Source organism: Crotalus tigris, unplaced genomic scaffold (assembly GCF_016545835.1).
Source record: "Crotalus tigris isolate CLP2741 ecotype Arizona unplaced genomic scaffold, ASM1654583v1 scf7180000024119.3904262, whole genome shotgun sequence".
NCBI classification, from domain to species: Eukaryota; Metazoa; Chordata; class Lepidosauria; order Squamata; family Viperidae; genus Crotalus; species Crotalus tigris.
The window spans coordinates 3,504,458-3,576,546 of NW_024100396.1; the positions used below are offsets into that span (position 1 = coordinate 3,504,458).

Sequence of the window (72,089 nt, forward strand, 5' to 3'; positions counted from 1 at the left end):
CCTATATGTAACTTTCTTTGCTTCTTTCTTGATTACCACAATGGTATGGAGTATAACAGTGGATCTGATTCCAAAAATATTGGGAGGATGAATGAATGGCATACCAAAACTGCAATATAGGTGAAGAAATTAAGGCACCTTTCCTCCAATTATATCAATTTTTCTTTGCCAGGTGGGTTCTAAGGAATCTGCAACCTCTGGATAGTATCAGATCTAGGAAGGCGAAACTGGGATATGACACTGTTAAAAGCCAATCAATGTTTATACAGGCACAATGCAGCAAACACGATGTGGGTTCAAACTCAACAGCTTTTAAAAATAAATTGTATTGTTTTCAATAACACAAACAAGAGCACATAGTCATCAGAGTTGTGTAACTTGAAGGTGTGGGGTAGTTTTTCAAAATGCAACTAATTAATAAGCACATGACTAATGGAAGAACACAGTATCTACCGTGTTTAGAAGATGAACAAGGAGCATACACAATAAATAAGTCAATAGGGATACACACACACACACAACATACATTCCTGATAACGGCACTATTGCTGCATGCTTAAGTTGCTATAATAGTTGCTTTTAGACAAAGTTTAGTTTTCTCTCTGTAAAATGTGCAGGTTCACACTTCCATTCCTATGCATTTGATACACCCGATTTAAGAATAAATTTTCCTACCACCCACCAGGCCTTTGGGGCTAGGAGAGACCAAAAGCCTCTCTTCCCTCCCATTGTCTCTTAGTATATTATTTCTTCTTTGCTCAAGTTTACAATCCTATAAAATATGATTTAGTTCATTTCCATAGGAGCTGCTTCTCAACTGTATGCTGTGCTTTAATGATCCCCATTTGTTAAAGTTGAAAGGGAAAGCTAATTAAATGAAGCCAGTGGAAAAAGAGGGGGGAATTCTATGATGATGTTGCTTTATCTTATACAAGCAGCTTGACACCTTTCCCTTTGTTTTTCTTTCTTTTACCTTTAAAAGGCCCTGTATGTACTTACAACAATGTAGGGTTTTACTTCCTGGGTTTCTAAAAAAGAAAATGACCTAGAAAATAGGGTTTTGCATGTTAGTCAGTTTCACAAAAGTATTAGAAAACTGCTCTGTTTTTTTTTCTCTAGTTACATGTTATTTTTTTTTTCTTCAAGAAGAATCCCACTACTAACTGTTAATAGCACAACTAGCATATCTTGTAGTCAGCAGCACATGAAAGTTGTTATTGCAAAAAAGAGGAACAGATTTTAAGGAAAACCTCAGGAATATTGTACAGTACAGGTAGCCCTTGACTTATAATAGTTGGCTTAGTGATGGTTCGAAATTATAGCAGCACCGAAAAAAGTGACTTATGACCATTTTTCAGACTTACGACTCTTGGATAGGCCAAAATCCTAGCATTAGTATCACTGCAGCCGCAATTCTATAAACATTTACAGAAGTGTTACATATTTATGTTTAATTTCATCTTGCACGAAGAATCAATTTATTATGAAATAGTACAACTGGAACAATCTGAATATGAATTCTCTACAAATATATAAATCCTCATGACATGTATACACATAAACAAATTATACAGATGTCACCGACAGTATAAAACATTTTCTCTTGAATGGTTTTTTTGTTTCATATTGGAGTCATGGATGATACTTTGTGGTTTACTGGTGCTAAGCCGAGGCATTTCATCTGACTACACATGCATTGCTACAAACACATTAGTAGTACTAATATATCATGTTTTTAATGCTGTTAGCACTTGGCAAAATTAACATTTCTTTAGGTTTTGGGGTGTGTTGCTTTGTAAAATATTATCAGTTGAGATAAAAGCACTTTAACAACCAGTGATTTCAACAGAACAGTTAAGACCAAGCTATATCCTGACATTTTCCCACACTAATGTAATGCTGTGTCAACATTACCAATGTTTTATATTACAGTTAAGAGTTTCTGATAGAAAAATGGAATTGGTCTTCTTTCCTGGTACTATATTATCTTCTTTGCATTCTTTTTTGCTTTTTCTCATTCTACTACATACTGCATATGATCCCTAATGCTCCTTTTGTATTTTAAAGTCCCTTAAAATCATCTAAATATTAGTAACATTTAGTTTATTTAAAGTAGAACAAAACAGCAAATTATCATTATACAGTTAAACTCACATTATTACAGTCCTATTACATTCTCCATCCTAAATGTTAAAATTTGATTCTACCTGCAAATTGAAACCACATTTTTGCTAATGACACTTAGTACATTATTTGGTTTGATATGTGCTGAGTAAACCATGAATTCTGTTAAGATAGTCAATATGGAAATCCACCCTATGTTTTCTGAAAAACCCTGGCTGAAATCTTCAAAGTGTGCTCCTCCTTCTTTGCCTCCATCTGTACTTTCTTCTTCTTCTTATACCTCAACCTTACACCTTATATTACAACAAAAAGAGCCTTTCTCCACTGGGTCAGCAAAAAACCTATTTTAACATCAAATCTGCTGAGTTATTATCATTCCAACATTGTCCAAGGACAATCTCAAACTTTATAAAATCTATTAGGCTTTTTCACCTTACTACCTTGGAGGAAATCAATTGCAATGCTTGAAGAAGAGGCAGTACTGCAAGGCAAAGTGTTGGAATGGGGGCAAATATTGCTATTTTTACACTGGCGCAGTTTCAAAGATTCTCTGATTCATGTCAGGTGGTCATGGTAGAAAAAAAATGTGCCATGTTTGTGCCACAGTTGAGTGCAAGTAGGGAAAGGCCAAAGGCTTTCCATCCATATGGTCCCAACTGGAAAGAAAAATACATAAGCTACGCATACAATGAAGAATGACTCAATTCTCTTTTCCTGCAAACAGAATTGGGATTTGGGATATCTCCAGTTCTCTTTGTGGACTGCAGAAACCTGAACCCCGTGCTCAGAAACCTATTCATCCACATGGAAACATATGTATTTCCAATGAAATGTCCAAGTGCTCTAGTTAGTAAACCTCTGTTATGATTTCAAGGGAGCTATTGCAGGAGAGGGCTTCAGCTCATAACATTCCAAAGAACATTACTCAAACACCAGTGGAAATAACACACAGTTTAATGTAATAGATATTTCATCTGAAATGGCTTCAGAAAGGCCAGTTGTATTCCTAAATGAATAAATTATTTCAAAGAAAGCACTATTGTAATGTAGCATCAGGCACCTAGTTAAGAAGTTATTCTGGTCTCGTCTTCTTTCTATTGCTTAGTCTATTAAAAGATATTATTCGTTGATAAACAGGATAGAGCAGAATAAAGCCATTCATTTACTCTTAAAAGTAATAAAAAGGACCACAAAATTGGTCAGTATTCTTATTCAATGGATAAACGTAACAAGAATATGAAAGAGAAGTATGTAGTAAGTTACCTATGCTACATCTATGGCCGTTTCATACGCTTCGTTGCTTATTTCATTGCAATTGCTGTTAAGAAGAAGCCATACATTCCAAAAACTCATGACATATACATTGGCAAAAGCCATAAACCATGAGAATAACAAGACTCGAGGGAACTAGGCTGACAAATACTACCCCAAGAGTGACTTTCTTTGATACCAGTAAGTAGATCCCTAAAGGCAAAGAACTAAAATACAGCAAGCCTAGCAACCAAACTAGGACTCGAATGGAAGTCTGGAAGAGCAAGGAAGTACAGTTCCACACTGTCCAGTGGTGGGGTACCGATGCCACAGAATCAAAACTTGTAGGCCTATAGAATTCCACAACCGGGGTGGAGTTCAGTGTTGGGGGGTTCTCTCTTTGTACTTCCATGATGGTAATAACCAGACAGTTGGAGGAGGTGTGGGAAGGACTCACGAGGGATGCCAACCTTTTGGGAGTCAACAAAAGTTCTGTAGGATTGTCAGGTAGGCACTTCTTTACCTTTCCTCCATAAGCCAAATTGACAAGGATGTTGTTATCGTCTGGAAGACTACTCACCTCGTCATCAGGCAGGCATGTTTCAAACCTACAGAAAGGACAAACGATGACTCCCTGAGGAGATTCCCCAAAGTCTATGATTTTGCAAAGGCATTTGGCACATACTCTGTGGCAACACTCCAGGACTTTAGGTTTTCTCTGTCTCAAGTTATAGCGGTTGTAACAGATTTTGCATTCAAGCTCGTCTGAGCCCTGAGACTCCACATTATCTTCTGCCAATAGACTTGTCATTTCTTTTTAATATGCCTTAGACTTCTGGAGAAGGATGTCAGCCAAGCCGTTATCTTCTTTTTAAAAAATAATATCTGAAATAATATGATTATCACATCACTTATATCCACCCAGGAAAAAGGAAGCAGTAATAGTGCTCATTCATATTTATCTGCTTTATTCTTCAATGTCTTTTGTGTTTTAAATGTAAGATGAAATTTCTGCGGAGATAAAAAAAAGAGGCATAATTAATGTAAAATACATCTTTATTCAAAAACTCACAAACAGTCATTGAAATACTTTGTTCTGCAATCTTATAATTCAATACTGATGATTTTGAGAGCTACAGTCTCAACACATAAGATAGGGAGAATTGGGAAAAGCTATTGTACACAGATAAAACAAATCTTATTCTGAAAAACATAATACAAAGGAATGTACTAATACTTATCTTGCATATGGACTACAGTTATAACTTCTTAAAATTATAAAGTTATAATGAACAGCTAGAAGGGAACCATTTCAGGGAGAAAAAGAATCAGATACAGCAGAATCAGGAATAGCGACTTTTCTTTTCTTTTGTTACATTCCAAAGGAACAACAATTCCCCTTAAAAAATTAGAGTTTAAAAATCTTCTATCCTGTTTCTTCAACATGATTATTCTGTAGCATAAATATCTATGCCACAGAACATTTATTTTATTTATTAGATTTATAAGCTACCTGATTCCATTCTGTAGCCTTGTATGCTTCATGTTTTAGCAACACCCTATCTATTTGTTTTATTTTATTTCTAGACTATTTAAAATACTTCAGACGTTTTCTGCAAGATGTACAGAGAGTCATCAGTTCTCATGAAAAGGAAACTACAGAGATCTTAGTTACAGAAATATGTTCTTTTGAAAGGCATGTGAGAACACCATATTTGGCAGGGGAACAGATTTTACATGATTTCACATTTATTTAAACGTGAAGGATTTCACCTTTATCAAAAGAAGCAAACTTGAAGGATTGAGGGGCCCCAGCAAATTGTCCCTTGGTGTATCCTTTGCTACACTAGTTCATCTGATAATGTTGTTGGTAATCTATGCCCAACCAATGTGAGCCTCTTGTTGCTTTATGCATGTTCACATACAATTATTATAATATCGGCAGGTATGTTTTCAATTTATTTCCAAATAGACCCCAAAATAGAATTTACTTTTCCCTTAATAGTTGCCTATTAGATATTTGTAGTTGAAATATCCACTGTAATCCCAATGTTCCTTTTCTATTCTGCCACTGTGTCACAGCATGCATATCACCTAGTCACCTAAACACACATGCATTTATCCTTTAGTGGATAGAAGCTGAGAGAAGGAGAGATAACCTATATTTTCACAATTAGTAGTTTTCCCGTAGGAAAACTGTTACTGGCAAGGGGGAAGAGACAGCTGAAAATTTAAAGACAAGCTTTTGGAAGGATGGCAATGAGGAGTGAAATGCCAAACCAAAACAGATTTTAGGTAGTCTTGGCTGTTCAAGTCTTTATGGGTTCCAAAACCTGGATGAAACATTCTTGAAGGAAATCTGGATAAAGATCCAAAAACTATTGAAGAAAGAAGAGGAAGCGAGAGACAGATCTTCCCAGTGTAGATGGCTTCTGTGGAGGCAGAAGAAAGTCAGAATGCTGTATAAGCCTGCCAGCCAGCAAAATTAACTCCTTAACTCTAAGTAGGAAGTAGGAATACAGAAATAGCATTGTGCATATGAGTGAACATGTGGGCTGCACACATGTCCAACCAGAGATGGTTAACTTTAATATGCATGGCCAGAGGCATATAAATCAAGCTGTTGTTTTATAGCCTTGCCAGCATTTTGCTATGGTTTGTCAGAAACAGAGAGATGCAGGAAAGTAGGGAAAAGTGAAATAGCTGTCTGAAATGCTTTGTATGCATGAAATCAAAACTAAGACCTTGCTTTGCTTTGCTACCGTAATACAAGGGCAGAGAAAAATTCACAAGAAGGTGTTTTGTGAAGTGGACCCAGATCCATGAGCCCACAAAGCTTTCATTACTGTCACAATCGGTTCTGATTTTACCAATGATATTGTTTTGTTTTATACAGTTGTTATATCTCTTTTTGCAATCAGTATGTACCCGTTTGAGCTAACTATGCAAAATAATTTGACATCATCAATGTACTTGTCCACAGTCACTCCTAAGACCCATTTATTAACAAATTGAAAAGCTAAATTGAGATAAATAATGATGGTAAGAAACAAACTAAAAACAAAACAGCACTATTTATTTAGCTCCTCTGCAATCTCTTTATCCTCATTTATTGGCACGTTTATTTCCCTTGATATCAGCAGATCAGCGATCTTTGTAGTAGGCTACTTGAGTTTTCTTGAAGTGGCACTTAAGCTTAAGTAACAAAACTCTCTGGCTTTCATTAACATTATAACATTAAGTCCATTAATTTAACACTGTTCTTACTGACACAACTGTAATTTGTAAAGAAAAAAAATGAGATAGTGATGTAAAGATCGCAAGAATCAAAGCATCAGCGAACAGGGCAACTGGATATTGGGGTTTACGATTTAATGTACTATTGGAAAAGAGAATCTGGAAAATCTTTTGAGATTTTGTGATGTGACAAAGCTAAGGTTAATGTAGATTTCAAAACTCCTTATGCCAGATGGGCTATTTTTAGAGTATGAAATAAATATAAACTTAGGTTGTGCCTGAAAACACTTTTCTGATTTGCAGTGCAAGAAACATCTTATAGAAGAGAAATAATTAAACACAAATGGTTAACTTACTACAATGAACTAGAATTTTCTCAGGAGGATTGTAAAATAAAATCAGAGAAGATTTAATAAACTAAGGATATATTTGTCAATGGTTTTCTTGTATACAACCATCAGACAGGATTAAAGCGGATAAAAGATTTTATGGTTTTGAACAATGCAACATGGAGCTTGAAACAGAAAGCTGTACTAATAATGAACAAAATGTATAAACTTTATTGAAATTTGAGACAGAAGAAGAATGTATGATAAAATGAATGTGTGATAAATGAGATGCCTACGTGACTACTTCATTCAACGACCACAATTCTGGCATTCTAGACTGTGGTGGTTAGGTGATCTCCCAGGTTAAGCAGACAGAGTAAAAGAGCAGCCCAACCGGGAGGCAGCCCATTTGCTCTCACATTTTCCCAGCCTACCCAATTTTTTTAGCTCCTTTCCATGCACAGAACAGAAACCCTTTGTGAAGCTGAAATCCTGAAGATTTCAGCTGCAGAAACAGAGCTGAAATCTTCAGGATTTTAGCTTTGTTCCTGCAGCCCCACAAAAGATTTCTTCTCTCTGTGCTTGAAGAGGGAGAAAAATCCTTTGGCAGGCTGCAGGAATAGAGATGAAATTCTGAAGATTTCAGCTCTGTTCCTGCAACCCCACAAAGGATTTCCTTCCTTCCTTCCTTCCCTCCACTTGCAAATTTCCTTGCTGACTTCCTCATTGACTTTCTAGGGAAGCCAGCAAAGGAGATTGCAAATGGCGACCACGTGATTGTAGACGAGTATTTGTCTACCAGTCATAAAAGAAAGCCAGTTGTCAAGTAAGGAAATGGCAGCCAGCACAATGTTTTACAATGCAAGAAGCACCCTTTCCCAGGCCACTGTAACTTTGAACAGCTGTTAAACGACTGCTTGTAAATTGAGGACTAGCTGTACCTACAAAGGAGGAATGGTTGGTGAAGATTATAGATCTTGCAGAGATGATTAAATTAACTTCTTTGATTAGATTAGCAATTAGGTTGCTACAGAAACTAGCAATATTATAAGTAATACTTATATTACTTATAGTAAGTACAAAGCAAAAAGCATTTGAAGTGTTCTGAGAAGTACTAGAGGCAATAGAAAATCTAACGGTAGAACAGCACTAATTTGATATACTCCAAGCTTGCCTCATAGAAAACATTTTCCACCAGATATTCTGTGACAAATAATGGTAAGGCAACTGAAATTCTGAATACAGAATTCTGTGACCTGATTATGTGTGGCAAATTAAACAAATTTCAGCTGGTTTGAGGGCTTGGATGAAGTAATACATGAAGTATCGCAATATATAAGCAGAATGATGATGTATATAAAACTAGTATACTTCTGTAGAAATAAAATATTTTATTTTAGCCTGTTTCTGAGAAACAAACTTTGGATCACCCTCTTTCCTTCTTAGATTTTATATTCTTAGAAGTGTGTCAGGTTTACAATTGCAATCCAAATTATGCTGCCCAGTGACTTTATATGCAGATCTGGATTAATTCAGAGTTCAATTAATATTAGATCATATGCTGTTTTCTATAGATGTATCAGCTTATCTGTTCAGGAATCACATTTTAAAAATGGCTCTTTATCAGAAATCAGAGCAAAGATCGAACTCACATGCTACAGTTTTCATTCTTTGGAAGCTGATGACAATCCTTCCATTGATTTTGTTACACTATCAGAAAACAGTAGAAATATATCTTACTTATGTTTATGACAGGATTTGGATATGGAATGACAACTAAGCTCTTTGTAATAGGCCATATAAGGGTTATAAGCATGTGTGGAAATATGATAAACTCATAATACTTTGTTTGAAACAAAAAAGAGAAATCAATGGGAAACCGATACTTGTTTGTGCAGCTTTTACCTATCCTTATCTCAAATACCGTATTGTGTACAGCAGATCTTAATACAAAATGACCAATCTTTTGAAAATTGCATCAGATGAATAAGTAGTATGATTATTTTTTGGAGTTTCTACCTGAAGAAACCTATTATAAATAATCACAAAGGCTACTGAAAATAAACAAGAAAGTGTTGCATCACAAGTCCTAGGATTGCTGGATTCTAGCTATGATCAAATTAATGTTGAGGTATGGTGTTTCAGAAAGATTTGTATTAAATGCTTAATCTTTGCATTTTCTTTAGTACAGCAATGTTTTGAAAGGATTTCCTTTTGACCCAATCAAAAACCTTTGTTATTAGACATAGCAGTCTTAATAGTTCAAGTGAAAGCTTGCTGTTTCCAGGGCTTTCCCAGGGTGTCAAACTGCCAGCCTGCGGGCTGGACGTGTCATCCAGAAGCCGCGCCCACCCCATTGCCGGCAATGGCAAAACTGTCCCAATACGTTGTGCGATGTCACATGACGTCACGAGTTCGATATGTCTATTCTAGACAGTAGTTTGTTTATTTGTGTTAGAAGCATCACAATGAAAATAAGGCATACTATATGACATAAAATTTAAAATATAAAATACAAGATTAAAATATGTACAAATCTAGATAGTATTAATAAATACACTAAAGCAGGAGGAATGACAATAAAACCAAAGTTGAGGACCCCTGCGTTAGAGCATCTCTGACACCCGGCCTCCGTTTCAAGACTTGTGATGGAGGAAATTTCACTACGGTATTTCAGGTAGCCGCCTGCTCTATCGGCCAGCAACTTGTACATTCAGGAGGTTCTTTCTGATATCTGGCCTAAACCTATTTTGATTATTTTCCATTATCTTAACAATTATCTTCTCAAGCAATAAACAAGTCCTCTCCCTCTTCCGAATGATAGTCCCATAGGTATTTGAAGACTGCTCACATTTCTGCAATTTATTGTACCTGTTATTGCTCTCTAAATAATGTCATCACTTGATCCTTGCACAAGTGTCACATTTCTTTTCTGTTCAGTTACAGCTGCCTGATTTTATACATGAGCCTGGGGGAAAAAAATACTACTTCTTCAAGGGTTCAATTCACAAGGAACTTCTTAAAGCAGTGGCATTTGCCCTTCAGTCTGGAAAGAGGGAAGCTGATGCAGAAACCTCAAAAGATTAGGAACTGAGGACAGGAAGAAATTCTTGAATTGGTGCATTTGTATTGCAAAATGTCCTGTCTTAAGTCACTACGCAGCTGTTTCTTGCCAAATGAGGAATCTTAATGAGGCCCTGGCCACAAAAATGCTGGTTACAGGCAAAAATCTAAAGGAGAAATTGTTTTGTCAAATATCAAAGTAAAAGTTCATAACTTTGTGATGATATATGTTATGCGATGATTTCCTAAAATGAGTTAATGTATATTTTGTATCCATCCATATAATGATTTTATTGGGTTAATGAAAAAAATGCAACTTTTAATAAACAAATGTCTGTACAACTTTATGAAATAAAACTGTCATTGGAAATAAATAGATTTGCAATGGGAAGGACGGTCAGACTACTTTTTGCATAATTATAGAAATCTGGATTTCACTTCAAAGACGGTCGCTCTCATTCACCAGAGTCCATAAAAAAAGAAAAAGGTATTTCCTCTTAATCTGCTCTTAAATTGCTGCAGTTTGCAAAACACCAGCAGCTTGTAAATTGCTTATGGCATTTTCTCTCCCAGGGCAATCAGATTGAGATAACAATCCCTGCCCTCTTCCCTTCCTCCTTCCATTTCATTGTGATTCTCTCTGCTGATTGAGCATCAGGTCAGATGGTCAGCAGTTTGCATAAAAGCCTCATGCCCTCCAGGCATTATTATTCCTCCAATCAACCATGAAAGGGTTGAAAGGTAAATGCAGTGTGTTAAAAAGAAGAATACTGTGATTTCATAGAAGCCTCTAGAACAGAGGTCCCCAACCTTTTGGGCACCAGTGACTGGTTCTGTGGAGAGAGGTTTTTCCGAGGACCGGAGGATGCGTAGTTTTATGTGCTGCCTTCATCCTGCGGATGGGGCTTTGCTTGTTTGTGTGGACCAATTGCTGGCATGCTGTGGCCCGGTACTGGTCCACAGCCCAGGGGTTGGGGACCCCTACTCTAGAACCTTAGCACTGATTTGGCATCCAATTAGTGAACCTCTTCAGAAAGGAGATGAAATGTGTGTGATAGGTCAATATACTTATTTTGAATTTAACTCAGTAACTAACTGGCAGCCAGAGTGGTGCCTTCAAAACCACATCCTAATTCATATTATAATACAATATGACAATAGGTATAATATGAATTAGGTTGTTCCATTCAGCCACCTAATTTTGGTACCGATAATCCCCAGCTTACAACCATTCAGTGACCATTCAAAGTTACAACTGCACTGACTTATGACCATTTTTCACACTTAACAGCAGCTGAAGCATCCCCATAGTCACATGATCAAAATTCAGATGCTTGGCAACTGGTTCATATTTGTGATGTTGCAGTATCCCGGATTTTGCAATCTTCTGACAAACAGAGTCAATGGGGAAGCCAGATTCACTTAATAACCATGTTACTAATTTAACAAGAGCAATGAATCACTTACGAACTGTGACAAGAAAGATCATAAAATGGGGCGAAACTCAACAACTGTTTCGCATAGCAGCAGAAACGTTGGGCTCAATTGTTCTCGTAACTCAAGGACTACCTGTATTTGGCACTACTGCAATTTCTCAACCAAAGAAATTGCAAGTTTCTCAAGGAAAATCCCTCATAGAAGACACTGCAGTAAGTTATCAGGTTATCCTTCTCCAGGAACAGTTGTAGGTAGTGCATCAAGTGGAGTTGAATTCATGCACCCCTTGTAATAGAAGCCATTTTGCTTTCAAATGATGGCTACAAGAGCATGCCCAAGATACATCTACTTCTTCGGGGAGTATGCAAATCCACCAATAGCAGCTAGTCCTTCTAATTCCCAGCTACCCACCTATGCACAGTGACTAAATCTGAACCTGGGATTCAGGTTCACCTTATTAACTTCTCCTGATTCAGATAATATACCCAGAAATATATCACCAACCTATTAATTACCTCTCTTTCTCCTGACTTAGATAACACGCAGAAAAATGTCACCCACGTATTAATGACACTTGATTTCCAAAGTTGCCCCAACAGTTTCATAGAGATAGATGGTATCAGAGAGGGGTGCAGATGATTTGTTCCTTTAACCACACTCATTGTACGATGAGCATACAGAAGGAAGTTAATAGGTGGGGAAACACTGGGTTTTCAAACTGCTGCAGTGCTGATGAACAAATGAATGGAATGCTGCAGCTGTGGATCAACAGCATAAAAGCCTCAGTGTTCACTGGGTGGGGGAAGCCTACTTATGAGCACTAAGATGCTGCACTGAATGAGCACTAAATAAAGAAGCCTCCTTTCAAAAGAACAGGTTGGTCATAGCACACTGGATGAGGAAAGACTACCAAAGCAGGCATCTCCCCCAGCGTACTCAAACAAGATGCCAGTGGCAATAAATAAATAAATAAAAATCCTTGTCAGCCTGAAGATAAGGGCTTTTCCTTCCTTATTTCATTTTCAGTTCATTTAACCTAGCATCTGATGTAAATAGAACACTGATGCTGGGCTACTGAATTTCCCTGTTATTATTTTTCCCATTGGTAACTCTATTAATGCCTAGGCCCTAGGCCAGGGGTAGGCAACCTTGGCTCTTTTATGACTCGTGGACTTCAACTCCCAGAATTCCTGAGCCAGCATGGCATGGCTGGCTCAGGAATTCTGGGAGTTGAAGTCCACAAGTCATAAAAGAGCCAAGGTTGCCTACCCCTGCCCTAAGCAGTGTTGTGCTTAAGGTGTTGGACTAGCACCAGGGACAGCCAATTCAAGTCCACCCTGGATGATTTTAAGGAAAAACATTCTTTCTCAGCTCAACTAATCTCACTGGTTTATTGGTGTGAGGAAAAATGGAGGGATACTATACATATCAACTTGAACTCCGGAAGGAAAGATGGGATATAGATATAGTCAGCATTTGTCCCTTTTGGGGACACGGTCTCTTAGCTCCTAGTACAAATAATTCCTGACTCAGAAATAGCATGGGGAACAGAATGAAATCTTGTGGAACACTACAATCCAACGCTGTTGGGCTGAGGCCTTGTCAGCCAAAGATACATCTCATCTATGTACATCGTAGAGTGGAACTATTGTACAACTCTACTATCAACTCCCAAACCCTACAGTATTGGCCCAGAATGATTCCATACTCAATGCTATCAAAAGCCATTGAACTATGAAAGAGATTCATCAAAATCACATTCCCCTTTTGACTCTCCCTTTAAACAGAATCTACTAGAACTGCATAAGCTTATTGCCTTCTTATCTAATTCTGATTGGCCTTATGGAAAAAGCCAGGGTTAAGTAGGCCTTTGATCAGACGCAGAACAATTTTATATTGATCTGCTCTTACTGAAAAATTACATTTGAAAGTTTTTTTTTAAAAAAAAAAATATTTCCATTTATCTATATTAAGAACAATGCATACATGAAATGTTGCATCATGGTTAAGGTGGGGAAATAGAGAAAAGGAGCTTACTGTTAAAACAGGTAGAGGAAACACATATCACAAGCCTTGTTTCTCTTTTTTTCTTTGTGAGATTAGAAAAGCTTATGCTAGAATTGCAGCCATTTATTTTGAATTAATTACTCAAAAACAAACCACTATCCAATCTAGGTAACAAAACTATCTTTGTAACAAAATAATTTATGTGAATTAAAGAGAGTGTCTCAAACCAGAGATTTTAACAAAACAGTAGAGTTACATAATATTTTGGATTGGAGGTACAAACATGTCAGCAACATCTTAAAATGGCTGCACATTTCCTGAAACAGAACTGAAACTCCGCACAGTACAAATAGACCATTTATTGATGTACAAATATGAAGACAATATAAAATGTGCAGAGTTTTCATTCCATAGGCTTCACTGCTCTTATGAAGTTTTTTATTTCGCAGTGAAACAGAAGCAACTGGTATGTGAACACGACAAGATTATTGTCTTATTTTATCGTTAGAACTTGAAGGATTCAATATTTTAGAATAGATGACTGATTTTTAATCAAGTTCTAACTAACATTTTGATGATATGATTACTTTTCCTGATTTACTGATTTTCATTTGTTACTTTTGATTGTTAGGATATTTTTTTTTTTTGAGATTTTATTAGTAGTGTTTACTTAATAGATCAATGTATTTGTTTACTAATTGTTTTTAATATGTTACAGTCTAAGCTTTGTTAAAAATGGTTGAATATGATATTTACTCATTATTATGATCCGGATGGTTGCTTGTTTGTTGAAATATGTGATTGTACCTATCCTTATTTTACCCTAATTCCTTATTTCCTTCCCCTCCCCCTTTCCTTCTACCCCTCCCTTTACCATACCTGTATTGTTCCTATTTTTCCTCACCTATATAAACTTAATAAATTTTTGTTAAAAAAAAAGATTGTCTTATTTTATAATGCTTCAGTACTGTGATATGAAACAGCTGTATCATGAAAAAGATACTATTTTGGTTTATAATAAAGATTATAATATTTATAATATTTATTGGCCAAGTGTTTATAATTTAATAAAAATGCTCTAAAATATTATAGATGAACAAACCAACTGAAAGGACACTTTGCAAAGTGGCCCTTCACAGAGCATGGTTTTTTTTTTTTCCCAGGGGCAGTGTTATCTATGCATGTTCAGTACCAGCCCTGTGTGTGACAACTAGTAACAAATTTGAAACGATGTAATTGCTTTAATGCAGGGGTGTCAAACTCAATTTCATTGAGGGCTGCATCAGCATTGCTGTTGTCCTCGGGGGGGGGGAGGTATGTGTGGCCAGGGTGGGCGTGGCCTACTGGGTGGGTGTGGCTGGGGCAGGTGTGGCCTACTGGGTGGGCATGGCCAGCTCTTCATAGTTCGCATCAAGGGTGCCTGTGGGGGCCTGGGCAGGAGTGGGACAGATCTGAGGGTCTCTGGCATAAGGCAAGGGCCATTTGCTGGCCACTTCCAGGTGATGGTGCATTTCTTCATTCCTCAGGGATGACCCAGGGGCCGGTCCCTTGCTGTTTCCAGATGGCCTTGTGGAGCTAAGACTGAATGTGTTTCAGCATAGATAGCCACCACAAAATTGTACATTGGCTCCCGCCCGGCCTGGGCCAGGGCCAAGGCAGCAGAAGCCATTCCCTCACTGTTTCCAGAATGGCTTCGCGGGCCACATGAAACCGCATCGTGGGCTGCATCCGGCCCCCGGGCCTTGTGTTTGACATGTCTGCTTTAATGCTTCAAAAAGAATTACTTTGCTTACATTAATATATTTTGCAAAATGTTCCTGTCAAAGGTTTTACCCAGCCTCCAAACATAAAAAAGCTAAGGATACACTAATAAATGCCTCAGTGTACATTATACACAAAACACAAGTTTTGATTCAAATTCTGATTTGAAGGATTGGAAAACAGCTGATTTGGAGACCCTTACCCTTTTAGTTGAGTCTTGATCCCTATCCTAACCTAGGATTTGCTAAATCCTAATTTAGCAAATAAATGTAACTATTTTATTTATGTAGCCAATTTATTGGTTGATTCCCTTGCTGAAGCAACTTTAAACTATGTAGAACACAGATGTCAAATTTGCCACGTCATGTGACGTGTCACAACTCTTTTTGCATTGCTGGCAATGGGGTGGGCGTGGCTTTGGTATGATGAGACCGGCCCACGGGCCGGCAGTTTTACACCCCTGATGCAGAATGATAAAAGAGCAATTTAAAGCTTGCTAAACATAGTCAACAACAGAATTGGATGGCATTTTCAGTAACAGTACTTCCTTAGGAGACACCAGAATATCAAAATGATTAAGAAATAAACGCATTAAAAGTGTAGCTTAAAAATGTTTTTAAATAAAAGCGTTTCTAAATAAAATACACAAACTTTCATGGCAGAATTGAATTAAATGCCCTGGCACCAATGATCCTTCTTTAATGTTCTTTCAATTTTTATTTCAATAACCTCAGATAATTTTGTGTAAGAGCTGTTTTTCCAGTTTGTAGATTTCCTGAAAAAGTAATGTAACCCTTCTCTCTTTCTGTGCTCAACTGTCATGCACACAGTCATAACCTTAGCTAAGAAAATTATACAAATTGAGACAGCATGATATCAGTGGTTACATTTTTGGATTGGTACCAAAGAACAAGCTAATTCATAGATTAGTTCTCTGGGAAAAAGTGAATGAGATACAGTTGTGCTATATATGCTGTCTTAAGTTCCTGAAAACACTCAATCTAATAAAATAAATCAATATTTAAATGGATACATGCAATAGGCTGACTGTGACTCTGGACTCACTTTTTCCTTGTTATTACAGGAATAGCATGAAGAAAATTCCAATCTAAGCTTGGCTTGATGTCCTAAGGAAAAGTTAAGATATAAATTTAATTTTCATAAATGTTAAAGGTGCCACAGCACCTTTGTACTGTGTAAATTAGTATCTATGTTTTCAAAGAATTGCATTAAATTGCATAGTTCTGTGAAGACTTACAGACTTTATAAGAAGATGAAAAGTTTCTACACAAACTATACATGATGTGTAAAGATAAAGGCTAATATAGAATATACTTAAAGATGGTAAAAAACTGAAGAGAGACTGAAATACTAACTTAGCTAACTTACCTAATTATTAGACTGCTAACTATGTTGAATGAGAGCCAATTTGGTATAGTAGTTAGGCATAGGCTACAATCTGGAAACCATGAATTTTAGTCATGCCTTAAGAACAAAGCCAGCTGGGCGATCTTTGGCCAGTAATTCTCTCTCAGTTCAAATTTTTGCCAAAAAACTACAGGGGCTAATCTAAGCAGTTGCTACAAGTCAACTATGACCCGAAGGCTCAAAAAGGGAAAAAAATAGATTCTAAAATATTGGGTTTCTAAACTATTAAAATGCTAAAACAGGCTGGCTGAGGAATTCTGGGAGTTGAAATCCACAAGTCATAAAAGGGCCAGGTTTGAAGAACCCTGTGTGAAAACTATGATTTTTTTTTGTTATAATACATAGATAATTCAAAACTTAACATTACATGAATTACACCATTATTAATCAACATTCATAAAATACCAAAAACCTCAAATACTGAACTAAGAATTCTACTTTAAAATAGGTCATAATTAAAACACATTGCCAATTTGCATCTACCTCATAATTTGTATTTATTTTTGCATGCAAAAAACTTAGAGAAAAAATAAATCACACGACCCCATCTATGAACATTTCATGTTCCCACTCTATATCATCATTTTCTCCATTGAGATCCTTATCACAGGTTAAGGAAAGATCTTGCTACTAAAAATGTATTGATTTAATTAATATATACCATGCTTTTTAAAGCAGCAGCTTGATAATGATAATGAGTGCAGAGCAGAATGTATCATTCTGACACAATTTTCTAATATCTCATCCATGTAATTTATAAACATGTTGAACAATACAGAGCTTAGAACAGAGTCCTGTGTAGGATCCACTTGACTGTTCCCTCCAATATGACATGGAGGATACACTGATGTATCCTTGTTGAGTATAATTGTTCCACCAGTTCTGTATCCATTTCATAAACTACTTTCTATCATCTTCTCTACTACAATCTTGGGGGAGACTTTGCCAAATGGTTTGCTGACATTCAGGGGATAGTACATCCACTCCACTCCTGTTCGGTCTATCAGGTTGGTTTGTCATGATTTATTTTTGATAAATCCATGCTAGCTTTTGCTAAGCAAAACAGTTTTTTTTCTAGTTGTTCCCAAGCTAACTAAACAATATGTTGTAAAGTTATGCCTGGTATAGACAGTCTGAAAACTAACTAGACCATAGTTAGTTGGTCTCCCCCCCCCCTATTTTTGAAGAAAAGAATAAATTTGCAATCTTTCCTTTCTCTATCACTAAGCCTATCCACCATGATTTCTCAAATAAACATTCTCTGATGGCAATTGCACACTCTTTCAAGAGCTTTGGATGTATAGGTAGTCCTTGCTTAGTGACTGCCTCAGACAATAATAGTTTGCAGTTACAACAGTGTTGAAAAAATAATCTTGTGACAAATTCCTACATATACAACCTTCTCAATGTCTCTCTCTCAGTCATCTGTTCACCATTACAGTCAATTAGTATGGTTTGTCCTGTGTCTGACACATTTTTCCAACTCTTCTTTTCCCACTCACAAAATGGAGAGATTGCCCAAACCATCTATCTCTTCCTGAGCTGTTTTTCTCTGAAGGATAGCAAGTCCCTAAAAAATGTTAACCACAAGTTAACAAGCTCAGGTCTGTCTCCTTAGTTGATTAGCAACCTGGACTGTGTTGCATATCTAAAGTTCACAAGACCCTAATCAGTTTCACACTGAAGGCTTTGTTTTGCTTTCTAAATGGCTTCAATAGGTACCTGCTTACTCTCTTGTAATCCCTTTCTCTCCCATGAATATACATTCAAATATTAATTCTCTTCTTGCTAATTAATTCAGCACTGACGTGAGCAATGTAGGGAGGAAAAGAAGATGGTGAAAATACTATTGAACAATTTTTCTACTTTTGATCTTTATTTTATGAAAATAAATGTACTTTCTTTTGACTATATGTATATGCACATATATTATGATGTACCGGCATACCACATTATGTGAAATTGTATGACATTATAAAAGTAAAAATAACTGAACATTAAATACACTGTTAGATATCTGTGCAAATTTTATTCTGAAACTGCATTTCTCCCAAATGCATATATTTTGTATTAAACTGGTTTATCTGTGAAATACTACACTCTCCTTTTATTTCATTTCTTCTTCCTAAATACTTTTTATAATGATGCATATATAAAAGTCTACATCAGAACCCATAATAGTTTATTTTCTGAAACAAAATGCATGAGTAACAATTTTAAACACTAGATGAAATATCTAGTAAATCTGCAGTCCTTTTCTAGTAGCTTTTTAATAATAGTACTTCAGTGATTCACACTCATCCAGGCACAATAACCTTTTTAATGTGATTGGTTTGTAAAGCAAGCCTAAATTTATAGCCAAACTGCCTATATATAGTCTAAATTCTATTTGCGTATACTCACGAACTACTTCGTTCATGAGTATGCAGAATACGCAAATAATATTTAGACTATATATAGGCAATTTGGCTTTAAATTTAGGCTTGCTTTACAAAACAATCATGCATACACTGAGAAAACATAATATATTACAATTCAATAAATCCTCAAGAATACCTTATAAATAATTAGTTTTGGCAAGGGTCCTGTTTTAAACACTTTTGAAAATTTAAATTAGATTTTCTTTTTTTATTATTGAAAATTTTTTAAAAGTTTTACAAATCAACCCTCACCCAATCCCTCCCAAACCCACCCCCCTCCCCCCTCCCCAAACTTCCCAGAACTGAATATAGGCTTATTTAAAATTTTAAAAAACCTTTTACAACTTATAAAATAATTAATAATAAAATATACATAACATGAACATTAAAAAAAGAAGTACTTAAAGAAGTAGAAATAAAAAAGAGAGGAAAGAGAGAGAGAAAGAAAAAGAAGAAGAAAGAAAGATAAAAAATAAAAGAAAAAAGAAAAGAAGAAAGAAAACAAAAGACGGAAAAAGAAAAGAGAAAACAATCTATACAAACTATGAAAAAGCTAAATGATATTTTTCCATATCCAAATTATATTGTATAAAATTTATCCATTTTTCCCATATAACAAAAAATTTCTCTTGAGATTGCTCCTTTAAGAAAGCCGAAATCTTTGCCATTTCCGCCAAGTAAGAAACTTTATAAAACCACTCTTGTAAAGTAGGCAAAGATTCCTTCTTCCAATATTGTCCTACTAACAGCCTTGCGGCTGTAATCAAATTTAACATCAATATAACTTCCTTAGCATCACAATCAGTAACAATACCTAATAAAAATAATTGTGGGGTAAATTTAACCCTCCTTCTAAAGATTCTTTGAATATTCCACCATATCTTAATCCAAAAAGCTTTTATATTTTTACACGACCACCAAATATGGTAATAAGTAGCGTCCAAACCACATCTCCAACATTTAGGCTGTAGATCAGGGTACATAATAGACATTTTTTGTGGATCAAGGTGCCATCTATAAAACATTTTGTAAAAATTCTCTCTTAAATTCTGCGCTTGTGTAAATTTAACATTCCTCATTTTCTTGACATGAAATTACAATGATGGGGAAAGCTTTGCCACTTTAAATTAATTTAAAATTTTTATACCATTTTAAATAGGTGTTGAAAAATGATGGTGGTGCTCTCAAAGGAAGATTTCAGAGTTTAGCCTACACCTACAAAAAATAAGTAAATAACATTGTATAGTTCATATAAACCTGCAGATATGGTGAGTACTATTGTACTATAAAACTTTTCCCAAAGAATCTTGCAAAATGGCTTTTTGCTTCTATAATGTGCTGCTTCGACTTCTACCTGCCAATCTGTTGCTTTGAATGATACAGTAAAAGAGCAGGTTATCAAACCATTTTGTGAGAAATATCAGCTTTCTTAACTAACAACTAATTACTTAAGCATACCCCAAATATCTACCCCATACTTGAGGCCTCAAGCAAAAGAACAGATTACAGGGCACCCTTGACTTATAACCAGTCACTTAGCAACTATTCAAAATTACAATGGACACCACCCCCCTCCCAAAAAGTACTTATGAACCAGTTCCAAAGTTTTGATGGCTGGATTCCCTCCCATTATTGTCTCAGGCACTTGGCAACTGGCCCACATTAATGGCTGTTTGCAGAATCCCGTGATCGTGACTTACAATGTTTCTGCTGAAAACCAGCATTTACTTTTGGTTTCTGGCAAAGATGCGTAACAAACAATGGATTCACTTAATGATCATGGAGCTTCTCTTAACAGCCACTGCAAAAAGGGCTCTAAAATTGGTTGGGTCACATGATGACCCACTTTACAACTGTCACGACTTACCCTAACTGGGCATTATAAGTCAAAGACTACCTTACGGCAAGTGTTTGAAAGGACAAAAGGTAACAAAAATCATTACAACCACTAGATGGGGGCAAAGAGCTAAACTTTCCATAACTTTTTGTTATCTAACCTTTGCTTACAATTTTGTAGGTCCCATACAGAGTGCCTATCATAAATGTATCCCTTTTGCAGATATTGCTGCAAATCCCCTGTATTGCAAGGACATTTCACATACTTGCTTCAGTCATTCCATTCAAAGAGATCTTTGCAACTTGAAATGGATTTTCCCACAGAGCTTTATCCATCTTTACAGGATCTAAACTTCATTCTCTGGGCATTCATGTGGTGCAATTTTCATTCCCCAGTCTCTGTAAAGTAGGTTGAAGCTGGCTGTATGATTATCTTTATTTCTGTCAACCTTAAATTTCTGAGACTTGGCAAGAAACAGTGCTTTCTCCAGCCAACCAATAGGAAAACACAAAAATCCAGTTGATGTCTCACCCCCGTAAGCTATGAAAGTTCCTACAGTAAGAAAAATCCCGTCATCCTATCTACATAGAGAAGGGAGGCAAAGTTTTCACTATGCACTATGTGTGTTTTCTCTGGCCATTCTGCAAACAGGTGATGGTCTGAGGGAGATAATGTCTACTTGTCAAGATGTCATTCTTCTAGATATAAACTCCATCTAAAACTGTAAGGATGGCATGTAGTTCTAGAACTTTAAATTGCAAAACACAAATTTTGTATTAAATTCTACCAAAGCCAAACCAAAAGAAGAAAATTGGTTTGGCTGCTCAAGTAGGAGGACATTATGGGAAAACAGTAAAGATACCTTATTTGGGCTCCAGAAACCCAAGTTATTGCTGGATGGCATTAAACAGTTAAGAGTTTTTTTGTATCTCTTTCATCATCCGACTCATCTGGATTTTTGCTGCCCTGATCTGCAAAAGCTCTAAAAAACAGCAGGGTAGCACTGATGTTTTCTCAGCTAAATACCATGTATGGAAAAATCTTCATTACTCTTTGTATAACATTTGTAGGAGAGCAATTAAATACATAGTCTTAGGGCTCAAACACCTGCCAGTCTGCTTCTATAATTTGTTCTATCCTGTCAGGCATGCTCTAATCTCCCTTAGAAAAAGACCAACAAGTGGGGCTGCCCTTATAATATTCATGTGAGACAAGTTAAGAAAAACAATGGGTGAATTTTCTGCTGGTTGTAAACAAGATCAAGCAGATGTTCTTTCTAACCACAGGTTTGGAATGAGGATGGGAAAGATGAGGCTTGATAGATCACTAGACCCATAGGCTTAGTCAATATCACCTGCAAAGAGGATAGGTGAATTTTTCACCTTTTCTGCTTTTCCAGAAAGACCCTCACTCACTTTTCAAACCTGAACCATACGGTAATTGAGACATCTTCTCTGTAGGTGAGCCCTCATCTACTCTGTAGGTGATCCACCAATTATCCCTTTTTCTTATTATCCCATCTTGCACATTCTCTCTTCCTATTCTTTTCTCCCTCACTTGCTGTTCTTTGTTTTCTCACTCTCATTCTTGTTCTTTGCTCTACTTTATTTTATATAGCAATGGGACGGGTTGCTGAGAGATATCGGTGTGTTGATTCCCTGTTACTCCTGCCAATCCCAATTCTGGCATTATACAGATAGTCTTCGACTTACGGCCATAATTAAGCCCAAAATTTTTGTTGTTAAGTGAGACATTTGTTAAGTGAGTTTTGTCCCATTTGACGACCTTTTTTGTCACAGTTGTTAAGTGAATCATTGCAGCTGATAAGTTAATAACCTGGTTGTTAAGTGAATCTGGCCTCCCCATTACCTTTGCTTGTCAGAAGGTTGCAAAAGGGGATCACATGACCTTGGGACACAGCAACGGTCACTAAATGAACTGTCGCAAGTCGAGGTCTAGCTGTACACGTCCCTCTTGTAACTCTCACTGCCAGAGTAGAAACAAAACACACTGATCACTTTGCAAAAGGGAATACACACAGAAGAGTCCACTTTACCTCCATGTTCATATGCACAGGCTATAAATAGCACACTTTGATGACATTACGTAAAGAACGAGAAGGTATAATTTTCTGCAAACAGCCCCCCTCCCCCCGCCTTTCTCTGTGATGTTCTGAAATAGGGGGCCTGTTATCAAAATAGGACATGCCACTGGTGTTTAGCAAGGAACAAGTGAACAATCCAAATAGCTGAATATTTTAAGATAGCAACATTTGAGGAAAGAACTTGACTTCTTGTCAAGTCAGGAAACACTTAATTGGGGAAAGCACCTTAAGATGCAGGTGTAAACACTGCATCATTAACTAAACAAACAGGCAGAAGCAGATACACTTCAGAATCTCTGTGAGGGCCACAGGAGATTTTTTCTGCAAAGCTTAGAACTAGGTCCCATTAGAGTTCCATAGCAACAGTAAAATCACAGACTCCAGGGGTCACTGGCAAGTGGTTACATGTGCTTGAAGTTGCTCTTGGCAGGGACCCAAGTCTTCAAGAGTGTGCATGTAAAATATATTTTATTTCTGCCAACTGTCTCATACTATATTTTGCTTCCTGACTTCTGTGCTTCCTTTGCTTCATCCTCATGGTCTGTATAATTCGATCAAGAGGATACAGACTGGCCTTTCAAAAGATACTAAATACGCTGACTCTTTTGCTTATGCCTTCAAAGAGATCACAGTGTACTCCCTTCCTTGCCTCTCCACACAAGAAAAGTACATCTTAAGCAATCGAGGTTCCCATAGGGCAAAGATAGCAATTATGCACTGCCATATGAGTATGTACATGCTTGGACTGTTCACTTTTATTACACATAGTTTTACATGTGTGGCATTAAATTAAAATAAAATGCAGAGTATAACATAATTATCAATACACGTCTGGGTATTATTAAAGCTTGATTATTAATGTTTTAGGAAAGGTGAAAATTTTCTTTTGGGTTTTAAAGTTAAATGTGTTCTAACTTTTCTTGCTTTCCTTACGTGGGCCATACACACTGTAAAATCCATGGCTTCTTTATACTGATATGTCACCTCTTAAAAATCCTAATCATACACTTTTGTACTAGTCTACTAACATAGGTTTCTGTCAGTTTTGCAGACAAAAAGGTACCACATTATTATATAAGCAAACAGAAGGAAATACAGTAGCCCTTTCAACAAAGAGAAACAGTGAACGAAAAATATTGTTCGATATTGTGCATATGCCATTGCACAAATCCAGTCCTGTCAAGAGTGTTTTATTCTACTTTTTTTCACTATTTCAACATTTATTGTAAGTATTTTGGAATTCAATGTTCTCAATATTTCAGCATTCATTTACTATAAATTTAATGAAAATATATTGCAATATTAAATTTATTTTTATATCTGATACAAATTCTTTACAATAGAAACAGCCTCTAGTCACATACACCTACTTGAACTTGACAGTCATTGAAGCAAAAGACCATTTCCATAGAATTATTCTTTTCAAACTCTTAAAATCAATTTATGAATGATTAATGTCATAATCACCATTGTCTTCTTAGAAATGCACGGAATTCTGAATGTTCCAACAAGCATTATCTCCAGCTGACAAGATAATTAAAAAACTGGAATCAACCTATCACTGCACCTTCACTCATTCACATTATGCTTTCTTTCCCAGCAATTATAATAAAAAAAATTACATGAAAATAAGATGCCATGACATTTCCCACTTACCTTTTTTTAAACTTGTGCAAAAATAGTGTAACATTGGATGGCTTAGCCACAAAAAAAAAAGGGAAAGATAGGAACCAGGACTTGAAATATAGCATGGTGGAAAACTGCCTGTTTCAAAGTTTTAGCACTTTATTTGTGATACTGCATTGGTACATACAAGTAGTCCTCGACTTACAATCACAATTGAGCCCAAAATTTATGTTGTTAAGTGAGAAATTTGTTAGGCGAGTTTTGCCTCATTTTATGACTTTTCTTGCCACATTTGTTAAGTGAATCACTGCAGTTGTTAAATTAGTAACACAGTTTTTAAGCGAAATCTGGTTTCCCCTTTGACTTTGCTTGTCAGAAGTTCACAAAAGGTGATCACATGACACCGGGACGCTGCAACTGTCATAAATGTGAGTCAGTTGTAAAGCATCCAAATGTAAATCACATGACCACAGGCATGCTGCAACAGTCATAAGTGTGAAAAATGGTCATAAGTCAATTATTTCAGCACCATTGTAACTTTGAACTGCTAAGCGAACTGCTGTTATGACTACCTGTATTTTGTATCAAGCAAAGCTGGAAGTTAATCAGTTCTTCCATCTAACAGAGACTGTGACATGTGATCACAAGAGTACCATTGATCTAGGAATGATCTCCGAAATCCTCATAATGTCTTGGGCTGAAGCAATTCTACTGAACACAGCAGCCCTTACTTCTGATTTATCTCTGTCTCTGTCTCTCTCCTGTATCATCTATCTGCCTGTCTGTCTATCTATCATTTATTTTTTTCATTCCTATGCTACCTTGCTAAAGAATGCTGGATTTAGGAGTTGTAATAAACAGAAACATGGCAGATTAAATGTTTATCTGTAACAGCACCTTTGTACTGTACTAGAAATAACTGAATACCTAAAAAAATTACCTATAATTATTATTAGATATAAATTCTGCTAGAAAACTGTTAGCATGCTTAAATCTGATTAAACTGCTTCTTTTAAAAACTCTGATTCTTATATTGATCCTTGTAATTTGTAATCCTTTCGATTCATTACCCTCTCTTCTTTTTTACATCTGCTATTCTTGAAAATTTTCATACAATTATTTGGAGTCAGAACATTCTTTTCCTTTTATAAATAATAATGAAGTACCTCATAAATTAAAAAGATCTGATCCAGAGAAGGAATAATTGTTACAATATTTGGTTTCCATAAACACTACTTGTTCGTAGGAATAAACAGTAGCAAAGCTAACACTTAACATTAACAGTTTTGTTAAATGCAATTAAAAGTATTTGTATTGCAAGCATGTACAAGCTTATAAATTACTTCTTTGTTATTGTCTTTGTCACTTGAAAATTTTATTTTCAAGTAGCAAAGGGCTTCCATCTTAGTTTGTCAGCATATTAAATGATATTAAAGAAAAGTGTGCTCTTAGAATAATAATTAAATGTAAATATAACAGAATGTTTCACATTAAAAATTCAAGATAATTTGAGGACCCATCAGAAGAACTGTTTGAACTGTTTTTCAATTATAATCCATTATTAAACACAATATACCATTCATATGATCAAACCATTAGGCAGATGTTCAAAAGAGGATCTACGCTATTCCTTTACAGCAAAACACTAACATTTACAGCACAAATTTTAAAATACAGACATTAAACATGTATTCAAGAGAACCAAGAAACACTGTGCCTATTACCTGTATGATCCAGGGAGAGCAAATGGAACAAATACAAACATCAGATCCTTGTAAAGTTATCTTTATACTCGTTAAGTAAATAAGCCTGTTCCCCCATCAAGCTAGAAAATGACCTTCACCAAGCAAGCAGCGAAGTACAAGGTTAGACTTATATACCGCTTCACAGCCCTCTCTAAGCGGTTTACAGAGTCAGCCTATCGCCAACAATCTGGGTCCTCATTTTACCCACCTCGAAAGGCTGGAAGGCTGAGTCAGCCTTGAGCCAGTGAGAATCGAACTCCTGGAGTGAGCAGCGAGTTAGCTTACAATACTGCATCCTAACAGCAGCTCCATTGCAATGGGTAGGGGGGCGACTTAGGGAAAAAGTGGCTCCCCCGAAATCAAAAGGGCTTCCATTCTCTTGTGTATACGTTCGGTGGCAGTCTGGCAGATTGCAATGAATCTGGTTTCAGACCAGGACAACCAATCAAAACTACTGCTATGATTTCGACCCGCTTCCATCCATGAAAAGCGAGGGGAACTTCATCAGTGGGTCCATCAAATCCCCCCCCCCACACACGGACCCCTGCAGACCTGCGCACTTTTGGCAGCTGCTGAGCCTGAACAGGAGCAGCCAAACTTTCCTCACTTCTTCTAAGGCTGCGGTTTCTTTATCTGCTTTCGCCTCACTTCACGCCACTTCGCTCCGCTGAATTGCGCCGCAGGTCAGCCGACTCGGAGACCTGGCTGGCGCGTCCTCCCTCCCTCCCCAACCCACCCTCAGCGGCCCGAAGAGAGAAGCCCGGAGGCTGCCGGAACCCGCTGAGCTCGGAAGGAGAGCCTTCTCCTCCTCCTCCTCCAAGCCCCGTTTCTCTCCCTGCAACCCGGTAGCGTAGCTGGAGAGGCGAGCGAACGGGATGCGAGCGAAGGCGCAGCCCGGCGCGCCTCGTGCCCTACCTGGCTTGCTTGCGTGCTTGCTTGGCGGGGGTTTCTGCTGGAGACGGCGCGTTCCTCCTGGCTCGCTCGCCCGGCTCTGCCGCAGCAGCCACGGCGAATGTCGGGCAGAGCGGCGGGGCTCCCTGGTTTTGTTACTATCGGGAGGAGAGCAGCCAGGATCAGTGCCGTCGCTATAGAAACTGGCTGTTCCCGCCGCCAGCGACGTCGGGGCGGAGGGGGGGGGGTAGGGGCTTTCAGCCGTTCATTGAAGAGTATTCGGGCTTCGGCTTCCCGCCCCTCCACCTGAGGCGAGCCTGTCAGGCGGACAGAGAGGGGAGAAGGCCGCTTGCCCCTCTCCTTACAGCCTCCTCACCCCTCGCCGTTATTAAGAGACCCAGCCAGGAGAGAAGGCCGACGCACGGAAGGATGATCTATTTCGATCTTGACTTCTACGGGAATAAGCAGCTTCTGTGAAAAGATGGGAGGGGAATCTTTAGAAGCCTGCCAAGGGATCGCGTGAAAACCAGCTACCCATTTCTTCGATTCGAGTCTAGATGAAAGGACGCATCCCTTTGGTTGTTCCCCTTTGGTTTCCCTGTTTTTATATATAAAAACAAATTCTCTTCTGAGGAGCCAGATGGTGTGAAGTCAATCTATTTTACTGAAGTATTTATAAGGCACATTGAAGAGCAGAAGCCTGTGGAAGATTTTACACCGTACAATCAATACCACCATCACCATCACTGAAAAATTCAGTTAGCGGCTAAAATAGTGTTTCCCAACCTTGACAATTTTAAGGCATGTGGACTTCAACTCCCAGAATTCCATAGCCAGCAATGCTGGCTGTGGAATTCTGGGAGTTGAAGTCCACATGCCTTAAAATTGTCAAAGTTGAGAAACACTGGGCTAAAATATTTAGTTCAAACAACCCACTTGCGGCCTAACGTTTCTCTTCATTTATTTATTAAATAAAGAATAAATAGTCTCTTCATTTATTTAAGGAAAAAATATTCTACATCTCTAGGGATGTAAACTGACCTTGTGATTCATCCATACAATAGTGAATAGTGTTTGGGTTGCTATCTGGTTTATTCTAAACAAATATATTGAGCATTATTATCATAAATTCTAATTTTATTAAGCCCCCCCTGAGGCATGAATGAAGAAGGAATGAGAACATTTACCAAGATTGGGCAAGATTGAGGTCATGAAGTTGCAAGCAAAGGAATACAGAAATGGGAACAGCTGGAAAACTGAAGGAAGAACCCATAGGAAAGCTCCAGGCAGCTATGTAGATAAGTGGAGAAGGTCTTGTTTGTATTTAAAGATTGTGCTAAAAGTTACAAAACAATAGAGCAGCTGGATAAATCCCAAGAACTGCTAAGATGAGCAACACTGGGAAAATCTTTTAAGGCTACTCTGACCTCTGAGATAATCCAGCATATCCTTACAGAGAAACTCCTCTGCTATAAGGAGTCAGTATTTGCAGTAAATCCTATTTTAAATAAAAATTGAGTTCTCCCAAACTTCGGTATTGGTCTCATACTATACCCAACAATATAATTTCTAGGTACAGCTTTTGTTAAGTAGGCATTTTTGTTTACCTAAGGAGATAACAGACCTATACAGTATTCCCATAGCCTCCTTTATTTTTGTTTTTAATATTCATAGACATACTTAATACTCATATGCATCTATTATTATTTATGGAATCAAAGTATTCATTCAATGCCATATAAAAATGAAACTGCAATATGTATCCATTTTACAACAAATTCATAGAGTGGACCTTTATACTTGTTGAAGTATTTCTACAGAATTTTTCAGTAATGTTTGACAATAATTGCAATAATAATTACAGTTATTAGGATTGGAATTCCTTAGAAGGGAATTCTAATACATCAGATATCATTGTACCAGAATTAATGTGACCAGATTTCCACCTTTTTTTAAAAAATAGAGTCATAAAATCCATCACTGAGCAAAATGCAAGTGATCTTTGAAGTGATCTATAAAAGTTCTGTCAAGATTGAAGTTTGAGATGTATTCAAAGTAATCTATGCTTTTATCTGTATATTCCAAACACCTTTGCCACTACAATTTAGGCTAGAGAAGAATAAGTCTGTTGCTATTATTCTAAAAAAATTGGGAATCAGAAACCTTTTCTGAACTATTAAAAATCAATGATAACCTGTTTATTGGTGTGTCTAATGATGATGAAGTTATTCATTCAGTCATGTCCGACTCTTGGTGATTCTATGGGCCAGGTCTCTCCGCATCTTCTGATTTTGCACTACTTATATTTATCTAATAGTCAGAGTTAGTTCTTATCCAGTTAGAGGAACATAGCATGTCTCTTGTTAGAGTAAGAAATAGAGAGAAATTGGGTTCTTAACATGGAAGACTGTTTAGCTCACTGCGTACAGTAGCTTGGTAGAAGAAAGAAGCACCAAACTATGAATTTTCATTTCACAATAAATAGGGCTCACTTTTGGTGTATTGTGCAGTTCTTGGAGTTCCTATTTAACATATTTCTAGTTTTTCTACAGTAAATTACTTACCAGAAGTTTCTGGACTCTTATGTGCCAATTAACTAGATTCAGCCTTGTCAGGCAAAAGCCAATACTTTTGTAATATCATTGTAGAGTGGTATTAATACCACTCTACAATGCCTTGGTAAGGCCACACTTGGAATACTGCATCCAGTTTTGGTCACCATGATGTAAAAAAGATGTTGAGACTCTAGAAAGAGTACAGAGAAGAGCAACAAAGATAAAACATATAAGGAACGGTTGCTAGAATTGGGTATGTCTAGTTTAACAAAGAGAAGGACGAGGGGGGACATGATAGCAGTATTCCAATATCTCAGGGGCTGCCATAAAGAAGAGGGAATCAAACTATTTTCCAAAGCACCTGAAGGCAGGACAAGAAGCAACGGGTGGAAACTAATCAAGGAGAGAAGCAACCTAGAACTAAGGAGAAAGTTCCTGACAGTGAGAACAATTAATCAGTGGAACAGCCTGCCTCCAGAAGCAGTAAATGCTCCAATACTGGAAGTTTTTAAGAAGAGACTGGACAGCCATTTGTCCAAAATGGTGTAGGGTTTCCTGCCTGAGCAGGGGGTTGGACTAGATGACCTCCAAGGTCCCTTCCAACTTTACTACTATTACATTACTTCTGCTTAAATAATTTGAAAAATTGAATAGAGAAAAGATGAAACAAAGATATTGAGAGCAAGTAACACACAATATATTTTTATCCAAAGATAAAAGAGAGGAGAGGTGGCCTAGCAACATATTAATTTTTGCAATATTTGTAGAATGCTACAATTCCTTGTGACTTAGGGCAGTGAACAGCAAGGCAGATATAAAAACAACCAGTTTTTTTTTAAAACCAGACAAACACATACAACTGAAGATGGGTGCCCACAGCCAATTAAGGCTTAAAATACAATGGAGTAAAACAGACTGTACCATCTTGAGAAATGCAGAAGCGAAAGAGCTAAGCATATGTTTAGGAGCGGCATTTTCTAGAATGTCCATGTATTATAGAGAATTCCTGTCATCAGATCTACATCCCATGTTTATCTAATGCAGAAGGGACTCTCTGTAGTCCCTTTCTAGATGTCCAATCAGAGGTGCCAATTAATGCTGGTAAGATGATATCTGATGTGTTCTGGTGCTATGTCATATAGGGCTTTATAGCTATTCACCAGCAGTCTTGATTTGAATCCAAGTCTACTGATACCTAATGCAGCGACTTTCGTATTGGTAATATTCTAAAGTGGCAAGGTTGACCTGTCAACAGACTAAGTATTACGTTCTGTACCACCTGGAGCTTCCAGGTCATTTCTAAAGGCAAACACATGTACAACATACTAATATAGAGATGCAAATAAACTGCGATCAAAGCATGGGCTACCTTCAGATAAGAATTTTTAAACTTCACAGGGATGGCTTAAGTCTTGAAAGCAATAACAATTCCATTTGATAGGATTTAATGTCAGCTGCTTTGCCACATCTAGTCCCTGACTTCCTCCAAGCACATGCGTCTTGGCTTTCTATGGCACCTCCAACTCAGATATTCTTTGTAGTTGAATTTTATCATCTTCTGGACAACCTTCTTGAAAAAGGAAGGCTGGAGAAGAAGCAGAAGTTGTCAAAGACTGCAGATTCAAGTAAGACCTTTTCAAGAGAGAACCTCGTATTGAACATCTCCTGGATCCAGCCACTCATATTCTATCTGAAGGAACTAGGTGGGGCCAGAGTTGTATCCAACTAGGGTGGATACAAGCAACTTTATCCTTTAAGAAAATTGCAAATTCATCTGGGAAGATTGCAGGAAATTTGTTCCATCGCTCCTTTGTTAAAAGGGTGTAGAACATTTTATATAGGGTTACTAGGCAGAAATCTGCAAGGACAGTCAGTAGGGAGAAGAGCTGATACTTTGCCACAATTACCAAACATCAGTTGTTACCAATATGTAGTTGCATGCATTTCTTGTATTTTCCCCCATTACTATAAGTGCCTTTAGGTACTTCATGTCTCTCAGCTACCCAGGAAATCGAAAAAGCTGCTTTGGGTGGGAAACTTGGAAAGAGGCTTTGTAGGAGCAAACTCATCCCAGAGTTCTGGACTCCATAGAGTTCTAAAGATCAGCCAGGCACGAGACGAAACAGCCTGCCAAATTGTCAGAGAAATCCCCAAATGCCCTCTGGAATCACTCCGGCTCAATTAATTGTCTGGGATGGACCCTTCTAAAGAGCATGCAGAAAAATCCAGGGATCTGTGATGTACACTTTGTGTGATCTGACTATGAAAGTGACTGATGGCAATGTCTCCCATTTTCATATCATGTCTCATCTTCTCCAAAATATAGGGAATAGAGAATAGAGCTAGATGGGACCTTGGAGGACTTCTAGTCCAACCCCTGCTCAAGTAGGAGACCTTATACCATTTCAGGCAAGTGACTGTCTAGTCTCTTCTTAAAAACCTCCAGTGACGAAGCACCCACAACTTCTGAAGGCAAGCTGTTCCACCAGTTAATTGTTCTTACTGTTAGGCAGTTTCTCTTAATTCCAGTTGCTTCTCTCCTTGATTGGTTCACTGTTTCCTGCCCTATGCTGTGGTGCTTTGGAAAATAAGTTGACCATCTCTTCTTTCTGGCAGCTCCTCAAATACCAGAATATTGGAATAGACCAGGTTAGTATGGGTCCACCCATGTATATTGGAGGCAAGAAGTCAAGTTATATGGCATTCCTGACCCAGAGCAAGGAGACTGAAGTCATCCATGATCTGAAGCCTTGGAAATTCTAACTATCTATCCAGGAGCTCATAAGGGACTGCTGATGGACAGCTAGTGGTTGCTACATGTGGGTGGCTATCATTATTATCATAATTCAGTGATGGTGAACCTTTTAGAGACTGAGTGCCCAAAAACCGGCCCACCCCCTGGCCCACCCCTGCTCTGCCCCCCACTCCGCCCCCTGCTCCGCCCACCCACAGGGCCACTCACCACAGATCGCCCAGGCAGCCTTGCAGTGCAATGGCGGCCACACCCTCCACCTGCACCCCGCAGCATCATCTGTACATGATGGGGCGTGAGGGTGGAGTCTTGCCCCTGCTGCCCAGCTGCCATGTGCTTGGCTGTGCTGCTCTGCATGGGCTGCGCCTGGGGGAGCCTCTCCTCCAGGCAGGATGCTGGTGAGGAGGGGGCTGCGGGGGGCTGCGGGGCTGGGGCAACAGCATGTGTGCCCACAGAGAGGGCTCTGAGTGGGCACGCGTGCCATAGGTTTGCCACTACTGTCATAATTGAATCGTGTACCTTTCAAAATATATACCTAGAGATAGCAGTGTATTACTAGCATAGAATAGATGAATGAGGTTTATATCAAATTAGTCGGGCCTCATTCTGATTCTATCCAAGACTGAGCCCTTTTAATAACTCATTGCATCTTACAATGATAAACTAAAAGAAAACAATCTGTTCATTTATTCTTTTTTTAACCTTGTTTTATCTTATCTCCAGGCCCCTTTGTATGAGTAGTAGAAATAAGTTTCCTAAGTCTCCTTTTTCTCTGTGTTATTTAATTTAATGCTGTTGGCAATATATCACAAGCTAGTCTGCTTGATTTTCTTCTTTCATGCCTCTTTATTCTTGAAACGAAGTTGATAATAATCTCTTAGTCTTCTACAGATCAGGATGGGAGGCAGACACAGCTAAAACACAACTCTCACGCTGCATTATAAATTTTAGTTGCTGTCACTATGTTCAGCTACTGGCAGAGACTATTAAATAGGAGCTTTTCAAGTCACCATAGAGGGATTGCCAGAAGCTGCTTGTGGACTACAGATTACGCATTCTTTGGATCATGTGGCCATTATAGGAAGGAATCTTCCATATGCCCTCCAAACAAAAGTAACAAGATGGTTTGGAAAAAGATGTAAAACAACAGAAAGGGAAACGGTCTAAATGCGAGGGAGATAATCAATATGTGACGAGAGTGTTCCTGTGCATGTATCTTTATTTATTGGTCTAGTGCAATGTTTCTCAACCTAGGCAATGTGTCTGGATTTCAGCTTCTAGAATTCATTGCAAGCACTGAATCAGGTCTGAATTTTTGACTCTTTTTTCATCCCCCCCCTGACTAATTTAGACTAAAATAAAAAATTCATGTAAACATAAAAACATTAGATTCCTTACATATTTGTATTGAAATCACTTCAATGCAATCTATACTCTTTAATTGATCATTTACTACTACATCTTCTGTTTCACCATGTCTATTCTCACTCTGACATTTTTTAAAATTTATCAAGCTTGTTTTAAAATCCCAAAGCTGCAAATGTTTTATTTAAAATCAATTTGTTAAGCAACAAGTAGATTTATGACAGAAACAGTTGTTAAAAAAATCCATTGTATTTAAATTGATCTGTCTGGGCGTGTTGACATAAAGCAGGCAGCATTTAACATATTTAAGGCCCATTGATTTCTGTGGGAAAATTAAATATATTATTAACTCTCTACCAGTGAAATCAATGAGACAAGTGCTTAACTTTAGTTAAATTGTGCTCTTTAGGTAAATGTATGATTAGTTCTTTCAGCATAGTATGTATAAAGAATGCACAGGAGAGAGTAAACATAACATAAAATACAATTATTTCCTAATTGCATTAAAATGAAGTCAAATTAGAGTTATCACCCTAATTCAAAATTTTGTGTTCGCTCAAATGTGTACATAGATCTTTTGAATTTCACAAACAAAGGAATCTTTCTGTCTGCTATCTGTTTTTTATAGCTGGAGTTAAGCATAAATGACTCTTCAGATTTCAGATAATTTTGTGTGCAGATAATTTCTCAGAAGTTCTCCATGGGAAAAATATTTTTCAAAAATGATCATGGACTTGATCCTCTTTAGAGATGAAAGAAACATATAATTCACAGAACTACAAATCCTACAGAATCATGACAAGCAACAGAAAGAAGAATCAGAATCAGATCTAACCAGCTAGTGCAAATTAATCAGTTACCGCGGTAATTTGGAGAATAACACCATGCCCAACAGACTGGAGTAGATCAAACTTCATTCCAATATCACAAGAGGAGGTCTAATGGAGTCTGCACACTATTGTGCCATATCCTTAAATTCACATACTAGCAAAATAATGCTTAGGATCATCCAGTTCAGATTAGAACCCTGTATGGAAAAAGAGATGCCGGATTTTCAAGATGGCATTAGAAAAGACTTCAAGACACAAAACATTATTATTATTAATTTGTTTTTTATAGCCAAGTAACTTTAGATAGTTCACCGCAGGTAAAAACAATCTAATATAAACATATTAAATCCCAATATAAACACTGTTAATTTAAAAAAACAGAAAATCAAGATCATCAGCAGAATGCATTCTATATCAGTTCAACACAGACATTGTAAGAGCTCCCCACTTTTGCCATATTCCCCCCCCCCCTGCATGCTTCCAGAGCTATGCCTTCAGGCCTAAAGACCAGGAAGATTGGGGCTAACGATTATTGATGTTGCATGCTGGATAATTGAGAAAAACAAAGACAAAGAATAGTTTTTAAAAATCAGTATGTGTATATTGATTACACAAAGACCCTGAATTGTGTTGATCACATCAAACTGTGGCATATATTTAGAAAAATGTGAATGCCAGAAAATCTCATTGGATCTAAAATTAAATATATAGAAGACCAAACTAATGGCAATGGGTACAACAACCTGCCTTAGAACTGACAATGAAGATATGCAAGTGGTAGCTAACTTCTGCCTTTTAGGATCAACTATACGTAGTAAATGAACAAGCAGACAGGAAATACACCATAGACTAGAACTGCCTTGGAAAAGATTTTCAGATGCCCCGATGTATCTATACTTACACAATTCAAAATAATGCAAGCAATGTTTTTATTCTCTGTGATATTCCATGAAAGCAAAAATTAGACTTTGAAAAAGCAGGATAGAAAGTGTATTAATGCTTTTGAAATTTAGTGTGGGAAAAGACTTAAGAATACCACGAACAGCCAAGAAAACAAACAAACAGATTTTTGAACTAATCAACTAATCAAGTTTTCAATCAAGATAAAAATCACCAGGCTTAAATTATTCTGGGCATATTATGCAAAGGCCTATGATGGCTTTAATGATGGCAAAAACCAGACCAAAAGGGAAAAAGAGGTCAACCACCATCAAGGTGGATGGAGTCAGTTACAGTAGCACTGAGTACAAGTAGCCCTTGATTTACGACCACAATTGAGCTCAACATTTCTGTTGCTAAGTGAAACATTTGTTAAGTGAGTTTTGTCCCATTTTAAGAGCTTTCTTGCCACAGTTGTTAAGTTAGTGACCAGGTTATTAAGTGAATCTGGCTTCCCCATTGACTTTGCTTGTCAGAAGGTCGCAAAAGGTGATCACATGGCCCTGGGACTTTGCAGCCATCATCAATATGAGTCACTTGCCAAGCATCTGAATTCTGATCATATGACCCTGGGGATGCTGCAACAGTTGTAAGTGTGTGAAAAATGGTCATAAGTCACTTCTTTCAGTGCTGTTGTAACTTTGAACAGTCACTAAATGAACTGTTGTAAGTTGAGAATTACCTGCACACTGTTGGAAGACCAGAAGGGCTATGTCAGGGACTAATTGTCATGGAGAAAATCTATTTCTATGGGTGCTGATGGCACATAATCAATCAATCAATCAATAATCAAACAATCAGTCTATCAGTCAATCAATCGATGTAACAAAAATACTATATTCTTTCTGTTGTGCTTTCTGTCTTTGCTTATATTGATTGGGGTGAAATAAATAAATAAAAACCATCAAAAGAACCTACCAAGAACACAGGTCACTAGACTAGGTAGCCCTTGAAGCTTATAAGTGTAGGTATACTTCACAGGTACCCACTGTTGTGATTCCATGCAAGCCTGTGCTCCTAACAGCTGAGTCTGAGGAATCTGAGGAGGAGGTGGAGGAGGCATTTGAAGGGCCATCAGGGGCAGAGGGAGGCTCTGATGAATTACAGGACTCACGGTTTGATGCAGAGCCTGGGCCTTCCAGTCGTGTTCCTGATGAAGCTCAGCTGTGTGAGGAGAATGAGTCAGACTCGGAGGACTCACATCTGATGGACATGCTAATTGATGCTCGCACACGTCGTCAATTAGCGAGAGTAAATCAGCAGCAGTCAATACGGCAACTCCAGGGTAAAAGGAGAAGGCACTGAGAGGCAACGTCTTGGGACTGCTGTATAAAAAGAGGTGTGGGTGGTCCTGGTTGCTGAAGGCAACCGTTTGCAAAGTACTTTTTGGAATCTTGGTCTATTCGTCTTGCTTGTGACTACTCTTCTGTTTGCATTGTGTTTCCTGTGGGCTATTTCCTTCATTTGGATTGAGTTTTGCTGTTTGTGTTTTGGACTATTTGGCAGGTTTGTCACCTATATTAAAAGGGGTTTGTTTTGTTTTAAAGTCTCCAGCCTATTTTATCAACAGGGGTTTGGTCCTTGTGCCTTTAACAAGGATGGCTATAGGCTGGGATAGAACACCCACCCCCCTCTCTGAGAAATGCAGACTCTTAGAGGAGTGACTTAACCCTCTTATATGATAAACGTACAGGAATTGTACAGGGATGTAAAGTACGAATATCTTTTCACTATTTATCAAGTGACTCTACTGAAAACGAATAGAAGCTTCTGGAATTTTGGTTTGTCCCAGTGCCCCAAATCACAGATTATGTTTACATAAAATGTTCTTTACAATTCCAGCTTTTCAAAGGCACTTAGATGGTATTAGGGCAATCGGATATGATGTATGGTTGCCACCTAGGGCTGGTTTAAGGAAATAGAAAGAACATTTTATTAAAATAATGTTTGTGTTCAGCACATTTTAAAAGTTCCTGGCTAACTTTAAATGTTAACTGAAACAGAGAGACTTTTGCTTTTCTCATTTTGCTCTCAACGTTGTTGTCAATAGATTTATGACATGTATGAGAAGTGCCGTTAAAATTCCAAAGAAACCTGCTCTCCTATTTATAGTTTACATAAAAATTGCTAGTTCATTATGTCCAATTTTGAAAATACCAAAACTCCAGTTTTGATAACTGATGAAAGTTTATAATTTTTCATTTCCTCTTTTTTTAAAAAAAAAACAAATGCCAATTTCTCACATTGTACTCTATTTTTTTTAAACCACAGAGTCTCTGCTTCTTCTTTCACAATTTGTCACCTCAGTCACCTTAAATTAATGACTCCCCTACATTATGTCACTGGCTGGAAACTTATAATTTGACTTTTTTTCCCCCCACAGGGGAAGAAATTACCAATAAGATGCAGTTCAGTGGCAAGGAAAATAAGGTCTTCACTTAGGCAGAAAATGTCAGATGCACAGGTACAGGGTGGGCAGTACCTAGATAAACAGTAATGACCGTGATAGGGATCTAGATGTACTGCTGGGCCATTGCTTAAGTATGAGTCAGAACTGTGCTGTAGCTTCCAAAAGAGTCAAGGTAGCCCTGGGCTGCATCAAGAGAGGGATAGTATCAAGATCAAGGGAAGTGATAGTATTGCTCTATTCCACACTGGTGAGTCCACATTTGGAATACTCCACCCAGTTCTGGTCACCACTGCACAAGAGTGTAGAGAAGAACAACAAAGATGATGAGTGTCTGGAGCAGTGTTTCTCAACCTTGACAATTTTAAGGCATGTGGACTTCAACTCCCAGAATTCCACAGCCAGCAATGCTGGCTGTGGAATTCTGGGAGTTGAAGTCCACATGCCTTAAAATTGTCAAGGTTGAGAAACACTGGTCTGGAGGCTAAATCCTATGAAGAATAGTTAAAGGAACTAGGTATGTTTAACTTAAAGAAGAGAAAACTGAAAGGGAAACATGATACCAGTCTTCTAACACTTGAAGGGCTGCCATAGTAAAGAGGGTAATGATTATAGTACTTGAGAGTAGGACAAGAAACAATCGATAGAAGCTCCTCAGAGGGAGATCTAACCTGGAAATAAGGAGAAATGTTCCTAACAGTGAGAACTGTTAAGCAGTGGAACAGGTTGCCCTTCAAAGTTGCGAGTGCTCATCCTTGGAGGTTTTCAAGAAAAGATTGGATAACCATTTTGTCCATGATGGTATGAGATCTAGAAGACCTCCAAGGTTCCTTCCAACCATATGATTCTATAATTCTATGAACCCATTTTCTTTTGCATGCATTTCCTAACTTTTAGATAGGCCTTCAACAAGCTGTTTTACTCTGCAAACTCTAAGAAGTACCGTATATGCCGGCGTATTAGGCAACCCGGCGTATAAGACGACCCCCATCTTTGTCACCGAGCCGCATTCCTAGAACGTCGTCTTATACGCCGGAAACTACCAGTATTTCTGGCGTATAAGACGACCCCCGTCTTTGGCGCCGAGTTTAGCACTTCCGGAAGTCGTCTTATACGCCAGCATATACGGTATTCTGAAAGGGAGCCCTGACTCCTGATTGCCATTTCTTCTGCTGACTTGAAATCCTGGGGACAAGGAGCAAAAATCACTGCTCTATCCTCAGTTGCTGCATGTCCTGAAGTAGCAAAACAAAACAAAACCCTCCCATGTCTTCTACAATAGTGGTTCTTAATCTTTTCTTCACCATGGACCCCCTTTAAATACCTTTTGTGGCCCAAGATCATGGCCCAAGACGTCACTCAAGATTGAAATCACAACATTTCTTCATAGACCCCCATGTGACAACATCGCAACCCCCCCCCCAGGGGTCTGTGGACCACAGGTTGAGAACCATTGCTCTACACCAGGGCTTTTCAACCTTTTCACACATTGTACCACTTTTAGGATATGGCAACATCCGAGTACCACCAGTCGCCTAGCAAAGTGTCAAAAACTTGATGACCAAAAAAAAAAAGGAAAAAAGTGATAAAGTACAGATAGTCCTCAACTTACAACAGTTTGCTTAGTGACTGTTCGAAGTTACAGTGGCACTGAAAAAAGTGCCCTCAAGGCACAGCCGAGCAAGACACCTGCCTGCCCGCCCGGCAGTGCTCTCATTCCCCTCCCCTGCTACCACTTTTCTAGGATGGTCGCATATCACCTGCCAGGTGCCAATGTACCACAGGTGGTACCTGTACCGCTGATTGAAAAGCCCTGCTCTACACAAAAGGGAAAGAGGGGAACGAAAATAAAGAACAACATTAAAATTGAATAGCATGGCAATTGATAGAGTATCATCAACTTTACAATGTCTTTTGGAACAGAAAGATTGAATATGTAAAAAAGTTTGTTTTAAATTTGGAAAACTATCAGCTGGACAAGGAGGAGTGATCAAGCAGGGAATTAGCGTTGAGTCATTACACAGTTGCAAGAGACCTAGGACTGACATCCCCTAAGTTCCACGAACATTAACTGTTTGTTCCCAAGGAAGGGTGAGTAGTCTGGGAGATTCTTGTATTAAAACTAGGAAGCAATAAAGAAGTCAACTTGAACCTTTTACATATGGATCTCGTTGCTTGTGTCTGACATAAGCTTACAAATGAATGGATACATTTCATTCCACAGAATATGTGGATGTTCATTTTGCATGGGCTCTGTTTCCTACTTTTGAATGGAGATCTTTTCCTTACAATGTTTATTGCTAAATTTAAATATTTGGAGGGCAGCTGCATGTTTCTAGAGAAAAAAAAATACAGCTATTTTCAATAGTTGCTGATAGGAGCTATATAAGAGTCCACCATACCCCTCCTGTATTTTCTCCCTTTTGAATCTACAACTCTGCAAATTCAGGGGAAAAGGGAATTACCATAATAGAATGAGATACTCTTGTATTATTTTTTTTTTGGCTGCCTAATAATATTTCAACCATGAAAGTAATATTGCATGGAACTGTGGGGAAAGAAACATGAGAGGTGGAAAAAAAAACCCCTTCTCTAGAATAACCTCACATAAAAATATTGTAAAACGTTCCAAGTGAAGGGTTGGGTGAGTTCCTGAGTTAATGGACTTTTCAAGGGGTTATTTGGGGAAAATGTGGAATAATTTTCCAAAATAGACTTATGGGCCTTATGATATTATAATACTGCTGATTATAGAGTTTTTTTAATTATTAAAAAGAAGACGAAGGCTACCCTGTGGGACTTTCTGCCTGCAGCCTGTGGCCTTTAAAACTTCCCTAATTTGGGGTTGGGGGAGGAGGGGAAATCCCCAATAATTTGTCTCCTTTACAGGCTGCTAGATAGCATCTCTTTCAGTTCTCATTTCCTTCTCCTGAAAAGAACCAAGATCTCCCCTTCTGTTGAGCATTCATGGCATCAATGCGTTGCTATCAGCTTGTCTTCCTAACTCAAAGTAAATAGTTTTCTTTTCAATGTTTTATTGCTCTCTGCCTCTTCATACTCCTTCAGGATCTTTCTTTAAAAAAAATATCTTTCATTTGGAAAATCATTCTAAAGATGTTCATTTGTAGTGTCTTTTTTTCTGGTATGTTTTATTTTTCAGTCTGGTGTGGGCTTCATGCAGTAGCTGATGTCCGACAAGAAGTTGAGGCAACATGTCATGAAGATGCTTTTCTCCCTTGTAAGGTTTCCCAGGATCTACAGCTCACAACCGGAACAGTCTCCTGGTATAAGGTAAAAATTCTGCAAGTCACCTACTTGTCATTTCCCACACCTGTCCAGATTCTGTTTTGTGCCAAAATGGATATATGATGCCATACTGAAACATATGTTGCCATAATCATATGGATTGCTGCAATTGCTTCAGTTCATGTATTGCATTATTAGTTGCGTGAGTGTTTATCTGAAAATGGTTAAATAATACTCTGATGAGTGGGCATGCATGCATAATAGGAAGAACAACTTCTAATACAGATAGCCCTCTACTTATAACAGTTCGTTTAGTGAGCAAAGTTACATTGCAAAATGTGACTTATGACTGTTGTTGCAGCATCTCCACGGTCACGGGATCAAAATTGAGATGCTTGGCAACTGACTCATATTTATGACGGTTGCAGTGTCCCAGAGTCACGTGGTTCCCTTTTTGTTAGCTTCTGACAAGCAAAGCCCATGGGGAAGTCAGATTCACTTAACAACCATGTTACTAACTTAACAGTTGTGGCAAGATAGGTTGTAAAGTGGGACAAAATTCACTTAACAAATGTCTCACTTAGGAAGAGAAATTTTGGGCTCGGTTGTGGTCATAAGTTGAGGACTACCTGTATTCTACTAATACAGTTTGCAGGCCGTAATTCCCCACACCCGGGGGTCTCCAGGTTGATGACTAGAGCTTTTGGGGATGAAAATAAAATTATGTCATGAGATCCTGACATTCAGGGCAAGGAATGTGTTTGCCTCTTTTTTTTCTGTATATCAGTTCATAACAGCTGGAATAATACTCCATGTTGCTTCTCTTTCTCGGTCTCTCTCTGTCTCTCTGTCTCTCTCTCTTTTGCATTTTTTTAAAAAAATCAGTGAAATTATTTCAAGAGCAGGCAGCATTGAGCTGCAAAAATGACAGAATGCAGTCAAGCAAAGAAGCAAATAGTATAGAATTAATCACTTAAAAAAACTATTAAGAGTCTAATCAATAAGCAGTGTATTTAAGCCCTCTAGGGGGACTATTAAATAATAATTGCAACAAATCGTATGACATTTTGCACTGTAAAGTTCAAACGGCTCTCAGGTTAAGTCACAAGTACAGGATAATTCTGAACCATGTAGTAAATACAAACAATTAACCTTTGACTTTGCTGCTTAAGAATTACCAGAATAATGTGACTCTGCAGGGTGTACTTGCTCTTCGTGTCAAATTAATGATCACACTGTAACAAAAACAAGATTTTCCAGCTTATTGTTTGATACATTGTTAAAAAGTTCCTTTCCTATCTAAAATAACAATAACCCATTAACTAGAAATCATATGTTAAAGGCTCATCCTAAAGCTGACTTTAAAAAAAAAATAGTTGGAATTCATCATTCTAAATAAATGATAAAGGATACAAAATCCAAACGAATGAAAATGCTGCAATTTTTCTTTCAGAAATAATAAGATGTATACTATATATGTACCTATAGTTATACCTATGAAAGATTTAGAATAGATGTTGTGTTAAATACACATGAACTTACCTTAACAGTGATCCAGGCTAATTTTCAAAAGGGTAACCATGTTATCAGTTAACAACTAAAACAATGCATGTTACAGTATCTGATGAAGCCAGATTGTATCTGTTATTTTTTATGCTGTAATAAATGCAATTATCTTTTAAGTATTCCCCAGATATTCATTGTTTATAATTATTATTCACCTGTTATGTTTAAAAACACCAGTGTTTTTTTAAAAAAACCTGTTAGGAAAATTCTTTGCAGTCAAAACAAATTGAATTTGTTGTGGTTGTTGAAATCTCCCTTAGCAAACAAAATACTCCCAAAGCATAAAACGTGACAATTTTTCCATGTGAAAAAGTTGGATTCAGCTGCTCATTTTGCAGAACCATTGCATTAAATTCATCATATATTCAATCTGGCATCAATTGATTCATGGTGTTTTAAACTTGTCATTCCATTTCCCAAATTATAGCAAATTATAGTAGGTGTTCATCTGTTGAGTGTGACAGAGTGGAGACCAGTATCTAGAAATCTATTTTCTCTCTGTGTCCTGGTCTTTAGTGTTACAACCATGAGCCTTCGCCAGTCTGGTATTCAGGCTAGCTTGGTAATTATGGAAATTGGTCTAAGACAGTGATGGCGAACCTTTTAGAGACTGAGTGCCCAAAAACTGGCCCCAGCCCCACCCCGCCCTTGCCCTGCCCCCATCCACCCTGTCCCGCCCCTGCCCTGCCCACCTGCAGGGCCACTCATCACCTCTATGGCCTGCCACAGATCACCCAGCAGCGCCATGGCAGCCACGCCCTCCACCCGCGCCCCACAGCATCAACTGCATGTGACAGAGCGCAAGGACAGAGTCTTGTCCCTGCTGTCCACCTGCCATTTCCTTGGCTGCGCTGCTCAGTGCGGGCCATGCTCAAGGGCGACTCTCCTCTGGGGGGGCTGCTGGTGAGAAGTGGGCTGTGGGGGGAGGCAGGGCTGGGGTGACGGTGCATGTGCCCACAGTCACTCACAAATTGTTTGAACCTGACTCAAAATCATCCTTCCTAGAGACATTGAAATACTGCTGAAACACAACGCTGCTCCCTATATGGCTCAGTGCCTGCATTTCTTTGAGACTACCTTTCCTAAGTAGTCCTACTAACCAGTTGGGAAACTTGGTGAGAATCCTCACCTACTAGATTAAAAGGGAGAAGTGGCCACTGAGGGTCACTTTCTGCAGCAGTCCTTGTTTTGGAATTGCTCCCCGGGAGGCAAGAACAGCTCATGACTTTCCAGAAACAGTTGAAAATATGGCTCTTCCAGAATGTCTTAGTGATTAATAAGAATTAGCAGCATCATACTTGATATATTTCAGCTTATTATACTTGTTATTTATTAGATGTACTGTACAGCCCACCTTTATTTTGTATAATTCAAGGCAACACTTATTTGCAACCTCCTGTTTGCTCCACAATAATTAGATGTGGATTTACTATATTTAATTTGCATTGTGGTTCATGTGTAAATTCGAAAACCTGCCTAAAGTGGGTTTGGTGTTAGGTGGTACACAAATCCCATCGGATAAACAAACACGAACTCACCTAGTCAGTTTCCACCACTCAGTCTGCTTAAATCTGAGTCCATTTATTTGTATGCATTTATCTGATGGTCTGCAAAGAAATGCTACAGTGCAGAAACGGAAGTTATGTGAGAGAAGCTCAGTTGTGAAAAATATAAACAAAAGCAGCACAATCTTCTAAAAGCTTTCCAATTACGTTAGCTCCTTGGTGGAATGCTAATATGGCAGCAGTTTAGCCCGAGTGCTTTTCCAATAGCTGTACATTGGTTCCATGTTGTTGTGGGGATTGGATCAATGGCAGGGTGAGTTAAGTTCTAAATATATAGAAAGAGACAAATTCCAGGAACCAAATACTGAATCCTTTGCAGGGATTGTGTGGGAGGGATGGAGGGGAGAAAGGGAAGAGAAAGTAATGACTGGGAGATGAGTAAGACAAGAGTTCCTACTAATGGAAAAACATCAGCAGATCTGCAATTCAAAGAAACATGTGAACTTTCCTGTGATTCAGGATAACCAGTAGAGAGTCAGAATAAATTAGTTAAACTCTCCAAAACAGATAATATTGGGAGATGTATATTCTAAAAACTTGCTTACATTTGATAATCTGGAAAGTTCTCCCTCTCTTTCTCCTGCTCCTCTCCATCCCTCCCACCCAATCCTGCAAAGGTGTAAAAGGTCATGTATATTATCTCAGCTATGGAATGGAACTCACACCCATGTCAGTGAAATAGCTGTTTTCCCACCTCTGTAAACAGCAGCATGGAGTGTACGACTATGGAGATTCTTAGTCATCCAGGTCATGGTTGTCCCAAAGATGCTTTTTCAAGAGGCGACTGGACTTTCATGTTTTTCTTTGAAAATGTTTCGTTTCTCATCCAAAAAGCTTCTTCAGCTCTGATTGGATGGTGGGGAATGGAAAGATTTACATTCCTTGCAGACAGCTGATCATTTGTATTCTTTTAGAGAGTCATTGAGGCCACCTGGAGGCCTATCTGTGCCTTCAGGGTCACCTGAACAGTGCAAATGGGTGTGGAGCCTTCTTGGAACGCTGAAAGGACTGTGTTGTAATCTGGCGATAGATGATGTCGTATCCCTCCCCCTCTATTGAGAGAGGGCTGTTCAGTTTCGACATAGATGGCCTCTGCCCCCTCTTTCAAACCAAGGGTCCTCTCTGTCCAACATGTGGACTTTGCTGTCTTTGAATGAGTGGCTTTTGTCTTTTAAATGCAGGTGGACTGCTGAATCTTGTCCTGATGGGTTTGTTCTCCTATGTTGTGTGATGCATTTATAAAATGATTGTTTTGTTTCCCCAATGTACAGATCTGCACATGTCTCACTGCATTGTGCTGCATGTACCATATTGCTTAGTTTATGTCTGGATATTTTATCCTTGGAGTGGACAAACTTCTGCCTTAGTGTATTCTTGGGTTTAAAGTATGTACGTATGTTGTGTTGGCTGAAGATCCTCCTGAGTGTAGGAGAGAATATTGAAATGAGACACTCTGGATTAGCAGGAGAAATAGTTTATTTGCATTCTGTCTAGCTGGCTTCTGAAAAATTGATTGATGTGATAGACGAGTGATAGTTCTGTGCACTTTATTGAACTGGATATTGAACAATATTAGGACTGATAATAAATATACATTTAATAGCGGTAATTTTTCATGGCAGAATGTTTGGCTGTCGATACTTTAGCTATAGTATTGTAAAATTTTGCAATTTGTTAAAACTAATTCTCATGTTTCTTGATTATAATTATTAAATATTAATACACTTTATATACAAATTGTTTAGGTTCTTTTTGACCCATGACTGTTGTGCTAGGTTTGCTACCAACCATATTGTGAAGTTCGCAGATGATACAACAGTAGTGGGCTTTATTCAGGATGACAAGGTGGAAGCTTACCGCAAAGAGGTTGAGGGGTTGGTGAACTGGTGTAAGGAAAACAGCCTAGTTTTAAATACCGGAAAAACCAAAGAGATTATTGTCGATTTCAGAAAAGGAAGGCACAGCCACACTTCTCTGTGCATTAATGATTCACCTGTGGAGATGGTTACCAGCATCAAATTCCTGGGTGTTGCAGCTAACGAGTAGGCTGGCTTGGTCACTCAACAGTGAGAAACTGGTGAAGCGGGCACAGCAGCACCTGCATTTTCTGAGTTGCATGAGAAAAGCACATCTTCCTTCCCCTGTCCTGATCACTTTCTACAGGGGGACGATCGAGAGCATCCTGTCATACAGCATCACAGTCTGGTTTGGAAGCATCACTGCTTCAGACAGGAAGGCGGTGCAGAGAGTGGTGAGGATGGCCAAAAAGATCATTGGCTGTTCCCTCCCTCCCATCCAGGACATAGCACAGAAGCGTTGCTTGAGCAGGGTCGGTAAGATTATCTGGGACACTACACATCCTCTTCATAACCTGTTTTCCTTGTTACCTTCTGGGAGGAGGCTTCATGGTCCGTAGCAGAATATCCAAATTCAGCCATAGTTTCATTCCATACAGCATTAACCTTGTGACCTCTCAAGCTTCCTCTTTCCATTATATATTCAAGATGGACAGTATTTAATATTTATTTGCTATGTATATGTAGGGGCATGGATCTATACATATGTTGTACATAATATGTTTTAGGTGTGTGTCATGTATGTGTTTCACTTTGAGAGTGGGCAACTAAATTGCATTTTTGATGTGTGCCGTTGTGCCCACAGTAAAAAAAATGACAATAAATCTTATGTTATCTTATCTTATCTTATCTTATCTTATCTTATCTTTTTCTTCCTAGGGACCTCACAGAAATTTATCAGAGAAGAATTTAAACCATTTTGTAAGACTCTTCATAAATCCTAAAGTGTAACAAAAATACAAAAAACCCTTTTTCTTTTAAAAAGCCATTTTATACTCTGTGAATTTTTAGTATACTATTCTTTTATATAAACACACATATACACACACACATACAACATACCTCAGAGAAGAAGAAAAAATAGCACCTAAAAGTTATAATACAGAAAGAGTGGATATAATACAGTTTCTAATGAACAATTTCAGTATATAAAAAAACAAAAAAAGCTTTTCCTTGTAAAAAAATATAGGCAAAAATGAATCATCCTATCAAACCAAGACATGACCACTAGATGTCCCCACAGGCAAATGTTATTAAATAGCTCTGAAAGAATTTATCCTAAAAGGAAAAATAAGTGTATTGCGTTTATATTTTCAAAGAATTTTTGCGGTAAAAGACACTTGCCTTATGTCACTTTTTTTTGGTCGATCATTTTTTTACGATAGTACAGAAGTACCAGTTTGCATATATTATCTGTATAACTTGTTTCCCTGTATACAGTGGATTTAGCAGATTACCAAAGCAGATTATTTAATCATTGTAATAGGCTTCCTATCTTAAAGTTTACTTGTCTAGTTCTAACATGGCTTTTTTTGCTCCCGCTTCATCTGAGCCACCCCACTCTGCCACCAGGACTATCCAAATGGTTAGTATAAAATGTAATAAATATTGATCAAATTGGAGCCAGACTTAGATGAAACGGCACCACAGGCACAAAGCATTTCATTCTTGCTCACAGCTCATTCTCACAATCAGCAATAACATCAATTTAAAGCTACATTAGCAGATATAAACAGTTCCACCCCAGGATTCTGTGGTGACTTGAAAGCAACTCTGGGGTCTGTCTGATTCTACAATGTCGGCAGAGTTGGAAGTTGAATCTTTTATTTCCAGCTCAGCTCTGAGGCAGTTGAAATTACAGCAAAACTATGGCTTGCTTTTGCAACACTTTGAACCTTTCCCCTCGTGCATTGATCCATGGTAAAAATTGTTTTGGCAATATTTTTTGCTTTTGACATCCTATTTTCCAACTGCTTGATATGGAACAAGCACAATATGGAAATATAAGTTGCTCTGTCTGTGGAGCTGGTCTCTAATCAGTGCGTGATACCCTTCTGAAAGTTCAATAATGGCAAGTGAATGTGCAGCAATTGGTGAATTTTCCTCACTGCAGGAAAAGCTTTCACCAGTCATTCTACCCTGTGTGAACTTAAGGTGGCAGATTTAGCAATTGACAGAACCCCTGAATTCTAAGAACTGCTGTAGCAATCTGTTGAATGCTGTATTTTGCTTTATAAAGGGCCTTTTTAAAACAATATAGCAGATAAACCTGGGAGATCAAAATCTCTGTGCCTGTCACACCATGAAGAATTATATAAGAATCTGATTCTCAGGCTGCAGTATAGAGACCCCTTGCTATCACTAAAGCAATAAGTGCTAGGGGAAGTGACACACCAGGATTTCTTTAAAGAAACCTGCCTGTCTAAAACAATCTTCCTATGATGGCTTCCTCTACAAATCTTGCTGTGCTGCTCCTGTCCTTGTATCATGACGTTTTAGCAGCACAAACCAAAATGGCCATGAGCCCTGGCATACCATCACCACGTTCACTGGCTAAGGGACAAAGGCCATTCATAAAGAAGAACCCCACATCAGATCAAGAAAACCTGAAATAAAGCACCTCTGGCTATGGGCTGTAGATTGGTTGACTGATATATTGAAATTTAGATGAGAGGAAAGCTGTGTTATATAGATCAGGGGTCTCCACCCTATGGCACCTGTCTGTGGCCTATTAGGAACTGGGCCCACAGCTGGAAGAGAGTGGCGAGCGAGCAAGCGAAACCAAAACCACCATTCCCCAGCCCTGATCCATGGAAAAATTGACTTCCACCAAACCGGTCCCTGGTGCCAGAAAGGTTGGAGACCGCTGATATAGATCCATCCTTGATTAATGGAACCAAAGTATAGGAGATATGTGGTTGTATTCTCAGCTCCCTTTGTGACTTCTATATGTTGTTTTTTTAAACCTTATTCTACTTGGGTTATGACAGAATAGGATATAGGAAGAGAGGTATAGGAAAGAGCATAAAGTTGCAGTCAGACCTATCCCATTTCTGCAGCATGGCTATGATTGGTAGGTGTTTTCCCACAGGCTAATAACATTCAGAAGGAGGAAGACAGCAAAAGCAGTGGAATCTACCCATTACTTTCTTTAATCTGGCCCTCGTACTTCAGATGTTCAGGCTGGTGGCACGGAAAAGTCAACTTGGTACTCTTTCTGAGGATGTGAAGAAGTAGTATTGGTACTAGAGGTACAAACCAGAATTTTTTAATTAAATGAGAATTAATATAGGTGACCGATGCAGCTGAAGTTTAAGATAGATAAGATTTTAAAGGTAAATCTTCAAACTGTACCATAACTAAACTCTGTAATATGATGTTTAAATTAATGTTTAAATTTAAATTACAGTCCGGAGCCTTCTAGAATGCTTGTTGGAATTCTGGGTGTTGCAGTCCAAACACCTAGAAAGGGAAGCAGAGTTGGAAGGCTGCTGTAATGGTTTAGCACTGGCGTATAAATATTTTCACATAGTTGCAATCAAAACTCTCTATGTTAATTTGTCATTATTTTATAGATTGATGAAAACAACAAAGGACTGAAGGGTGTGGAATATAATAAAGAACATTCACATTCAAGAGGATTTAACGACTCCTTAGAGATTTCTAATGGCACCTGGCATTTTCTGAAGATTAAACATGCTACACACTTCAATAGTGGAGCTTATAAATGTATCTTATTGGCACCAGTCAGAGAATACAACCAAAGTACTATTATACTCAGAGTAATAGGTATGGTACACTTGTTTGTCAATCTCTCTTTTTTTTCTCTTGCAGTTGGAACTTTCAAAGTACTTTAATGTAAAGATTACTGTTTTGCCTTGCAGGCTGTCCAGAGGAATTGCAAAATCTGAAACTCAAAAAATACACAACAGAACTTGTCCTGCTGAGCTCTATTGGGAGCTTCTATTTGTTACTTATCATCCTTACTTGTGTAAGTGTTTTCCACTTCTTTCTACCATAGGATTCTATTTGCTGGCTTTTTTTTCCCAAGTTATCTGCATAACAAGAAAATGCAGATATATTGGCACTTTCACTATCTCGTGTTTATTATCTCACTTCACTCCATGATTTAGAGGATTAATTTCTGAAGGAAATTTCTACCATGATTGTGGGGCCTGATTATGTTGTTTAGTGAAGACATATTGGTTGTAAGCAAGACATACACAAATACAGAACGTTGGAAGTTCATTGACCAAGAGGTTAAGCTTCTGTGCGAGGCAAGGGTGGGGGTGGGGGGGGAGAGAGAGACATGACTGCAGATAATGATCTGTTTTATATGGAGCTGAAATGGTCAAGCTAATCACGGAAGGTGAAAAATACCTTCAAAGAAACAGACTGCCTGCATAAACAGTGAAGTGCAGCTGAAGTTCCTGATGTATTAACAGTGTCAATAACACTGAAAATTACACAGGACATAACACTTTGGGTCATAAAATATATTGAGTTAGGGGAACAGTTTCTGCCTAGTGAAAATTGCCAATAACAAAGCTATTCTGGTCACGGACTAAAACAAAAACAGAAACACATGGAAAGCCTTTATGGCAGGGGTGTCAAACTGCCGGCCTGTGGGCCGGACACGTCCTGTGGAAGCTGTGCCCACCCCATTGCCAGCAATGGCAAAACCATCCCGATATGTTGTGCGACATCACGTGACATCACGAGTTTGACATGTCTGCTTTATGGGTTCCTAATCAATTTTCTTCGGCAAGGGGTTGCCATTTCTTTCTTGCTAGGCCTGAGAGAAAGTGATTGGCCCAAAGTTACCCAGTTGACGCTCATTGCCTAAGGCAGAACTAGAGCTCACCGTCTCCCAGTTTTTAGCCTGAGGCATTACCTATATACCAAACTGGCTGTAAGGTGTAATTTTTGCCTTTGCTTCATTATCATGTTCGTTGGCATAAATCAAACATTGTCTGCTGAGGAGATAATTTATCTTAGCTAAAATCTGCCTCTCTTTGGTCTTGTAAGAAGCAGTTACATGTCTGCACTTTGATATCATCAATCTTTGGTTTTAATTTGTGCCATTCAATATAAGATTTGGCTTAATAAATGTTGAAGGAAATTGCTTAATTAAAACACAGGAAAACAGAACAGAAAAATAAGATTTTTTTTTGCTTGCTGGCCTGAAAATAGTTGAGATTATTTCTAGAGGAACTCTTTGTTTCTCCAGGGTTTTTTTTTTTAAAAAAAAAACTCCTAAATTTTATTTGAGGTAGAAATGTAATAGGATTTCTAAATTGAAGAAAGCTGAGACTTATGCTAGAAATGACTATTTCAAGAAAAAAAATGGTATGATAGATTTCTTCTATGTTAATAAAGCCTTTCCTGCACAAAATTAACTTACATTAGGTAGATTTCCAACTACTTACATTTCAAAAAAGAACGTTTAAGATTTTTATTTTATTCATTTATTATTTACATTGCCGGCAGACTTTTTGTTAAATTTAATAGACATGGTCTACAACGATTGGACCCAATAAGATATCAATATTGTTTCAGAAATGAGGATAGGGACATCTAATCCTGGACCAACATATTCACCTTTATGATAACTCCCCTTTATGAGATACCTTTCAGATAAATAGACAGGATTGTATACAGGCTTATAAAACAAAAAACAACATGAAAGAAAAAGAGGAAACCCATGGAGGGCTTTTTTTTTTTGTCTTCAGATTACTCTTTAAGAATAATGTGGTATAATCAGGCCATAGATGACACATCTCTTCAGAACTCGAACTATTAACTTGTGAAGTACAGTAAGCCTACATGAAGTGATGATTACTAGTTTAGAGAACTTCCAGATAATGAAGCCTGACTGTCACGGGCCGGGAAATTCAGGAAATTCAGGCAGTTCAACTGAATATAAAGATTTATTGAAAGCTTAAGATCTCTACAGGAATCTGAACTATAAATGATCAAAGCAAACTGAATATGAAATTGATATGAATCAATGGAATTCAAGGTGGGCTGGACTTAGATTTCTTGTGAGTGCGAAGGGATTCCAGACTGATGACGTGCTTGACTCCTCCCTCAGGCTCAAGCTGGCCATCTCCTACACTACAAGTCAAAACCTCTTTCACCTTTCTTCCTTCTTTTCCCTTGTAATATATATTTTTTTCAATGAAATTAGGGAATGGGAAGCTTCTAAATTAGTCACTAATTGAGATATTTGAACTCAAGGCTAACATTTTTGCATCTATGTTTTGGAATGGGCAAATATTTTTTAAACAATACGATTTTACCTTTAGAGATGAAAGGTTTAATATAACTTAAGGGATTAAGTTATAAATGCTAATAACTTGCTTCTAAATTTATTTAAATCTATGTTTTATGAGGTTTGGACAGTTTGCTTCATATATTGTTTTCCTTTTTTAGACATGCATAAAAGAGAGAAGATCTGTTCAACATAGATCTGAAAAGCAAACTCTACCTTTATAGTACCGGTTGAAAGAATGATTTCTATTATCCAATATTGAACAGCATTGGTAAAGACAATCTTATCAGTTAATTTGATGATGCTATCAAGGCTCTTTCCTGATGATTTGATGGTGCTACAAGAAGCTCATCAATAGTACTATTTCATCAAATAGATATTGTCACAATACTGTAGATGAAGGATATGAAGTGCATAATTGCCTCAGTCTGGTACTCTTTAGGTTGGAACTACAAGGCCTCACATTTCACGGCTGATGAGTATTTTGTGACTCATCAGGATTATCAGATGTAGTTTCAGATCTGTACAAAAATCCAAATGTCCCTCCCCACCAATCATTGACATTTCTGGATTTGTGTACATGATTGGTGGCTTTTAATTGCACCAGGTTCTAGATTCCTCCAGTTATTATAGTAAGGCAAACAAGAACTATCACAGCAAGAAAAAACTCAAGCTCAGAAATTACCCAATGACTGAAATCTCATCAACTGGGATCTCAATTCCCTGTATAGATTTGAAATAATTTCTGACAATGTGCTCTGTATTGTAACATCTACTTAGTAGAGGTAAGAAAAAATTCAGAGAACATTACAAGTATTCCTCATTCAATGACCACTTGTCCAGCAACTGTTCAAAGTTATGATGGCATCGAACAAGGAGACTTACCACAGGTCTTTGTACTTGTGGTCACTGGAGGATCTCCATGGTCAAATGATTGCACATGGCAATCAGCTTGCAGTTACAATGGTTGCAGCATCCTGTGGTCACCTGATTGCTGTCTTCGAACAAGCAAAGCATTGGGAAAACCAGCAGGAGTTCCAAATAGTGATGATGTGACATCCTGCCCAATGACCATGTGGGATTTACTTAATGATAGCAGCTGGAATTGCCACAATTGCTGTTGTAACTTGCCACGTTCATGTGATAATGCACTTCCAACTGTGCTGGAATGGTTAATGAAGGAACGGCCAATCCCAATTATTGTTAAGTGAGGACTACTGTATTTTACTTCCTACAAGATGAATATACATAACTTTCATAGTGTTGCTAAGTGTATCGTCTTGTTTTCTGTTTTTCTTTTTAATTTACAAACAATATGCTATAATGTTATATGGTGCTTTAATTTAGCAAATAAATAACTGATTGAACCATCAGTTTCCATAACCAAATATAACAGGAACTGCAATATACAGTTGCAATTTGAAATGTTTCCTTCATGAGCTGGAGAACAGGAAGAAACTTTCCTGAAGTGTTTGATATATGTGTACTCTATGGCACACTATTTATTTGGGGGTATGCCAAATCAATCTGTTACCTACTGAAATTGTAGTGTTCAGAAAAATGCTCTTCTCTGCACTCTTTCTCGTGTCTCAACATCTTTTTTACATCGTGGTGACCAAAACTGGATGCAGTATTCCAAGTGTGGCCTTACCAAGGCATTGTAAAGTGGTATTAACACTTCACGTGATCTTGATCCTAAATCTCATTAGGGTCAAGGTTGCAGAGCAAAGCAGATGTAGGGCATCTGTTTGGGGAAGACTGACTCAGTCTTACTTGACAATATTCTCTCATGGAAGCAGAAGGAAGTAGCTTTGAGTGGAAATGCAAAGAATTATGTGGCAAACCTTGCCATAGTGTAATAAAGTTTTCCCAGGGTGTTGATTTGATGAGGCGTCATTCATCAATCAGGAGAGCCTTCAGCATGGCTTGTTGCCTGACAAAAGTGAAAAAGGCAAAATAAATAGCAGAAGGTGGAAAGTGTGGTTTTATTGTCAGATGCATAAACATGGAATTTCCAAATGAAAAAACAACATTGCAATTCTATGTATCGTATTCAAAAATAAATCTCACTATATTCATTGGAGCTTATTCTTGTGGAAGAATGCTGAAGACTGGGTGCTTATTTGTCATTTCTCCCTGGTGAAACTATTGCTAATAATTGTTTGAGTATAAGTATATAAGTTGTATTTCTCCTTAGTTCATTGCTAGAAATTAATTTAATAAAATTGTGGTTTAAGTGCTGTTCTCTCTTATCCTTAAGAACATGATGTTAAAAACAGGCAAGTGTTCCTTTGCTCACTTTAAATAGAACAAAACATGATACAATAATCGTCTTTCCCAAATGCTATTAATAGCTAGTAACCTTCTTAAAATTATATTACTTTTGGGGGGGATTAAAATTGATTTTTTTTTTCTCATCAATATGTAAGGAAAACAATGTTAGAGAATATTATTATGACTGAAAGAGGCTACATGTTTACACATATTTTATGTACCTTCTTCTTTCTCCAAATAACTATAGTATGTGTACAATTCCAATTTTTACATCCGAATTCAGAGTTCTGAATAACACAGTAGCAAATATTAGACAATCAGCTTGTATATTACTCTATCTTACTGTGATTAGCAGTCACTTCTGCAATAATCTACAAGTAGCAATGAAAATACGGAAGATCATTATGCAAATCTCATTTTTAATGAATTCAAGTCAGCGTGTGGCAAATAGAATTTAAATCTGCTTTATAAGTAAACTGAACAGTGATTCTTCTGTTGTTAGACCATAGGTATGTGCCCAAGGTACACCTTAGTCCTCCGTTTAGTTTTTACTGTGATCCAAGAGAAATAGGCAATTTTCAATCCTTTTGCATGCCTGTGGGGAGAATTCAGGATATAAAGATTGCAATTTGAAAAACTCCTGAACTAATTGAGCAATGAATAAGTAGAAAGATGGGAAGACCAGGATGGCAGATTAAGAGAGGAATAAATCAATTGAAAGGCAGAGATTTGACTATACTGGATATATATTGGGTGCTACTCATAATTGGTTTGTTTTCTCACAATGTTTGCTATTTTGTATAATTTGAAAGGCTGTACAATAAAAAGAGTCAACATGAAAAAGCAATTTTATCTTTCTGACTCAAAATGTAGATGTTGCATAGAGAGTTGCCAAGATAACCTTGGCGAAAGTATGCAGCAATTGTTAGAAAAATATGTTTTAAGCTTGTGAAAAAAGGAAACATTAAAAAGAAACTTAGATGGTTCTACTTAATTCCTTGGGATATAAGAAGAAGGTAGGAAAAACACAGTCAAGCTTTCAAGGTTTGGTTACTGTAGCCTATATCAGTGTTTCTCAACCTTGGCAACTTGAACATCTATGGATTTTAACCCCCAGAATTCCCTGGTTGGAAGGGGGATTCTGGGAATTGAAGTCCAAACATGTTCAAGTTGCCAAGGTTGAGAACCCTGTCCTATATTAATAAAGCATACTTGCTCATTCTTGAGGAATACATTTCTTGACATGGCCTACCTTGAACGGTTGACAAGTCATCCCAGGTGTTCATTGTGTATGTATGTGGCAACCTTGAGACTGCAACCTCTTGAAGCAGACATGAAGAATAACTGCCTCTGTCTATAAGGCCAAAACTTCACTGAGATTTATCTACTCTAGGAAGATTCAGAAACTATCTCCTTATCTGAGTACTGGCACAATGTAGAATTAAACTGAAATTATAGCGTAGAATTTTGTACAGTAACCACTAAGTAAAGCCCAGTTCAGAGTACACTATTCACACTGATTCCATTTATACCTTGAAGCTACTTGCTGCACAATAATTGGCACCATTCTTCCATGAGTTACAATTCAGTGGAGCTGATGCACTGAATCTGCGCATGAAACCTGAACCACTGAAGCTTAGGTTTATGGATATTTTAGCTGCTTCATAAACCGAAGCTGTTAAATATTATGCCTATGTGCAAAAGTGCCATGTGGATTTAAACCATGCCGTGAAATTTTGATAGGTGACAAAGTAACTAAAAATCCTTTAATTAGGAGGGGTTGGTTAATATTAAAAAGGCATATCTTGGCTGGTTTTTTTTCTTTCTTTTGGCATTTTTTAAATTTAAAGGGTTTGTAGATCCTAAAAAACTAATGACCTGATACATATTTGACTACAAACTATCTTTGTGACTGGACATATCTAATAGTTGAAAGTAAAAAAGTAATGTTAATGCTTATGCTTTCTAAAATTTCCTCCTTGAAACAGTTATAAGAGGCTTCTCTTTGCCTTTCCCAATCTAGATTTAAACAGTGTGTTTTAGTTTGCATGTCCTTATTTTGCCAGTAGTATTATGGAGGAGAGTCAGAGGCATAACTTCCAAAACTGTGTGTACAAGTAGTCCTTGACTTACAACAGTTCATTTAGTGACTGTTCAAAGTCACGATGGCACTGAAAAAAAGTGACTTATTACCATTTTTCACATTTACAACCACTGCAGCCTCACCACGGTCACATGATCAAAATTCAGACACTTGGCAACTGACTCATATTTGTGACGGTTTCAGTGTCCCGGGGTCATGTGATCACCATTTGCAACTTTTTGACAAGCAGAGTCAATGGGGAAACCAGATTCACTTAATAACTGTGACAAGAAAGGCCATAAAATTGGGCAAAATTCAGTTAACAATCGTCTCGCTTAGCAACATAAATTTTTGGCTCTGTACTGAATCCTCCAGATGTGTGGTCTTCAACTAAGAATTACCTAGCCACCTAGGTAGTTAAGAAATCCAACGGTTAATATCTACACACCTGAAGTGTTTACCTGTTAAGAGATAAACTAAAAACGAAACCAAACCCAAACTAAGGTAAATTATATTAATCCCCATTGGAATTAATAGGATACAGACATATAGTTAAAGCAGCGGTTCTCAACCTATGGGTCGCGACCCCATTTGGGGTTGATCGACCATTTTTCGGGGGTCGCCAAAGGCGGCGATCCGCCATTTTCTCCCCTCCGGGGGCGCCGCCGCGCATGCGCACCGCGCATGGGGCCCCGCCCCCATGTGCGCTGCGCCACGCATGCGCATAACGTTTGTGTGACGGGGGTCGCCGTCACACAAACGTTGAGAACCGCTGAGTTAAAGGCTTGTGAATACTGGGTTTTCATAGGAGTGTAGGATTAACCACTGAAGTCAAAGTCAAAAATTCCAATATCTTCCCATACTCTCTCCTTCTCCAGGTTTCCTATTCTCACACAACTATCAACCAATACTCCTTGGCCCTGAGAATGCTCTGTTCTTAGGGGCTTCTGCACATAGTCCTCCCATTTAGAAGATAGTTTGCATTTCTGCAAACTTTGAGGTGTCCTTAGGTATGAAATTAGGTTGGATAAAGGATGTACATTGAGAAATCTCATATTTTTCCTAGTACAAAATGTCATGTTTAGACTGCATTGTTTCAGGATTCTATTCTGTTCTGTTCTGTTCTGTTCCGTTCCGTTCCTTGCTTAGCACAGTAGATATTCCGAACATGCTATTCTAAAGATCTTCCCATCCCTTTTATTTTTGCTGATACTAGAGTTTTTGTTATTATATCACACCTTGGGAAGCCTGCTAATGTTTTTATCTTTTGTAACATTAGTCTTATTTTGGCTACAAAGAGATCAGCACCTGGAGAATTAATTTGCTGCTAATATACAGAACATAGTTTGTTTTTCGTTCCAGCTGGTTACAATTGTACTTAATTAACTGTTTGAAGTTTTCAAATGGTTGCACAATGTGCTTTACTACACAAAAGCAATGTATCTGTCTAATAAATTATATAATTTGGTATATTCTTAAAGTTACATGGGGAGAGCCAATGACTCAGCATCTGGATATTATTTATTTAGCTATTATCTTTATAGGGGTAAACATGATGAAACTGAAAATGTTAACATCAACTGAGAAAACGGTAGAATTTTTTTTAAAAAAAACAAGCATGTAAACTGTCTTGGTGCTAGAACAATTCCAGTAGACACAGTGACAGAGAAGGTACTACTGTGTCTAGCAAGATTAGAAGGCTTAATACATGGGAAACAAAACTTATCAATCCCATCAGATCTGGGGGGGGGGGCAGATAACTCAGAGATGCAATCCCATTCCACTAGTACCTAGGTCAGGAGTAGGCAACCTTGGCTCTTTTATGACTCATGGACTTCAACTCCCAAAATTCCTGAGCCAGGTGGCTCAGGAATTTTGGGAGTTGAAGTCCACGAGTCATAAAAGAGCCAAGGTTGCCTACCCCTGACCTAGGCCCTGTGCCATGTAGAGCTTTATAAATGACCTCTATCACCTTCAATTGCACTCAGCTCACTGATACGCAGTGTAACCCGTTTAGCTGAGATGTCACATGTGCACACTGAGACATATCCATAATTACTATGCCACTGCATTCTGGGCCAGCTGTAGCTTCCAAGTAGCTTTTAAGGGCAACTCCAGGCAGACAGCACTGCAGCAAACCATTTGTGAAATGTTTAATTTGTGGATGACCATGGGAAAGGTACCCCAGTCCTGTAAAGGGCACAACTGGCATACATGTATTATTTCAAGATGCCTTGGGCCTTAGCTGATTGAGAGTTATCCTGATAGGAATTTTGATATATTGTTTTTGTTATCATTTTATGAAATTATTTTTACTTCGTTGTTAGATGACCAGAGTGCATATAAATTGGTATATGTTGTAAATGTTGTCAAAACAGGTAAGTAATAAAGCAGTTTATTCAAGTATGCTGCAAGAAAGTACTGTAAATGGGATATTATAATGGGGGGGAGTTTAATAACCTGATATCCCTTAAGTAAAATATAGAATATGCAATTTATTTTATTTCTTCCAGGATCTGTCCAAATGAAAATCAAAAACCCAGTTTTACTTCTCTCAGAATGGAATACATGAGTGGCAGTAATTTAGACACTCTGAAATGTTAGAACGGTTGTATTAAGTTCTCATGTAGCCTTTGGAGACAGTTGTCCTTATTAGGTCAGTTGTAAGATAAATGCCTGAAGGGACTCAGAAATGAATTGAGTTTTGTAGATTGAAAATGTTTGTGTAGGACCATTTTGCTTTTAATATATACCCAGGGGAGTCTCCTAGAAGAACATGGGGACTTTACAATAAGAATCATTCCTTGGCTGGAGATCTTTATCCCATTATAATAATAATTCGTGTGTGTGTGTGTGTGTGTGTGTGTCTATGCACACACTCATGGGGGATAAAATAGGATTTCAGTGAAAAGAACATGTTTAAGGCTGCTAGATAAATATCTTCATAGATCCATATAGAGAGATGGCCAGCCAGGATAAAGAGATAGGCAAATTGCCTGATTTAATATAGGATTGGCTTAGGAAACAATAAACAGGGGTCATTAAGATTAGAATTAGACTTTATAAACTGATATTTAATTGGTGTGTTTAAATCACTACATGATTTAGGACATGGGGAATATAATGGTATATAGGGAATAGAAATCATAAACATATTGTTGCCCAGGGATTTCTTATTCTAGAAAATCAGTCAGTTTCTCCCAAACTAGATATCGGAACTGGAAAGAACTATATATTTTTTTCAAAGATCAAAGTCTTGCCACTGTATGATTTAATTTTTTTATTACAGTTATTTCAGATTGTTGTTGTTATTGTTGTTTTGGTTGCACCAAAGCATCACAGTCTAGATCAGTGGTTCTCAACCTTTTTAATGCCGCGACCCCCAACCGGTCGTAAGTCGAGGACTACTCAACCGGTCGTAAGTCGAGGACTGCTCAACTGGTGCAGCACCATTTGCAGAATGGGACTTTTGGCAGGCTCAGCAGGGCAGAGACAGCCTGGACAATTCCTATTGGCTTTTGAAAGCCAATAGAATAAAAGGGAGTAGCACAGCTAAGGAAAAGGGGAAAAAAATGGCGGACTGCGTTGTTTGGCGACCCCCGTGAAATGGTTGTTCGACCCCAAATGGGGTCCTGACCCATAGGTTGAGAAGCACTAGTCTAGATTAATTTTTCCAATATAATTCCTTCCAGGTTTATTGAACTACAACCCATAATTCCTTCCAAGTTAGCATGAAAAAAACGATGGCAGATTGAGATGATTAGTGTGTTGTAGCGTATGTTGATTACTGGCTGTTCTACTGAGACAATATCAAGATATATAATTTCTTTTTATGTTTCCATTTTGGGTATATTGGCAGAGTCAGAATTCATGCTGAGCTAAAATGAAATGTTTTAGGAACTTCTGGCATATATTCCTAAAATATATTCCTTCTATTTTTCACATCTTCTTTTCAAAACAAATAAAACAATTTAATCTCATCGCATATACCTAACAAGTTAGACCAGAATGTGAAGGATCTGAATTCAGATGCTGTCCCATCTAGCTTTTTGGGATCAGACAATGAAGGATACTTTGAAGTAAATATTTTTACAATTTGAAAAAGAAGAAGAACCAGTGAAAGGCTGTGAAAAGATATGAAAAAATGCTCAAAATAATAGAAAATAAAGACTTTCTACGCTATTTTGTTCTTCTTCCACCATAATTTTTGTACCAATATTGAACTTTTCAAAATGGCAGTATGTGGGATGCATTTGGAAAATGAGAGTACATTAATTAATAATTGCTCTTTATAATTATTCTGAAACACTTATTTGATTTATATGGTCACTCACTCAACAATACAATTTATATTATATGGTCACCCACTCAATAATACAATTCTAGGCAGTGAACAAGTTAAAAATCAACAAAAATATCAACAAAACTGAAACTTATCAGTTTTGGCGGCACATACAACCACACATCAATAACTCCCTAAACGGCGATTCACTTAATTTCCTGGCATAGTGCCTGAGGAAAAGGTAAGTTTTTAATGTTTTATGAAAGTCATTAGTATCAGGGCCATCCAAATCTGAGGAAATATGTTGTTCCAGTGGGCAGGCACAGTGACAGAGAAGGCCCACCTCCTAGGATCCATCAGATGCCATTGTTTCAGTGAGAGGCCTTAGACCAGTGGTTCTCAACCTGTGGGTCGGGACCCCATTTGGGGTCAAATGATCATTTCACGGGGGTCGCCAAACAAGGCTGTCCGCCATTTTTTCCCCTTTTCTTTGGCCACGCCCCTGGCACCCAGTGATGTATAAGTGGTTGGGGGTCACCACAAAATGGGGAACTGTATTATGGGGTCGCGGCATTAGAAAGGTTGAGAACCACTGCCTTAGACTATCAAACCTTACTGAGTGGGGAGAAATAACTGGAGAAGATAAAGACCTGTTAGTCATGAAGGGCTTTCTAGGCTTTTATCAGCATTTTTAATTGCACCAGGAAACACATTGGAGCCAGCACAGTTTGTGAAATCATGGTGATACAGTGATGTATCAAGGTATGCCCGTAACTACGTACATTGCTGTACAATCAGCTGTAGCTTTGGAACGATTTTCAATGCAGCCTTATCTAGAATCTACTGCAGTAATTCAAAGTGGAAGTCCAAACCAAGGCATGAATGAGTCCCAGTTGGTGCACAAGATAAATTTGTGCAAATTTGTGATTTTTAAGCATGATTTTTAAGTCAAGAACCCCTCAAATTGGGCATCTGTTCTGTCTGGGGACCTGAACACTCACAAACCCTTAGTCTATTTAGAGTTCAGCCTGAACTTATTTCTCCCCATCACCTCTAATTAGTTTGGTAGTGAAACATCTGCAAAAAAACTACCAAGCTCAGAGAACATTAAGGACCCAAAGTTCAACTCTGAGCTACAAATATTCTCTTCTATAAAGACTCTTTGACCCACAGATTAGAAACAATCAGTGTATAAGACAAAAGATTTACATGTCCTGAAGAGAAACCAGAGCTGGTGTAGAGGTCTGATTAATCTGAGAGGCAAGTATCATTCTCCAATTCTTAATTTCTGTTGTACTGCTTTGGAAAGCATTCATAAATATTTGCCTGATGGTTCATGTGCTGAGTGATATTCCTCCATGGGTAAAGGAACCTTAAAAAAACCCCTGTCATCCTGCTCACTTTAGCACAGAGAACAGCTTCTCTTCTTGTACTGTATGTTTCTTACGTTAAATCCATGTTGGACATAAAGAGCAGCTCTAATTCTGTTCGAGCACATTTATCATGTCTGCAAGTTACACACTTATTCAGAAGAGACAGAGAACAGTCTTGAACTAGGGCTTTCTATTATTTGCAAACTGTTGGTGATCCATAAACTTTGCTATTAATAAAGTTCTCGAGTTGAGCTGGCCCAAATAAGAATTTAACAAAAGTGATTCCTTATAAGGATTTAATTAATTCTCCTTGGGGGGGAAAAACTGTAATACCTTTCTTCCCCAGCTGCCTTGCTTCTCTCTTCTCTCTTAACTGTCTGCATGAATCTTCCTGGGTGGCTCAATTCGTTTGCCTCCTGGTCTGCCCTCCCACCCCCCACCTTCCTTGCAATTGCTAGCTCCCTGTTATAATCCCACCCACCCACCCATCCCTCCATCCATTCCTCGCTTTTTCTTCCATAATCTGGCTGAGATCGAGTGCAGATTATGCTGAGACAAGACTGCCTGCCTGCATCAAACTCTGTTGCCAGCTTCACCAGCCTCTTCATCCAGGGAAGGAGAGACTGCCTTAGACGTGGGCTTACAAAAATTATACCATACATCCTGCATGCCATCATTCTTTTCTTGTTGATCATGGACAAATTGTTGTAGATTTGAATTCAGCAGGAGCCCTCTTGGAGGATGTGTTCCAGAACATAAGCATTGTGCTGAAAGAATAATAAATAATTAAATAGTTGAGCATCCCAGTTTGAAAAAAGAAAATGGTATAGTTGTCTTGGTTACAGGGATTTTTTTTTGCTAAAAAAATTGTATTTATATTATTAATGTTTATATCAGAATATAGATTAAGAAGTACATGAGGATAAAAAATTCTCATTTCTACCTAAACTTCATCTTGGGGGGCAGGGGGCAGGAAAAGTTCCTTTGTTCCCTAAAACATAGAAACTTATTGTTTAGTGAACAATATGCCAAATAAGAAACAGATTCAGGAGCAATATATGAAGATCTTTTCCATTATCTCAGGGGCTGCCATAAAGAAGAGGGAATTAAGCTATTTTCCAAAGCACCTGAAGGCAGGACAAGAAGCAACGGGTGGAAACTAATCAAGGAGAGAAGCAAGCTAGAACTAAGGAGAAACTTCCTGACAGTGAGAACAATTAATCAGTGGAACAGCTTGCCTCCAGAAGCAGTAAATGCTCCAACACTGGAAGTTTTTAAAAAGAGACTGGACAGCCATTTGTCCGAAATGGTGTAGGGTTTCCTGCCCGAGCAGGGAGTTGGACTAGATGACCTCCAAGGTCCCTTCCAACTTTACTATTATTATTATTATTATTATCTACCTCTCGCCATTTGCGTTAGGGATTAAAGCAGCTCATAGATGCAAAGATTAAGGTGATTATGTCATATGCAACAGAAATGGTCAGAACTGTGCAGCCGTTTCATTTTCTTTTTTGCATTAGTCCCATCTTAACAAAATCAGGTGCCTGGAGCGCAGCTGTTGTATTATTCAACAATAAATACATCAGAAGTTGCACAATGATACCAGGTGAAATGTCAAGATTTTGCTACAAAAGGAGGTTACTGCAAAAGAATTTCAGGGTTTTTTCCCCCCATCTGGATGTTGATTAGGTTTAGCATCCCTTATTATCATGAATTTACAACTTCCTTAAACATTCAAGAGACATCTTCCACTAGATTTCATAAATGACAACTGCAGTTTATACATAAAATGTGGACCAGATTGTTGGGGGCAATAGGCAAATAATGCTGACACTGTAAACCACCCCGAGAGGCAGTGCATAAGTCTAAATGCTATTGCTATCTCTTATCTTCATCTCTGGCCCTATTCCTAACTTCTTGTAGGTTTTGAAATACTTCCCTGAGAATGAATTTTAATTCTTTCAAATGCAATTAGCTTTGACACAATTTCCTAAGAATAGCTAAAGTTCCTATTCAGTACATAGGTAGCTCTTCATTGTACAAATTAAATTAATCAAAAAGGGTAAAAAGCTAACGATCCACTTGGGAGTAAAATTAGTTCCTTAATGAAGGAAATGGAGTTAAGAAAATTATAACAAAATGATAGCTGATCTGCCTTTGGAAATTATAGATTTGCACACACAATATCCCCTCAGGTAGATGAGTTGAATTGTCAGAAATTTGACCCTGGAGATTTGGCACGAGTACATTCTTCAGGATCTGTTCATAGATATGGCAATTTCCATTACCAATAATGCCAAATTTTGTGAATGATTGCAGTTCTAAATTAAATACTAAATAGATTTCTGTGGCAATGTACTTATTTAATCAATTGCTGAGGACACCAAGGGCTAGAAGTGGCTTATAGAGGATTAAAAACAGATAAATGCAAGTGAAAAAAAAAAAGACAACTAAAAGCAACTACACCAAGGAGGCAATGCAGCCTGCATTGCATCACAACTGATGTGGCAGATTATATGTCATCCCTAATTCAGAGCCTGTAAGAAGAGCCAGAGCTTTAATGCTCTCCTAAAAAGTCAGCAGAGGTAGGGCTATAATGACCTGGGGGGGGGGGAAGATGCTGTTCTAAGGACAAGCACAAAGTACATGGTTCTGGGTCCCATAAGATGAGATTGCTTTATTATTATTTTTTAAAAAATATTTTTAATTTTTTATTTTTTAAACCAACAAAACAAAACACACATACACACACAGTATATAACCCTCCCCTTTTTTAACAGCGATTTCGTAACGGTAATCTTCTATTATTTACATTTCCCCCCCTTATTCTTCTTTAGAATATTTGTCCTTGTTGCCCCGTTGTTTCTTATTTGCATTTTTCTTCCTTCATACTATACTTCATACTAAGAATAATATATTATTATTATTATTATACATTATTACACACACATTTTCCACTTTTGACCTTTCCACATTTATTTCTAGTCTCCAACCAGTCATACCACTTGTTCCATATTAGATAATACTCTGTGTCTTCCTTTTCTTTTATCTCTTTTGTTAATTTGTCCATCTCAGCCTAGTCCAGGATTTTTCTTATCACTTCTTCCTCTGATGGTATATTGCTTTATTAATGGGGCATGGCAACCTCTGTCCAGTCTTATATGATGGACAGAAACATTTTATCCTTTGGAAAATCATTACATTGATTATAATACTTAGTTTTTAATGGAGTGTATGAGGCAATAGCATTTAGTTTCATGTTACATGTGGACAAGGATCATGTGTTACATAACTTCAGCCATTGTATGATGAAAGCATACCTCTGGTATGATATGTATCATGTCATCATATCAAATTCAGGCATTTTCTTGCCTGCATGGAGAGTTGGAATGCATCCTTCCTCTTTTTACACTGGGAAACCAATTAGTTATTTTCACAGGGGTGATGGAACAACATCCTGCACCATCTGTCAGCCTTATGAGGTAGACAGATAGGAAGCATGACCAGATGAGCTATTTCTACATTACTATAAGGTTACACTAATAGTTGTGAAAATCCAAAATCTCCTTTATAGCCCCAGATACTAGGAAGGGTCCCTTTTGAACTGCTTGCCCCACCCACATGCCCGCTGCGGACTAAAATGCCTTTTACTCAATTGTTCCCTTGGTTGCCTTTCTTTGCCTGTTCCCCAAGGTCATTCCCATATAACATTACAATTTCTGTTGATGGTGCAGACGATGCAGTAGCTCTGTCTTCCAACATCTCATTGCTGCTTTGTCAGAATCTGTTTGAGACAGCCACCATTTGCTTGAAGATAAGGACAGCTTTTATGCTATCTTAATGGAAACAGACTCTACCTCTGACTTCTCTTTAACTTAAGACTGTTTCATATCACTACTGATATAAACCACCAGATGGTGGGAAGTGCATGGAAATACACTCTAAAATGGATACTATCTATATGTTTAGGCTAGTGTCAGCTTCAATTTCTCTTCCCAATTCCTTCTTCTCTTGCACTATCCTTTGCTTCCAAGCTAAACAAACACAATAGTCTCTGCCTCCTTTCTTTCATTATATATACTGACTGCTATACATGCAAATAGATTAGGAAATATATAGTATTAGTGTGTGGCCTTGACTGCTACCACACAAAACATGTATGATTCCCTAAAACAGGAGGAAATAGAACAGTGGTTCTCAACCTGTGGGTCGGGACCCCATTTGGGGTCAAATGACCATTTCATGGGGGTCGCCAAACCACGCTGTCCGCCATTTTTTCCCCTTTTCCCTAGCTGTCCTACTCCCTCTTATTGGTGGCCACACCCACTTGGGGGTCACCACAACATGGGGAACTGTATTATGGGGTCACGGCATTAGAAAGGTTGAGAACCACTGAAATAGAACCATGTCTAGTATTATGTTAGTAGTACTCATAATAACAAACATTTAAATAATTCTGTACTTATTCAAGCAAATGTACAAGATTTTAAAAAGTAGCAATCTTGTTTCTTTTTATAATGCATAACAATTGATCGTTGATAAAGAGAATAAAATAGCAATCTGGTTCATTTAATTATCAAACTAAATCACAGTTTGCTTATCTATGGTTTGTTGAATAGCAAAACTAAACATTACTGCCAGAACAATGAATAAACTGCTCCAGTGAAATATACTCAAAGGAATTCAGGAAAAGAAAGAACTTGTCATGAAAAGAGGACTCACTTTTATTTCTTTCCATTGTTTCACGTCTAACTATAACATTGACAAGCAACCTATTGCCTTCCAAATGTTTTGAATGTCAGTATTACTTTCCTCTGCTATTGGCCATGCTAGCTGAAACTGGTAAGACTAAAGTCCAAAATATTTGGAGGAATAAAGTTTGTTGTTGAATAAAAATATGAGATGTTGCATGTCTTGCCATGTACAGAAAACATTACAGCAGATACTGTACGAACATATGATATTCACTATACTAGCTGTAATACACTTAGGAGCATATCTGATGGGATCAGTTCACAAATCTTCTGAATCTAGACAGTGCTGCCATTATTTCATGTACTTGCATTAAAAGGACAAATGCACAAGGGAAAAACTTGTTATAGAGCTAGAATTTCCTCCTGTTGCTTCCTCTCCATAAAAGATTTTACAGATCAGTTTTATTTTATTTATTTTACTTCTTATCCCTGAGTTTTATTGTTTATTAGTTGTAAATCTGTTCAGAGTTAAATAGTTATAGAAGCTAAGACTCAAATGTCTATTAAAATATTTAATACGGGTGTTATTAAAAAGGAGTGCAACATCAAGAACATAGTTTACATAAATGAACATGGTTTTCTAGAAACAAAGTGTGTCCCAAACATCCTGAACTTAATGGAAAACACTGTCTCCTGTTTATTGCCTAGTGTTGATATTCAGATAGACTCAACTGAAGAAAGAGCCAAAAGGGAAACAATGTGATTTTAAAGCCATGAGGAACAAAATTCCAAAAATAAATTATATATTGTGATCATTCTCAGCTGTTCATGGAACGAAGCCTGATTTTGGGATGTATGGTTGTAAAGATGGGATGGAGTAAAGTGGAACAGAAAATGTCCTGAAAGAGGGCACAGCTGCAGTATTTTGTTGCTGCTTCTGCTGTTAATTGACATTTATTAATTTAATTGTTTTTGTTTAGTTTGCTGCTAATAGACATTGTTAATATAGACAAGGTGGTCATCAAAAATGGCAAGTACAAAATACAAATTGAAAAGTTAATAGTAAATAAAACAAACACTTAAAAGCCTAAAATAAAATAACTTAAGCTAGTCTTCTAAAGCCAGATTGTAAGATTCTGAGGAAATAAACTACCTAGGAATATAACTGAACTTCTGAGAAGATGGACACCTCCCTGAGGGCCGATCTACAGGTAAATGGCCAGTCTAATTAGAAACAGTCCCTTATCTAAGTCTAAGTCACGGTTCTCCAAAGTGATCCATACTGATTCCCAAGGGTCAATGGGACTGTCCAAAAGGCTGATAGTTGTTGCTGTTATTATTATTCCTAGTACTAATACCGTACATTTATTAAATTATTTTTATGTAATAAACGCTTGGGTTGAACAATCTGAAACTTAATGAAGGCATCAATCAGATGAAGAGTTTGGGAATCCCTGCCCCAAGTGGTAGCCAGGTTAACACCAACACCTTAAATGGAGCCTGATGAGCAAATGCAACTGGAACAGATCTTTCACTACAGGGCATCATATGGCCCTTACATCAGGTAACAGCCTAGTGCCTGCACAACCACAGTTGCCATATAAAACACTTTGTAAGATAGAATGTAATGAAGATGTGGATAACTTGACAGATCTGATTAACTCAGGAATTGTTGCAGCCGATGCTCAATACTACAAATGAACTCCTTACTACACATATACCTAGGTTGCCAGTGATGCTCAAGGAGCAAGGTACACGTTACAATGGGCCTACTCTTTCAAGAATATCAAATTGCCTGAACTTCAAACCCTGAATTTCCTATTGACCCAACAGTTCTTCTGTATTTTCTGAACTGACTTTCAATTTCATTTCAAGTTATTTTTGAATTTAGGCAACGTTCATGTCTCATTTAATGGTATTGATGACGATGGATGGCAAGCAGCAGTATTACTGGCCATTATCAACATACTAATGGTACTCCTTTCCAATGCTTTAACTTATTTCCACCAGTGTTGCAAATGTTTACATGGAACTTATGGTCCTGATGTTGTTAAACAAGTGTTCCAATACTATTTTTCAGAAGATGTCTAACAGAAAGAACTAGCACCAATGCAAGCAACAGCCCAATTCTGGTAGCAGTCCAGGAAGTTGAAGGTCCTGAAAGCCACCAAAACAGTGGTTCTCAACCTTTTTAATGCCACAACCGGTCGTAAGTCGAGGACTACTCAACCGGTCGTAAGTTGAGGACTACTCAACTGGTACAGCACCGTTTGCAGAATGGGACTTTTGGCGGGCTCAGCAGGGCAGAGACAGCCTGGACAATTCCTATTGGCTTTTGAAAGCCAATAGAATTAGACTCTATTCAAGAGAGTCTATTCTATTGGCTTTCAAAAGCCAATAGAATAAAAGGGAGTAGCACAGCTAAGGAAAAGGGGAAAAAATGGCGGACTGCGTTGTTTGGCGACCCCTGTGAAATGGTCATTTGACCCCAAATGGGGTCCCGACCCACAGGTTGAGAACCACTGCACTAAAAGATTCTCAATAATATATCCCAGTCCAAAATGAATCCAAGTAATCTGTATCATCTAGATGTGTTTGGAGTTGTGAGCCATCATGTTCTAGGTCACATTCCCTAAAGCAGTGGCCCCCAACCTTTTGGCAAACAGAGAGCGGTTCCATGGAGAGAAGTTTTTTTGCAGACCAGAGGGGGCGTGGTTTTGCATGCTGCCTGCATCCCGTGGATGGAGCTTCACTTGTTTGTGTAGCCCAGTTTTTGGCATGTCGCAGACCAGGGCCAGTCCATGGACCAGGGGTTGGGGGACCCCTGCCCTAAAGGAATGTTGAAGATGATCTACAATTGCATGGATCTAGCAGACAAAGGCAGGGTGTCTCCAATATACATTTTGTAATCATGTCCTGGGGTGGGGGGTGGGGAAGGGGACATATGCACTTGCAGGGATACATTTATCATCTCCCTTAAGGATAGGGCCCAGTAGCTAACCAGAAGAGAAAATGGGGAAATAAAAGATGGTTCTCTTACAGCAGTGATGGCAAACCTATGGCACGTGTGCTGTCGCCCCAACCCTGCCTCCCCCTGAGGCCCCCTCCTCATCAGCAGCCCCTCCAAAGGAGAGTCGCCCCTGGACGCAGCTCGTGCAGAGCAGCGCAGCCAAGGACATGGCAGCTGGGCAGCAGGGACAAGACTCCGCTCTCGTGTCCCATCATGCGCAGATGATGCTGCAGGGCATGGGTGGAAGGCGTGGCTGCCATGGCGCTGCTGGGCCACCTGGGCGATCTGCTGTGGTGAGCCGTGGGGGCAGTGGGTGGCCCTGAGGGCAGGCAGAGGTGGAGTGGGGGCAGGGCAGGAGGCAGAGCAGGGGGAAGAGTGGGGGTGGGGTGGCTTTGGGGCACTCAGTCTCTAAAAGGTTCGCCATCACTGTCCTACAGTATTTCTCCAGATACATTGTACATATCCAAGTACTGACAAATGTAATATTTATACTATAGTGTTAAAAAAATCAGTAGCATCTTTCTCATCTTATTTATACTGCTGCTGACCATAAAGGAAAGGTCCAAAGACTGTCTTTACCAAATTTGGTTTTTCCTTGTCCATTTTCTATATACTGTGACATTTTAGACTATAAAAAGACTAAAGAGAAGGCCTTTTTTGTGGTGGCATTCAGGCTATCCAGGTTTATTATATTATCTGGCACTTTATCATTACCTTTCACATGCAAGCAAAATCAATTCTATTCTCACTGACTTTGAGAAGCTCTTTGTATTGATCTTTCTATTTCTTTTTATAGACGTGCTCAGCTGCTATTTAATTTTTTATAGTTTATATTGGAATGTTTATTTATTATGCTTTCATATAGATCTATTTTAGAAACCATCTTGAGGACTCTTGTTGAAAAAGGGACATTAATCCTGTTAGTAAGGGAATAAATAAATCAGATTTAATAGAAGGAAAAGTACTTTGAAAAGGCAGATATCTATGTATAAAGGATATTTCCCTGAATAAAAGATTATTATAAAGGCTCACAAATCTGCTAAATATCAAAAAGGACTATGAGTGGAATATAAATTCCTACTAGTTTACTAATATTTGCACCAGAATTATTGGACAAGTTGAACTGATCCTCGATAAATAGGATCTATGACTTTCTTATGCCATCTATTATACAAGCAGAATGAATTATCCTTTTACCTAAAATACTGGAAGGTAAATACGGCCCTTCAATGAATATTAGGGTATTCTGTCAAGTGAAGAATACGTGTGAATTCAGCTCACAATATTTTGGAATTGGAAAAAAGTGCTTAAAATAAATTTAAGGTATTACAATTGAAATTTTATACATGCTACTTAAGAAGTAAACTCAGTGACACCATAGTAATTATTTATATAAGTGGGTGTAGCACTGGACTACACAATTATTTATAGGGAGTTCATTAATTTGAAATTAATACCATTATATAATTAAATCAGAATGGATGTTTATAGCCAGGTTTGTTGTTTGCTCTCTTTTTTTTTTGTAAATTTTTCCTTTAAGTGCATTCCTGCCCTATAAATACACTTGATATATGAATAGTTAACAAGAGAAATTCAGATACAGGCTATCAAAGTAGCTAGAGGTACTAGAATTCAAGAAAATGAGAAATAGTCTGAGTGGTTTCAAAATGATGTCAGTCTTAACAAGAACTTGGGCAGATAAGATATCACAAATGTTAGATAATAAATCTAAATGCAATGTACCAAGGGAAAGAGCAC

The 72,089-nt window shown here is 38.0% G+C and overlaps 2 protein-coding genes across 6 annotated transcripts; one reads left to right on the forward strand and one right to left on the reverse strand.

Annotated features, from left to right (window-relative positions):
- Positions 1–1,443: 1,443 nt before the first annotated feature.
- RNF182 (ring finger protein 182) lies at positions 1,444–27,896 on the reverse strand. 5 transcript variants are annotated; one of them, XM_039322702.1, is made up of 4 exons: positions 27,285–27,896; positions 24,466–24,522; positions 22,764–22,880; positions 1,444–4,386 (listed from the first exon to the last, which is right to left on the reverse strand). In XM_039322702.1, the coding sequence occupies exon 4, from the start codon at positions 4,184–4,186 to the stop codon at positions 3,446–3,448; it is 741 nt and encodes a 246-aa protein (XP_039178636.1). In that variant the 5' UTR covers positions 4,187–4,386; positions 22,764–22,880; positions 24,466–24,522; positions 27,285–27,896; the 3' UTR covers positions 1,444–3,445. The 5 variants fall into 5 exon arrangements, with proteins under 5 accessions (XP_039178636.1, XP_039178635.1, XP_039178634.1 ...); XM_039322701.1 differs by lacking the exon at positions 24,466–24,522; XM_039322700.1 differs by lacking the exons at positions 22,764–22,880; positions 24,466–24,522.
- A 13,104-nt stretch (positions 27,897–41,000) lies between these two features.
- Positions 41,001–54,855, forward strand: CD83 (CD83 molecule). The gene is made up of 5 exons (XM_039322724.1): positions 41,001–41,118; positions 41,269–41,399; positions 49,917–50,130; positions 50,226–50,332; positions 52,777–54,855. The coding sequence occupies exons 1-5, from the start codon at positions 41,076–41,078 to the stop codon at positions 52,837–52,839; spliced, it is 558 nt and encodes a 185-aa protein (XP_039178658.1). The 5' UTR covers positions 41,001–41,075; the 3' UTR covers positions 52,840–54,855.
- The last annotated feature ends 17,234 nt before the right edge of the window (positions 54,856–72,089 follow it).

What these genes read in the sequence shown, in the direction of transcription:
- RNF182 (XM_039322700.1), bottom strand. Translation starts at nt 4,186, where the DNA reads ATGACAAGTCTATTGGCAGAAGATAATGTGGAGTCTCAGGGCTCAGAC.
- CD83 (XM_039322724.1), top strand. Translation starts at nt 41,076, where the DNA reads ATGGCATCAATGCGTTGCTATCAGCTTGTCTTCCTAACTCAAA. An exon ending in GCTTGTCTTCCTAACTCAAA is followed by an intron (nt 41,119 to 41,268) that starts GTAAATAGTTTT and finishes TTTATTTTTCAG; the next exon opens with TCTGGTGTGGGCTTCATGCA. An exon ending in GAACAGTCTCCTGGTATAAG is followed by an intron (nt 41,400 to 49,916) that starts GTAAAAATTCTG and finishes ATTATTTTATAG; the next exon opens with ATTGATGAAAACAACAAAGG.